Below are 57,773 nucleotides of genomic sequence, written 5' to 3' on the forward strand. Positions count from 1 at the left end.
GGAGACAGAGAACAAAACCAAACATACTAACAAAATAAAATAAATAGAATAGATATGTACAAGTAAAATAAATAAATAAATAAATAGAGTAATAGATAATAGTAGTAGTAATAGTAGATAATAATAGATAATAATAGTAATAATAATAATAGAGACAGAGAACAAAACCAAACATATAGGGAATGTATCTGTTGATTGTTATAGTGTACTCTCCCAAGCACACAGTGCAGTGCTCTGCACACAGTTAGCCCTCAGTGAACGTTATTGAATGAATGAATGAACGAATCCCCATTTTACAGATGAGGGAACGGAGGCACAGAGAAGTGAAGTGACTTGCCCAAGGTCACACAGCAGACAAGCGGTGGAAACGGGATTAGAACCCAGGTCCTTCCAACTCCCAGGCCGGGCTCTATCCATTAGGCACTACTGCTTCCCATGCTTGCTGTGTGGCCTTGGGCAAGTAATAATAATAATAATAATAATGGCATTTTTTAAGCGCTTACTATGTGCAAAGCACTGTTCTAAGCACTGGGGAGGTTACAAGGTGATCAGGTTGTCCCACGGGGAGCTCACAGTCTTAATCCCCATTTTCCAGATGAGGTCACTGAGGCACAGGGAAGTGAAGTGACTTGCCTAAAGTCACACAGCTGACAGTTGGCGGAGCCAGGATTTGATCCCCTGACCTCTGACTCCAAAGCCCGGGCTCTTTCCACTGAGCCACGCTGCTTCCCAATAATAATAATAATAATGTTGGTATTTGTTAAGCGCTTACTATGTGCAAAGCACTGTTCTAAGCGCTGGGGAGGTTACAAGGTGATCAGGTTGTCCCACAGCGGGCTCACAGTCTTAATGTCCATTTTACAGATGAGGGAACTGAGGCCCAGAGAAGTGAAGTGACTTGCCCAAAGTCACACAGCTATTTGGAAGAGCCGGGATTCGAACCCGTGAGCTCTGACTCCAAAGCCACTGAGCCACGCTGCTTCACTTCCCTGAGTCTCAGTTCCCGCAACTGTGAAATGGGGATTCAATACCTGTTCTCCTTCCTATTTAACCCGTGAGCCCCATGCGGGACAGGGACTGTGTCCAACCTAATTAATTAGTACCAAGCCCAGCGCTTAGAACAGTGGTTGACACATACTAAGGGCTTAACAAATGCCATAAAAAACCCAAAACAAAACATGAAGTATCTTCCCATCACCAGCCTGGGCTCTGGAGGTGCAACAGTAACAACTGTTTGGTTGTATAATGGTGGACTTCCTTCCTTCGAAGAGGAATTTGACGCACAAAAGGTTATTTGTCGATGTGTGTGAAGGGGCAGTGTGGGATTTCGAGGTTGTCCAACCAGTTCCCGGCTGCAGCCAAACAGCCCTGTTTGGTCTTGCAACTCAGTGCACGGAGATGTAGAAAATCGGGTCAGGTTCGAGTTGGTGTTTTAATAACCTTTGATAGTCATCAGAAGCAGTGTAGGGTTTTCGTTGGCTTGTTTGAAGGTATTTGCTAAGCACTTACTATATGCCAGGCACTGTACTAAGCACTGGGGTAAATACAAGCTAATCAGTTTGGACACAGTCCCCACACGGGGACTTCTCCCTCTGCCGAATGAGGCAGAGAGAAGTGAAGCAACATGGCTTAGTGGATAGAGCACAGGCCTGGGATGCAGAAGGACCTGAGTTCCAATTCCAGCTCTGCCACTTGTTCGCTGTATGACCTTGGGCAAGTCACTTCATTGTGCCTCATTACCTCATTTTATAATAATAATGGCATTTATTAAGTGCTTACTATGTGCAAAGCACTGTTCTAAGCACTGGGGAGGTTACAAGGTGATCGGGTTGTCCCACGGGGGGCTCACAGTCTCAATCCCCATTTTACAGATGAGTTAACAGGCACAGAGAAGTTGGGTGACTTGCCCAAAGTCACACAGCTGACAATTGGCGGAGCCGGGGTTTGAACCCATGACCTCTGACTCCAAAGCCCGGGCTCTTCTCCACTGAGCCACGTGGCTTCTCTCTTTAGACTGTGAGCCCACTGTTGAGTAGGGACTGTCTCTATATGTTGCCAACTTGTACTTCCCAAGCGCTTAGTACAGTGCTCTGCACACAGGAAGCGCTCAATAAATACAATTGATTGATTGATTGATTGTAAAATGAGGACTAAGACTGTGAGCCCCATGTGGGACAAGGACTGTGTCCAATCTGATTAACTTGTATCTTCCCCAGCCCTTAGAACAGTAATAATAATAATAATAATAATAATGGCATTTATTAAACACTATGTGCAAAGCACTGTTCTATGCGCTGGGGAGGTTACAAGGTGATCAGGTTGTCCCACAGGGGGCTCACAGTCTTCATCCCCATTTTACAGATGAGATAACTGAGGTACAGAGAAGTTAAGTGACTTGCCCAAAGTCACGCAGCTGACAATTGGAGAAGCAGGATTTGAACCCATGACCTCTGACTCCAAAGCCTGTGCTCTTTCCACTGAGCCACGATGAGTACTTGGTACATAGTAAGCACTTAACAAGTGCCGTTTTTGTTATTATTATTATTATTAATAATAACAAAAAGGAACCCTCTCTAGTGTGGAACTCATTTTTATATTCAATATATTTATATTTATATTATATTATATATATATATATTTATATTCACACATGTATACAATTTATATTATTATAAACTATAAATTATAATTTTACATATTACATATTTTATCTTTTATATATAATTTTATATATTATAAATTATCATAATTTTATTATTTATATTTATATATTATATTTTACATTTATGTTTATTCAATATTATATTTTATATATCAATGAATACAATTGATGATGATGATATATTCATTCGTTCAATCATATTTGTTGAGCGCTTACTGTGTGCAGAGCACTGTACTAAGCACTTGGGAAGTACAAGTTGGCAACATATTCATTCATTCATTCAATTGTATTTACTGAGCGCTTACTGTGTGCAGAGCACTGGACTAAGCACTTGGGAAGTACAAATTTGCAACATATAGAGACGGTCCCTACCCAACAACGGGCTCCCATGTATTCGAATCCAAGCTTTGTATTACGGAATTATTCGCCTTTCTGCTGAAACAGTAATCAGCAGAATAGTAACGGTGAAATCTGTGCAAGTGTGTCTAAAAAAGGAGAATGGGAAGGCAAGATGCTCTGCACACAGTAAACGCTCAATAAATACGATTGATTGATTGATTGATTGATCTACGGCAGTTAAAAATGTAGAGCTGGGCAAATGCCTTTCATCTCATCTTCTAACGTCCACTGCAGTGGGATGGGAAGTCGCAAGAGAAGAAATAAAAATCGGGACATCTGCTCTCCAGGAGTTTATAATCTAATGTGGATAATAGGGAAAGCCCAGGAAAATAAGTACCAAGCCAAGGATTGGAAAAGAATTTACCTTGTGCCCAAAGGGCTGAAAAGCAGCATGGCCTAGTGGATAGAGCATGGGTTTAGGCGTCAGAATGATCCGGGTTCTAATCAATAAATCAATCAATCAATTAATCAATCAATCAATCAATCGTATTTATTGAGCGCTTACTGTGTGCAGAGCACTGTACTAAGCGCTTGGGAAATACAAGTTGGCAACATATAGAGACGGTCCCTACCCAACAGTGGGCTCACAGTCTAACCCCAGCTTCACCACATGTCTGCTGTGTCACCTTGGGCAAGTCACTTCACTTCTCTGGGCCTCAGTTCCCTCATCTGTAAAATGGAGATGAAGACTGTGAACCCCACGTGGGACCACCTCATTACCTTGAATCTACCCCAGCGCTTAGAATAGGACTCGGTACTGTTCATTCATTCATTCAATCGTATTTATTGAGCGCTTACTGTGTGCAGAGCACTGGACTGAGCGCTTGGGAAGTACAAGTTGGCAACATATAGAGACGGTTCCTACCCAACAGCGGGCTCACAGTACTGTTCTAGACTGTGAGCCCATTGTTGGGTAGGGATTGTCTCTATTTGTTGCCGAATTGTACTTTCCAAGTGCTTAGTACAGTGCTCTGAACACAGTAAGAGTTCAATACATATGATTGAATTGGCACACAGTAAGGGCTTAACAAATACCATAATTATTACAATTATTATTCTCCCTCCCCTGGGGTCAATCATTCAATTCGCTTGGGTGAGTACAGTACAACAATAAACAAATTCCCTGCCCACAACCAGCTTACAGTCTAGAGGAGGGGAGACAGACTTCAATAAAAATAAATCGCTTCCCCCTCCCCTGGGGTCAGTCATTCAATTGTTTATTCAGTCAGATTTATTGAGCACTTATTGTGTGCAGAGCACTGTTTTAAGTGCTTGGGCGAGTACAATACAACAATAAACAGATACAAATTCCCTGCCCACAACCAGCTTACAGTCTAGAGGAGGGGAGACAGACATCAATATAAATAAATCGCTTCCCCTTCCCCTGGGGTCAATCATCCAATTGTTTATTCAGTAAGATTTATTGAGCACTTATTGTGTGCAGAACACTCTTCTAAGCCCTTGGGTGAGTACAATACAACAATAAACAGACAAATTCCCTGCCCACAACCAGCTTACAGTCTAGAGGAGGGGAGACAGACAGCAATAAAAAATAAATCGCTTCCCCCTCCCCTGGGGTCAATCATTCAGTTGTTTATTCAGTCAGATTTATTAAGCACTTATTGTGGGTAGAACACTGTTTTAAGCGCTTGGGTAAGTACAATACAACAATAAACAGATATAAATTCCCTGCCCACAACCAGCTTACAGTCTAGAGGAGGGGAGACAGACATCAATATAAATAAATTGCTTCTCCCTCCCCTGGGGTCAATCATTCAATTGTTTATTCAGTCAGATTTATTGAGCACTTATTTTGTGCAGAACACTGTTCTAAGCGCTTGGGTGAGTACAATACAACAATAAACAGACAAATTCCCTGCCCACAACCAGCTTACAGTCTAGAGGAGGGGAGACAGACAGCAATAAAAATAAATCACTTCCCCCTCCCCTGGGGTCAATCATTTAATTGTTTATTCAGTCAGATTTATTGAGCACTTAGTGTGTGCAGAACACTGTTCTAAGCGCTTGGGTGAGTACAATACAACAATAAACATAAATTCCCTGCCCACAACCAGCTTACAGTCTAGAGGAGGGGAGACAGACATCAATATAAATAAATCGCTTCCCCCTCCCCTGGGGTCAATCATTCAATTGTTTATTCAGTCAGATTTATTGAGCACTTATTGTGTGCAGAACACTGTTCTAAGCGCTTGGGCGAGTACAATACAACAATAAACAGACAAATTCCCTGGCCACAACCAGCTTACAGTCCAGAGGAGGGGAGACAGACATCAATATAAATAAATCGCTCCTCCCTCCAGTGGGATCGTTCATGGATAAAAACACAAATCTGGGAGTCAGAAGGACCTGTGTTCTAATCCCGCCACCTGTCTGCCGTGTGACCTTGGGCAAGTCACGTCACTTTTCTGGGTCTCAGTTCCCTCACCTGTAAAATGGGGATTAAGACTGTGAGCCCCATGCGGGACAGGGATAGTGTCCGACCTGAGGATTTTGTATCTACCCCAGTGTTTATAACAGTCCGTGCCACATAGTAAACGCTTAGCTAATGCCATCAAATCCCAGCTCTGCCAATTGTCAGCTGTGTGACTTTGGGCAAGTCACTTCACTTCTCTGTGCCTCAGTTACCTCATCTGTAAAATGGGGATTGACTGTGAGCCCCCTGTGGGACAACCTGATCACCTTGTATTCCCCCAGCGCTTAGAACAGTGCTTTGCACATAGTAAGCGCTTAATAAATGCCATCATTATTATTATCATCATCATTATGGTATTGTATTGGGGTATGGTATGGTATGATGAGAAGCAGTGCGGCCAAATGGATAGAGCACGGGCCTGGGGTGTCAGCAGGTCATGGGTTCTAATCTCACCTCTGCCACCTGTCTGGTGTGTGACCTTGGGCAAGTCGCTTCACTTCTCTGTGCCTCAGTTCCCTCATCTGTCAAATGGGGATTAAGACTATGAGCCCTGTGTGCGACAGGGACTGTATCCAACACACTTGTCTTGTACCTACTCCAGTGTTTATTTCTATTTATTTTACTTGTACATATCTATTCTATTTATTTTATTTTGTTAGTATGTTTGGTTTTGTTCTCTGTCACCCTCTTTTAGACTGTGAGCCCACTGTTGGGTAGGGACTGTCTCTAGATGTTGCCAACTTGGACTTCCCAAGCACTTAGTACAGTGCTCTGCGTACAGTAAGCGCTCAATAAATACGATTGATTGATTGATTGATTAAGCGCTTAACAAATGCAATCATTTTTATTATCATCATTTATTATTATCAATCAATCAATCAATCAATCGTATTATTAGCCCGGGGACACTCCGCCCTCTCCTGAAGCCAGTCTTCGTGGCTCGGGAGGTGGGCCGGTAATGCGGGTTTGTGTGTCACGATGAAGACGCACTTCAACATCCCTGTGTCCCAGCAGCTGGTGGACAGAATCGGGGGGCCCTATGTGGTGAGTCGGGGTCGGGGGGCGGGGGACGGGGGGGAAATCCTCCGCTAACGCTGCGTTTCTGCCTGTGTGACAGCTCTACTCTGTGCACCTGGAAGGCTTCCTCTTCTGCAAAGTGCGCTACAGCCAGCTGCAACGCTGGAACCAGCAGGTGAGAGATAATGATAATAATAATAATAATAATAATGATAATAATAATAATAATAATAATGGTGTTTGTTAAGTGCTTACTATTTGCTAAGCGCTGGGCACTGTACTAAGCCCTGGGAGATGCACACCTGGGCGAGGATGGAGGGGATGGAGGAGGATGAGAGGGATGGAGGGTGGGGGGGAAACTGACTGCAGCATCTAAGGCATAAACTGCATCTAAGCAGTAAACTGACTGAAGCATCTAAGGCATTAACTGCAGTTTAAATAATGAACTGCCCCCTGCCAGAACATCCTCCCCACCCTCATCCCCCTGCAACCTGGGCTAGGCCTCCCCCAAGCCAGATAATGATAATAATAATAATAATAACAGTGCTCTGCACATAGTAAGCGCTTAATAAATACGATTGATTGATTGATTGATTAATAATCCCTCCCAGGGCTCCCTGTCACTGCAATAATCCAGTGCTTTGGGGTAAACTGCCCTTCACCACTGTTAATTTCACTCTATAATAATGATAGCATTTATTAAGAGCTTACTATGTGCAAAGCACTGTTCTAAGCACTGGGAAGGCTACAAGGTGATCAGGTTGTCCCATGGGGGGCTCCCAGTCTTAATCCCCATTTTACAGATGAGGTAACTGAGGCACGGAGAAGTTAAGCGACTTGCTCAGAGTCACACAGCGGACAACTGGCGGAGCTGGGATTTGAACCCGTGACCTCTGACTCCAAAGCCCGTGCCCTTTCCACTGAGCCACGCTTGCATCATAGTTGTTGTATTGTACTTCTCAAACGCTTAGTACAGTGCTCTGCATACAGTAAGCGCTTAATAAATGAGTGAATGAATGAATGAATGGTATTTTTTAAGCACAGTGGGGTGGATACAAGCAAATTGGGTTGGACACAGTCTCTGTCCCACATGGGGCTCACAGTCTTAATCCCCATTTTACAGATGAGGTAACTGGGGCACAGAGAAGTGAAGTGACTTACCCAAGGCCACACAGCAGACAAACAGCGTGGCACAGTGGAAAGAGCATGGGCTTTGGAGTCAGAGGTCGCAGGTTCAAATCCCAGCTCTGCCAATTGTCAGCTGTGTGACTTTGGGCAAGTTACTTAACTTCTCTGTGCCTCAGTTACCTCATCTGTAAAATGGGGATTAAGACTGTGAGCCCCCTGTGGGACAACCTGATCACCTTGTAACCTCCCCAGTGCTTAGAACAGTGCTTTGCACATAGTAAGCACCTAATAAATGCCATCATTATTATTAAGTGGCGGAGCTGGGATTATTATTATTCTTGTATAGTATAATATAAAATATAATAATAATAATACTTGTTTAGTGCTTACTCTGTGCCAAACACTGTTCTAAGCGCTGGGGTAAATATAAGTTAATCAGGATGGACACAGTCCCTGTTCCACATGACACATACTCTTAATCCCCATTTTACAGATGAGGTAACTGAGGCACAGAGAAGTGAAGTGGCTTGCCCAAGGTCACCCAGCAAACAAGTGGCAGAACTTGTTAGGATTAGAACCCATGACCTTCTGACTCCTAAACCCATGCACTATCCACTACGCCATGCTGCCCCTCCAGCCCCCATCTTTGGACAGACCCCCATATCTGTTATATTACATGCTCCCAAGCACTTAGTACAGTGCTCTGCGCACAAGTAAGCACTCAAATACCACTGACTGACAGATTACACTCTCCTGGGAGCTAATAATCCAGCGCTTAGAACAGTGCTTTGCACATAGCAAGCGCTTAATAAATGCCATCATTATTAATAATGGAATGGGACCAGATCTGGGCCTATGCACTTTACACATTAACCAAAATTATGGGTTCCTTCTCCCTGAGGAAGAAAATTACACCGAAGGTCTCTGGCTGCGCACTAGCTACCAGACTAAACTTCTGTAGGCCTTCACTTTTTTTCACAGAAATGATTTGTATCATCCTCATCATCATCATCAATCGTATTTATTGAGCGCTTACTATGTGCCGAGCACTGTACTAAGCGCTTGGGAAGTACAAATTGGCAACATATAGAGACAGTCCCTACCCAACAGTGGGCTCACAGTCTAAAAGGGGGAGACAGAGAACAAAACCAAACATACTAACAAAATAAAATAAATAGAATAGGTATGTACAAGTAGAATAAATAAATAAATAAATAGAGTAATAAATATGTACAAACATATATTGTATTTTATTGTACTGTATTTTAACTGGGCAACCTTTGCGTGCCCCAAACTGTCCCGATAGAGAAGTTGGAGTCTTTGACTGCAGGCATAAGGCGGGTGTTTGTCATCTGGGTTCTTAACTTCATCTCTCCCTAAAGTTCTTTGAGTTTATTAGCACTAAAAGGAGTGTACTTCTTGTCTGGAAATGTCTGAGGAGTGTTCAGAGCCTTTATTTTTTAGGAGGGAAGATTTTTGGGAGCACATTCCATTTCCTTCAGCTGTCTGCCACTTCACTGGCCGTCCAGTTTGACTACTGGTCAGGTGACCCAGTTTTTGCTAGAATATTTCTGAAATAGGGAGAGGTGAAGACCCCTCATATCTCCCTAGACGTAAACATCATTGAAAACTCTCCTCATGAGACTCATACTCTTAATCCCCATTTTACAGATGAGGTAAGTGAGAAGTGAGAGGAGGTGGGGAGGTTAAAAGAAGCTAACAAAAGGCTTTATTTCAGTATTTCTCTTGGGAGATGCTTTATGAATAAGATGATGATGGGGTGGGGGGTGGTAATTGGGTCCCCCGGGCCTTCTAGGCCAGAGGCTGGACATGGGATAGGGATCGTTGCCGAGACAGGCACGGTTTGAGAAGGTTAATATTAGAGGAGCCAAGTGTGCCGGCTGGGTTGTAGTAGGAGAGTAGTGAGGTGAAGTAGGAGAAGCAGCGTGGCTCAGTGGAAAGAGCCCAGGCTTGGGAGTCAGAGGTCATGGGTTCTAATCCCTGCTCAGCCGCTTTTCAGCTGTGTGACTTTGGCCAAGTCCCTTCGCTTCTCTGGGCCTCAGTTCCCTCATCTGTAAAATGAGGATTAAGACTGTGAGCCCCACAACCTGTTCACTTTGTAACCTCCCCAGCGCTTGGAACAGTGCTTTGCACATAGTAAGCGCTTAATAAATGCCATTATTATTATTACTACTATTAGGAGTGGTCAAGGCGGTGGAGTGATTTAAAGCCAATGGTGAGGCATTTTTGTTTGATGCGGAGGTGGATGGGTTGGGTAGGGACTGTCTCTATATGTTGCCAACTTGTACTTCCCAAGCGCTTAGTACAGCGCTCTGCGCACAGTAAGCGCTCAATTAATACGATTGATGATGAAGTTTTTGGAAGAGCAGGGTGACATGTCCTGAATGTTTTCGTAGAAAAATAATCCGGGCAGTGGAGTGAAGTATGGACTGGAGTGGGGAGAGACAGGTGACTGGAAGGTCGGCAAAGACGCTGGTGCAGTAATCCAGGAGGGATAGGATGACTGATTGTATTGCTATTATTGCTGTTTTATTATGATTATTATTATTATTATTGTTATTATTATTATTATTATTATTCTAGTACCTTCAGGGCAGGCGACACTGCTTTTCAAAATTCCACATGACGCTCTCAATCGTGGGAGAGCTGACTTACCCCAACAAATTATAAAGAATTAAATCTTAAAAGGGGAGGGGCGTGGAGGACACTTTTCAATTTTATCTGCTTTAAGGTTTTTAAAGACAGGAAAAGCACTGGCTGATTGATTCTCCCTAGGTCAATGAATGGGTGTACCGGCCAAATTCCTTTTCTGCTCTTTGAGGACTTTTAAATATTTTCCAGCTCTGAAAAGCTGAAGAACCTGTGGAGTTAATGATTGACTTCTGAGTTTGATTTCCCACAGCACCTAGACATTTATAAGGTCTTTGTGGACTCACTGCTTTAGGCTAATGCTTAATTAAGGGAAAACATCTTTTGAGAAGCAAGCTCAGTGGTAAGATTGGCTGGAAAAGATTTGAGTCTCTAACAGATTTCAGAGTCTTATGTAATTGTTTATTTACCATCTAGACTCTTTGCTGTGGATGAGTGATTCTGCAGAAATGGTCTGTTTGATAACAAAAAGCATAATTCTGATATACCTCAGGAGAGGCTGCTCGTGATTAGAACCAATTAGGGAACATCTGTGACTTCAGACAAATGCTAGGAAAAACAATTATCTCTCAAAAATCAAGAAAAATTAGATGCAAAGGAGACAGGTTTTGGTTCTGTTTTGTTTATCTGCCTAGTTATTAGGGTCCCTTAATGGACACAGATGGTAGTACAAAATATGCGACTATTTTGGTTGGAATTTTAGTACAGCCTGGGTTCTTCCGAGGTAATTAGCTGGAGAACTCTCCTATTTGGTGTAATTTCCCCAAGTCTTGTTCTCCTTTAAGAAATGATCCAGACATTTTCAAACTTAAATATACTGTGGTCTGAAATAACTAGAAAATTGAGACCAAAATGATTTGAGAGGCAAGGGAGGAGTCTGAATTATCCAGAAAATTTCTGAAGATGGAACTAGCCTTCGAATTGCTCTAAAATTTCCTTGTCATGTACTTGAATTCAACAGAATCAAAATCCTCAATGTGAAATTAGGTTAGATATTTTCTTAAATTATGAGATCTAAAACAAAGGAGGAATAGCCTGATTAATAGATTTCCCCCAAAGAAACTTTAGGTCACCTGATAGTCTTATTAGCCCACAAAGGTTCACAAACTCTTCCTGCACTGATGTAGGAAGACTTGAAGCCAGAGTGAAAAAATTCACAGGTGTTTCTTGAAGGACGATAACACAGTCTGCTTTGTTAAGGAAAGGAAGTTTTATTGCATGCAGTCCAGTAGGATGGGAATAAACTAGGTTGGGTTTGAAGAGACAAGGCTGGATTTGGGAGCTACTGCGGTCTCATGTTTTCCCCCTGATGAGTCAATAGCTAAATGCAACTGACAGCAACTTCCATTTAACAGATGCCAAAGTGTTTCCTGGCTAGGAGATAGATAAGGGAATGTTCCCAGGGTGTTTTGGTGGTGGGATTAGTTGTATGTGACTCTGCTGATGTCTGCGTGGCTCAACACTACCATCCGTACGTAGAAATCTATTGTATTCCTTGTTCCATGCTTTGTTTCTTCTTAAAAAATATCGCTCCCAAATCTGCTCAACTTTTGGAAGGCCCTTGTGACTTTGCACACAGTAAGCGCTCAATAAATACGATTGAATGAATGAATGATGAGGTACCTGTTGACGAAAAGCCGTAGTTCATTCAGTCGTATTTATTGAGCGCTTACTGTGTGCAGAGCACTATACTAAGTGCTTGGGAAGTTCAAGTTGGCAACATATAGAGACGGTCCCTACCCAACAACGGGTTCACAGTCTAGAAGGGGGAGACAGACGACAAAGCAAAACATGTAGACAGGTGTGAAGTTCACGGAAGATATACTGTTCTAGGACTAAAGATCATTTTTCCTCTGCAGTCAAAATGCTTCTTTATCCAGAGTCCAACTCCTTTTCAGTCTCCGCCTCCTTTGATTTGTTGTTGTTGTTTGTTATCCCCCTCTAGACTGCAAGCTCACTGTGGGCTGGGAATGTGTCAGTTCATTGTTGTATTGTACTCTCCCAAGCACTTAGGACAGTGCTTTGCGCACAGTAAGTGCTCAATAAATACGATTGAATGAATAAATTATTAAATGAAACCAAGACAGAATTTGCCTAATAATAACAATAATAATAATGCTAGTATTTATGCTAGTATTCTCCCCCTGTAGACTGTGAGCCCACTGTTGGGTAGGGACTGTCTCTATATGTTGCCAATTTGTACTTCCCAAGCGCTTAGTACAGTGCTCTGCACATAGTAAGCACTCAATAAATGTGATTGATTGATTGATAGTATTTGTTAAGTGCCTTCTATGTGCCAAGCACTGTTCTAAGCACTGGGGTAGATACAAGATAATCAGGTTGTCCCACTTGGGGCTCACAGTCTTAATCCCCATTTGACAGATGAGGTAACTGAGGCAAAGAGAAGTTAAGTGACTTGCCCAAAGTCACACAGCTGGTAAGTGGCGGAGCAGGGATTAGAACCCGTGACCTCTAACTCCCAAGCGCATGCTCTTTCCACTAAGCCACGCTGCTTCTCAAAATGTAGGAGCATCCCCTTAAGAAAAATTGGTGGATTAAAACTCTTTATTTAGCCAACTGTACTTATTTTCATTAGGAACTTTTTTTTTCTCCTTGGTAAAATTGCCCCCATACCAGAACAGGTAATGACGAATTAAAAGCCACATCAAAATGACAATGACATTAGTCTGAATTCACCAAATCACTCTTGCTAATTCAGGACAGAATAGATGCCCTGTATGTATGCTGTGCCTTCTTTTAAATGATCAGACCCATAGCCGGGAGAGGAAATGTGACTTTGCCCATATGAGTTTCAGCCTTGGGATGACTCATCCTAAGGAAGGTTTAAATGACTGGTCCCCTCCATCCTTAAAATAAAACAAAAGTCCACTGCTCCATTTTGTCTTTATTCATCCCCCTCCACTCAGCTCTACAGCGCATAATTCCTTCTAGACTGTGAGTCCATTGCTGGGTAGAGATTGTTTCTATCTTTTGCCGAATTGTACTTTCCAAGAGCTTAGTACAGTGCTCTGCGCACATTAAACACTCAATAAATACGATTGAATGAATGAATTATAAGCATACCAAGCTTATAAGCATTATAAGCATACCAAGCATACCAAGGAGAGTACAGTATAACAATAATCAGATACATTCCTTGTCCACAATGAGCTGACGGCCTAGCGAGCTTATGTACATACCCATAAATTAATTCCTTTCTCCCCCTCTTGGCTGTAAGCTGCTTGTGGGCAAGGAGCGTGTCTACCAACTCTTTTATATTGTACTCTTCCAAGCACTTAATACAGTGTTCTGCACACAGTAAACTCAATAAATATGATTACTTGATTTTGTGCTGGAGTACTAAGTCTACTCTGTTGTCAGTGGGCTAAACAGTGCAGTGCATATATTCCTTTAGTTGAGTGTTTTTGGAAATACCCCTTTAGAAATCACTTTAAAGAGCTCATCTTTGGACTCTTGTCTTGTCTTATGCTGTCGAGTCGTCTCTGTCCATGGCAACGCCATGGACACATCTCTCCCAGAACACCCCACCTCCACCTGCAATCGTTCTGGTAATGTACCAGAGAGTTTTTTTGGTAAAAACACAGAAGTGGTTAACCATTGCCTCCTTCCACGCGCTAACCTTTAAAAAAATCCTAAATTTTGTTTTTATGATATTATAGCTGAGACGGGTCTTCGGGAATTCCCTGCCTCCATTCCCTCCAAAATATTACCTTGCGATGACCACATCCATGGCTGATGAGAGGAGGGAGCAACTTGAGCAGTATTTACAGAGCGGTATGTGCCCTGCTACTCACTTTTTAATCGATCAGATTCACGTCTTTTTCTGTAGCATTTTTTGATTGATACAGAGAGGCATAGAATTAGCAACAATCAAGGATGAAAGATCAGTCAATCATAGTTGAGCACTTACTGTATGCAGAGCACCGTACAAAATGCTTGGGAGGGTTCAATACAACAGAGTTTGTAGACACGTTCCCTGCCCACAGTAGGTTTACGTTCTATAGGGAGAGACAGACATTAATATAAATAAATACATTGCAGGTAGATATGTAATCAATCAATCAATCATATTTATTGAGCGCTTACTGTGTGCAGAGCACTGTACTAAGCGCTTGGGAAGTACAAGTTGGCAACATACGTAAGTGCTGTGGGGCTGAGGAGGGGGTTAATAAATCCAAACAATAGATCCAAAAAATATGAGGAATTCACTCATGGACATGTTAAACTTGAGCTGACTATAAGAATTCTCTAGGGAGGCATTGGAAAAAATTATCTGTGACACAAACTGCAGCTTCTTTCACTAAATCTCTGGAAGCGTATAGAAAGAAATGCTTCGATTGTCATTGTTTAGATGCAGCAGCAGTGAAAGATAATAATCAATAGCGAGAGTTTGGTTTTACTGCAGGAAAAGAAAATTCCTTCGCCAAATTGAGTAGAAGGAATCAAGTCACTTCAAGTTTCACAGGGTGGTCAATTGAAAATTCACGCTCTGAGTACCTGAATCAAGTCTGGCTGGTTCTACGGTTCGACAGCACCTTCCGCAAACATTTATTGAACACCGCTAGGCCCCATCCTGGACTATCTGGGAAGCGGGGGGTCGAGAATTGACGCATGAAATTAACCCTGGCCTGTGGAGGGTTCATCATCTAATAGGGGAAACAGGCCTATGCATTTCTAGGCAGCCTAAATATACAAATCCCTATATTTACTTATGGTATTAGAGGAGCAGTATGGCCTAGTGGAGGGAGGATGAGCCTCGAAGTCAGAAGGACCTGAGCTCTAATCCCAGCTCTGCCATTTATCTGCTGGGTGACTTGGGTAAGTCACTTCACTTCTCTGTGCCTCAGGTATCTCATTTGTAAAATGGGGTTTTAGACTGTGAGCGCCATGACCATTGTGGGCAGGGACTGTCTCTATTTGTTGCTGAATTGCACTTCCCAAGTGCTTAGTAGTAATAATAATAATAATGATAATAACAATAATGGCATTTATTAAGCACTTACTATGTGCAAAGCACTGTTCTAAGCGCTGGGGAGGTTACAAGGTGATCAGGTTGTCCCACATGGGGCTCACAGTCTTCATCCCCATTTTACAGATGAGGTAACTGAGGCCCAGAGAAGTTAAGTGACTTGCCCAAAGTCACACAGTTGACAAGTGGCAGAGCCGAGATTTGAACCCACGACCTCTGACTCCAAAGCACGTGCTCTTTCCACTGAGCCACACTGCTACCCCAGAGTGCTCTGTGCACAGTAAGTGCTCAATAAATACTATTGAATGAATGATGTGGACTATGTCCAAATGACTCTCTTATGTCTACCTCAAAGCTTAATACAGCGCCAGCCAAATTCCATTTTAATAAAGTATTTGTAAAAGAAGATACTAACAAGGACACAGACAGGTGGGGAGGAACGAGAAGACCCAGATATTTGAGGTTCGCTGTACCTGTACTCTCCCAAGTGCTCTGCCACTTGTCAGCTGTGTGGCTTTGGGCAAGTCACTTCACTTCTCTGTGCCTCAGTTCCCTCATCTGTAAAATGCGGATGAAGACTGTGAGCCCCCCGTGGGACAACCTGATCTCCTTGTAACCTCCCCAGCGCTTAGAACAGTGCTTTGCACATAGTAAGCTCTTAATAAATGCCATTATTATTATTATTATTATTATTATTAAAGTGCTTTGCACACAGTAAGCGCTCAATAAATACGACTGAATGAATTGAACGAATGAACCTGGAAGTGGTTTCCTGGAGGAGAGGAGTTTTGACGAGATGTAGGGAGAAGCGATTTAAAATCCCCAGTCCATGCAAGCGCCCAGAAGGGGATGCCCGCCCTCCAGGTGTTCTAAAAAGAACCGGAACCAGTGGTTGGGGAAAGAGTGGTTGGTTATGAGGAGAACAAGGCACCCAAGGGAGAGTTCCCTGAGACCTTCCTTCTGTGGGCCTCCCCCGCCCAGCACTTTGGATCCTGAGTTCTAATTCCCGCTCTGCCACTTGTCTGCTGTGTGACTTTGGGCAAGTCACTTCACTTCTCTGGGCCTCAGTTCCCTCATCTGTAAAATGGGGATTAAGACTGGGAGCCCTATCATCACTATGGTAATTATTGAGAGCTTACTATGTGCCAGGCACTACTAAGTGCTGAGGTAGTTACAAGCAAATTGGGTTGTCCCAGGTGGGGCTCAAAGTCTCCATCCCCATTTTGCAGATGAGGTAACTGAGGCCCAGAGAATAATAATAATAATAATAATAATAATAATAATAATAATAATAATAATAATAATAATAATGGCATTTATTAAGCACTTACTATGTGCAAAGCACTGTTCTAAGCACTGGGGAGGTTACAAGGTGATCAGGTTGTCCCACGGGGGGCTCACAGTCTTCATCCCCATTTTACAGATGAGGTAACTGAGGCACAGAGAAGTTAAGTGACTTGCCCAAAGTCACACAGCTGACAATTGGTTAGAGCTGGGATACGAACCCATGACCTCTGACCCCAAAGCCCGTGCTCTTTCCACTGAGCCATGCTGCTTCCCCAATGTCCTAATGTAGGACATTAACCCTTGACCTCACTGTTCAAAAGATTTCTGTAGGGAAACATTTTTATAAAAGACAGCACTCAACCTCCATAGAAGTCAAGTGACTTGCCCAAGTTCACACAGCAGACAAGTGGCGGAGCGGGGATTAGAACCTATGACCTTAGACCTTAGAGAAGCAGCGTGGCTCAGTGGAAAGAGCCCGGGCTTTGGAGTCAGAGGTCACGGGTTCAAATCCCGCCTCCAACAATTGTCAGCTGGGTGACTTTGGACAAGTCACTTAACTTCTCTGGGCCTCAGTTCCCTCATCTGTAAAATGGGGATTAAGACTGTGAGCCCCACATGGGACAACCTGATCACCTTGTATCCCCCAGCACTTAGAACAGTGCTTTGCACATAATAAACACTTAACAAATGCCATTATTATTATTATTATTATTATTATTATTATTATTATTATTATGACCTTCTGACTCCTATGCCCAAACTCTATCCACTATGCCACTCTGCTTCGCTGTGAGACAGGGACTGTGTCCAACCAGATTATACTGTATCTACTCCAGCGCTTAGAACAGTGCCTGGCACATAGTAAGCACTTAACAAATAATACAGTTATTACTATTATTATTAGGAGTGAAGAGATGCATTTTGGTGAATGGAAGGAGGTTGGTTGGCACAGCTTTATACAGTTGTGAAGAGAGATGGGGGGCATGAAAATGAAGAGAGGCCTGGGGTGTAGACTGGGTGGAATATGCTTTTCTGCTCTTTTCAATGCTAAAGATGCTCAATGTTTCCAAATTATATTTTCTAGTGCCTACGGATCCAAATGTCCTAAGAAGTGATGTCTTCATCGGTTTTTTAAAAACGTTGCAGCAGGTAAGCTTAATCTTCAAATGAGGCAAGGAATGCTGTCAGAAGAAACCAAATCATTTTTTAAAAAATTCAGTGGCTGCTTCTGTACTTCTTTTCAGCATTTATCACCCCTGGATTTTGTTTGATAGCTAAAGAGTGTGAGACTGGAAGAGAAATGAGAAAGGAAACAGTGAGTGCTCAATAAATGTGATTAAATGAATGAATGAATATCCAATCCATCTAGTGATCCATCAAGTGATTCTCCTTTGGAGTCACTCTAGGTAGAAGTTTGAAAGAAGTAGTAGCAGCAGTAGTATTTATTAAGTGCTTACTGTGTGCAAAAGTTCTCTTCTAGGCACTAGGAAAGACTACAGGGGTGAAAATTAGACATGGTCCCTGACCTTCATGGGGCTCATGTTCTGAGTATGAAGGGGACTGATGAAAGATGCATAAGGAAAGGTAAAACAATAAAAAAGGATGAGAGGGATAAATACAAAAATAAAATTAAAATGGCAGTAGGGTACTGTGGTTAGAGAGCAGGATTTTGGTCTTCCCAGGGCTCACAATTCACAGCTGAAACCTCAGTAACTGCTCCAGTTAGAGACTGGGGGAGAATGGGCGAACTTGGCTGTTCGGTGGGGGCACTTATCAGATGATATGTCCTAAGGAGAAGCGTGGCCTAAGGGAAAGCGCTTGGGCTCAGGGAGTCAGAGGACCTGGGTTCTCACCTCGGCTCTGCCAGTTGCCTGCTGGGTGACCTTGGGCAAGTCACTTAACTTCTCTGTGCCTCAGTCTCCTCATCTATAACATGAGGATTCAGTGCCTGTTCTCCCCCCTACTTAGACTTTGAGTCTCATGGGGGACAGGGACTGTGTCCAACCTAATTAACTTGTATCTACTCCAGAAGTTATTTGTTCATTCATTCATTCAATTTTTTTTGAGTACTTACTGGGTGCAGAGCACTGTACTAAACGCATGGAACAGTGCTTGGGGAAGCAGCATGGCTCAATGGAAAGAGCCCACGCTTTGGACTCAGAGGTCATGGTTTAAATCCTGGCTCCGCCGTTTGTTTGCTGTGTGACCTTGGGCAAGTCACTTCACTTCTCTGGGCCTCAGTTACCTCATCCGTAAAATGGGGATTAAGATTGTGAGCCCCTCATGGGACAACCTGATCACCTTGTATCCCCTCCAGCGCTTAGAACAGTGCATAGTAAATGCTTAATAAATGCCATCATTAATAGACAGACACATTCCCTGCCCAAAATGAGCTTGCAGTCTAGAGCGGGGGAGACGGACATCAATACAAATAAATGACAGATATGTACGTAAGTGCTGTGGGGCTGGGAGGGGGGAAGAAAAAAAGAAGCAGGTAGGGGTGAGAGAAGGGAGCGGGAGAGGAGGAAAGTGGGGAGCTTAGTCCGGGAAGGCCTCTTGGAGGAGATATGCCTTCAATAAGGCTTTGAAGCGGGGGTGAGTTTCTGTCCGTCAGATATGAGGAAGGAAGGCATTCCAGACCAGAGGCAGGATACAGGTTAAGGGTTGTCGGCAAAACAAGTGAGATGGAGGCACAGTGAGAAGTTTAGCATCAGAGGAGCAAAGTGTATGGGCTGGGTTGTAGTACGAGAGTATCCAGGTGAGGTAGGAGGGGGCAAGGTGGTGGACTGCTTTAAAGCCCATGGTGAGGAGTGTTTGTTTGATGCAGAGGTGGATGGGCAACCACTGGAGTTTCTTGAGGAGTGGGGAGACATGTGCTGAACGCTTTTGTCAAAAAATGATCTGGATAATGAAGTATGGACTTGGAGTGGGGAGAGACAGGAGGCTGGGAGGTCAGCAAGAAGGCTGATGCACTAATCCAGGTGGGATAAGATGAGTGATTGTATTAATGTGGAGGCAGTTTGGATGGAGAGGGAAAGGCTGATTTTAGCGGTGTTGTCAAGGTGGGACCGACGGGATCACTAGATGGATTGAATGTTCATTCATTCTTTCAACCACACTTATTAAACGCTTGCTGTGTGCAGAGCACTGTACTAATGCTTGGAGAAGTACAATACAACACTAAACAGACACTTTCCTTGCCCACAATGAATATGTGGGTTGAGTTAGAGAGAGGGATCAAGGGTAACACCAAGGCTATGGTCTTGTGAGACAGGAAGGATGGTGGTGCTGTCTACAGTGATGGGAAAGTTATGGGGAGGACAGGGTCTGGGGGAGAAGATAAGGAGTCATATGGCAGGTTGGGCATCGTTGACCAGCCACGGAAGACAGCACTGGGCAGTCCATCAGCTCTGATCCTGCCCTCCTGGGAAAAGTCCTTGGTTTTCCCAGCAACTGCAACTCCCCCAAATGCTCCTGGGATTGGGATTCTGCTCAGACACTGAGCCCAAGGGTCAAAGCAGACAAGATGCCCCAGCGGGGCAGCCACCATTATTTCCGGACAGCCAAATGTTTTTATATCTCATTTTCCCAGACCTTCCTTGAATTTACAAGCGATTAGCAATTCTGATGGTGAGGGTGACCATGAAATCTGGAAGAGAAGTTCTAAAACTGTAAGCCCCATGTGGGACATAGACTGAGTCCAACCTGATTATCTTGTATCTATCCCTGTGCTTTGTATGGGAAGCAGCGTGGCTCAGTGGAAAGAGGATGGGGTTGGGAGTCAGAGGTCATGGGTTCTCATCCCGGCTCCACCACTTGTCGGCTGTGTGACTTTGGGCAAGTCACTTAACTTCTCTGGGCCTCAGTTCCCTCATCTGTAAAATGGGGATTAAGATTGTGAGCCCCATGTGGGACAACCTGATCACCTTGTATCCCCCCAGCACTTAGTACAGTGCTTTGCACATAGTAAGTGCTTAACAAATACCATTATTATTATTATTATTATTATGGGGCCTGGCACATAATACAGACTTGGCAAATAAAAAAAGAAGGTCAGTCAGGTGGCATTCCTGGCTTCTGGGATCCCTGTCACTGCCTTTGACTAGCCTGATTCAGAGGGCCGGGCCGGCCATGAAGGGTCAGCTCTGAGGAGATTTTTGGCTTCTTTGTCTGGACTGTCTACATTCCTGGGATGGATTTTTATTTCTCACACTCTGATCGATGATTCTTGACCTAAAGGGAGCGGCTTAGTGATCTCGAAACCCTCACCTTCCCGTTGGCATCCAGTCTGCTCCGGGTTCCAGCGCCCAAAGCCGAGGGAGGACACTGGGCCTGAGCTCTGCCTTGGGCTGCCTCAAAAAAGTCGGTCAAAGTCAAAGGCGATTTGTGGGTCGGTGAAGCAAGGAACCTCAGCCAGCGTATTCCTCACCATTAGCTAGGGACGTACAGTCCATCCGTAGGTCTGAATGCACCCAATTTCCCTCTAGTACTGCCAACAATAATTGTGGTATTTGTTAAGCTCTTAATACGTGCCAGGCACTGTTCTAAGCGCTGGGGTAGGTACGGGGTAATCAGGTTGGGCACAGTCCCTGACCCACTTGGGCTCAAAGTCTTAATCCTATTTTACAGATGAGGGAACTAAGGCCAAGAGAATAATAATAATAATGATAATAATAATAATAATGATAATAATAATGGTATTTGTTAAGCACTTACTATGTGCAAAGCACTGTTCTAAGCACTGGGGGGGTATACAAGGTGATCAGGTTGTCCCATGTGGGGCTCACAATCTTAATCCCCATTTTACAGATGAGGTAACTAAGGCCCAGAGAAGTGAAGTGACTTGCCCAAAGTCATACAGCCGATAAGTGGGATTAGAACCCATGGCCTCTGACTCCCAAGCCTGGGCTCTTTCCACTGAGTCACGCTGCTTCTCCGCTGCTTGTTAAACCCTTACTATGTGCTAGACACTATACTAAGCGCTGGGGTGGACCCAAGTAAATCGGATTGAAACCAATCCCTGTCCCACATGGGGCTCACAGTCTTAATCCCCATTTTATAGATGAGGAAACTGAGGCCCAGCGAAGTGACTTGCCCAAGCTCACAAAGCAGACAAGTGGCGGAGCTGGGATGAGATGAGGAAACTCAAACAAATAGAAGTTAAATGACTTGCCTAAGGTCACACAGCAGGTAAGTAGCAGAGCCAGGTTTAGAACCCAGATCCTCGGACTCTCAGGACCGTGTTCCTTCCACTAGGCCATGCTGCATTTTCCCAAGGGTTTAGTATAGTGCTCCTCCAACATGTGCTCAATAATTGCTAAATAATAATAAACTGAAGGAGCGTGTCGAAGAAGAGGGGTGTTAATAATGAACACAAAGGATTCTGTGAAGTTGACTTTAATTTATTCTTGGAAGGATACCTTTAAGATCATCACGAAGAAAGGGCCTTTGGATGTGTTTTTGCCCAATGGAAGGAGAATTCGAATTGAGATTCTGACATCAGATACTGCTGAAAGAGTCCTGGAGGTAATCCGGATTTAAACGCCATCTCTGATACTCCTAATGTTGAAGTTAGCTTCTTAGGGTTGTAGACCAGTTGAGTTCAGGTCAGTAACAGTCATCATTTATTCATATAGCTGTAATCAAATTATATACCGGTCATTTATTTATATTAATGTCTGTCTCACCCTCTAGGCTGTAAACTTGTTGTAGGCGGGGAATTTGTCTACCAACTCTGCTGTATTATACTCTCCCAACCGCTTAGTACTGTTCTCTGAACATAATGTTTAATAAATAGCTGTGATTGATTGATTATTACACTGGCACCCTACTGGCTTCCTTCCTAGTTGCCTGAGAGTTCCAGGGAAAAGAAATCAGGAATTTGGGACGTTCCAATAAAAACCTACTGTAGAGATAGCCTCTAAAGAAACACTTTTCAAGGAAAAGTGTTCTTTTCAAGGAAAAGAATTAGGAGATCGCTGAGAAGCAGCATGACCTAGTGGAAAAAGCACAGACCCGGGAGTCAGAAGGTCACGGGTTCTAATCCCAGCTCTGCCACTTGTCTGCTGTGTGACCTTGGACAAGTCACTTCACTTCTCCATGCCTCAGTTCCCTCACCCGTAAAATGGGGATTAAGACTGCGAGCCCCATGTGGGACAAGGACTGTGCCTGACCCGATTATCTTGTATCTACCCCAGCGCTTAGAATAGTGTCTGGTGCATAGTAAGTGTTTAACAAATGCCTCAATTATTATTATTATTAGGACAGTGTTGGGTAAAGACTGTCTCTGTTGCCGAATTGCACTTTCCAAGCACTTAGTACAGTGCTCTGCATACAGTAAGTGCTCAATAAATATGATTGAATGAAAGGTGTGTGGTGAGGCAAATTTTTTTTTTAACGGTATTTGTTAAGCACTTACTATGTATCAAGCACTGTTCTAAGCACTGGGGTAGGTAATAATAATAATGGTATTTATTAAGTGTTTACTATGTGCAAAGCACTGTTCTAAGCACTGGGGAAGTTACAAGGTGATCAGGTTGTCCCACGGGGGGCTCACAGTCTTAATCCCCATTTTACAGATGAGGTAACTGAGGCCCAGAGAAGTTAAGTGACTTGCCCAAAGTCACACAGCTGACAATTGGCAGAGCCGGGATTTGAACCCATGACCTCTGACTCCTAAGCCCGGGCTCTTTCCACTGAGCCACGCTGCTTCTCTAAGATGCAAGTTAATCAGGGTAGATGCAGTCCCTATCCCAGAGAGGGCTCACAGTCTAAGTAGGAGGAATGAGCAATCTGAAGACACAGAGCAATTAAGTGACTCTCCCAAGGTCACACATCAGGCAAGGGATGGATGCGGGATTAGAACCCAGGTCCTCTGATTCCCAGGCCTGTGCTCTTTCCACTAGGCCACACTGCTTCTTAGGCATGGCTCAGTGGAAAGAGCCCGGGCTTGGGAGCCAGAGGTCATGGGTTCTAATCCCGGCTCTGCCACTTGTCAGCTGTGTGACCTTGGGCAAGTCACTCAACTTCTCTGTGCCTCAGTTACCTCATCTGTAAAATGGGGATTAAGACTGTGAGCCCCACATGGGACAACTTGATCACCTTGTATCCCCCCCAGCGCTTAGAACAGTACTTCGCACATAGTAAGCGCTTAACAAATGCCATCATTATTATTATTTAGATTGTACTCTATTTTACTTGTACATATTTACTGTTCTATTAATTTTGCTGATGATGTGCATCTAGCTTTAATTCTATTATTTCTGACGATTTTGACACCTGTCTACATGTTTTGTTTTGTTGTCTGTCTCCCCCTTCTAGACTGTGAGCTCGTTGTTGGGTAGGGACCGTCTCTATGTATTGCCGACTTTTACTTCCCAAATGCTTAGTACAGTGCTCTGCACACAGTAAGCACTTAATAAATATGATTGAATCAATGAATGAATGAAAGAAGACAATAATAATAATGATGATGGCGTTTATTAAGCGCTTACTATGTGCAAAGCACTGTTCTAAGCACTGAGGGGATACAAGGTGATCAGGTTGTCCCACGGGGGGTTCACAGTCAATCCCCATTTTACAGACGAGGGAACTGAGGCCCAGTGAAGTGACTTGCCCAAAGTCACACAGCTGATAGATGGCAGAGTCGGGATTTGAACCCATGACCACTGACTCCAAAGCCCGGGCTCTTTTCCACTGAGTCACGCTGCTTCTCGATGGTAAACCACTTCCATATCTTTTACCAAGAATACTCTTGGTAAAACAACTACAGATGATAATGGAACATTCTGGAGACGATGTGTCCATGGAGTTGCCATGGATTGGAAATGACTCAGAGGCATTTGATAAGCATGCCGAGGGCAGGACCCAGGCCTTCTACTTTTATTGGACTATTCCAAATTCATTCATTCATTCAGTCGTCTTTATTTAGCGCTTACTGTGTACAGAGCACTGTACTAAGCGCTTGGGAAGAACAAGTTGGCAACATATAGAGATGGTCCCTACCCAACAACGAGCTCACAGTCTAGAAGGGGGAGACAGACAACATAACAAAACATGTAGACAGGTGTCAAAATCGTCAGAAAAAATAGAATTAAAGCTAGATGCACATCATTAGCAAAATTAATAGAATAGTAAAAATGTACAAGTAAAATAGAGTACAATCTCAATAATAATAATAATAACGATGGCATTTGTTAAGCGCTTACTATGTGTGAAGCACTGTTCTAAGTGCTGGGGGGGATACACGGTGATCACGTTGTCCCAGCGGGCTCACAGTCTAGAAGAGGCCTAATACAGTGCTCTTTGCACAATGGGTGCATAATAATTTATACCAAATAAATTGAATACCTTTGATAAACACTTGGTGCAAAGCAATGCCCTAATTAATAATAATAATAATAATGGCACTCATCTAGTGCTTACTATGTGCCAAGCACTATTCTAAGCACTGGGGTAGATACATGTTAGGTTGGACCCAGCCCCTGTCCCACATGGGGCTCACAGTCAATCAATCAGTCAATCAATCAATCTTATTTATTGAGCGCTTACTTTGTGCAGAGCACTGTACTAAGCGCTTGGGAAGTACAAGTTGGCAACATATAGAGACTGTCCCTACCCAACAGTGGGCTCACAGTCATTATCCCCATTTTACAGCTGAGGTAACTGAGTCCCAGAGAAGTGAAGTGACTTACCCAAGATCACACAGCAGAAAGGTGGAAGACCTGGGATTAGAACCCGGGTCCTTCTGACTCCCAGGACTGTGTTCTATCCACTAGGCAACACCACTTCTTTAAAGTTACTTTAAATGTTCATGGTAAATAAATACAAGTGGTCTCCTTGTTTTGATTTGTTGTCTGGCTCCCCCTTCTAGACTGTGAGCCCGTTCATTCATTCATTCATTCAATCATATTTATTGAGCGCTTACTGTGTGCAGAGCACTGTACTAAGCGCTTGGGAAGTCCAAGGTGGCAACCTATAGAGATGGTCCCTACCCAACAGCGGGCTCACAGTCTAGAAGGGGGAGACAGACAACAAAACCAAACATATTAACAAAATAAAATAAATAGAATAAATATGTACAAGTAAAATAGAATGATAAATATGTACAAACATATATACATATATGTATGTATATATGTTTGTACATATTTATCACTCTATTTATATATATATATATATGTGCTGTGCAGAGGGGAAGGAGGTAAGACGGGATGGGGAGGGGAAGGAGGGGGAGAGGGAGGAGTCACTTGTGCAACTCACTTAACTTCTCTGTGCCTCAGTTACCTCATCTGTCAAATGGGCATTAAGACTGGGAGCCCCACATGGGACAACCTGATTGCCTTATATCTCCCCCAGCGCCTCACAGAGTAAGCGCTTAACAAATACCATCATTATTATTATTATTATTATGGCATTTGTTATGATGGCATTTGTTAAGTGCTTACTATGTGCAAAGCACTGTTCTAAGCGCTGGGGAGGATACAAGGTGATCAGGGTGTCCCACATGAGGCTCAGTCTTAATCCCCATTTTACAGATGAGCCCGTTGTTGGGCTGGGACCATCTCTATAAATTGCCGACTTGTACTTCCCAAGCGCTTAGTACAGTGCTCTGCACACAGTAAGTGCTCAATAAATACTAATGAATGAATGAATGAAGTGGCGTTTCACGTTTGCTTTTCCTTTTGAAGATTGTGGCATACAAGATTGGACTCTCTCGAGAACTCCTGGGATATTTCAACCTGTTTCTGATTCAGGGAGGCGGTCACGGAGACCTCACAGGTGAGAGACTGGAAAAGGGAAGGAGCTGAGGGAAAGCGGTTTGCAGAGTGGAAGTGTGATAGAGTGACTTGCGTTTGGATTCATCATCATCATCATCAATCGTATTTATTGAGCGCTTACTATGTGCAGAGCACTGTACTAAGCGCTTGGGAAGTACAAATTCGCAACATATAGAGACAGTCCCTACCCAACAGTGGGCTCACAGTCTAAAAGGGGGAGACAGAGAACAAAACCAAGCATACTAACAAAATAAAATAAATAGAATAGATATGTACAAGTAAACTAAATAAATAAATAAGTAAATAGAGTAAAATATGTACAAACATATATACAGGTGCTGTGGGAAAGGGAAGGAGGTAAGATGGAGGGATGGAGAGGGGGACGAGGGGGATTCACACACCCTCAGCCCCGTGGCATTTAAGTACATATCCATCATTTATTTATTTATATTAATGTCGGTCTCCTCCTCCAGACTGTAATCTGAGGAAGGAACCAGTCTACTAACTCTGTTGTACTCTCCCAAACACTTAATACAGTGCTCTGCACACAGCAAGTGGTCGATTAATATGTTTGATTGATCGGGACTGTGCTAAGCACTGGAAGCTATCTGGCTCCACCACTTGTCTGTGACCTTGGGCAAGCTACTTAACTTCTCAGTGCCTCAGTTACCTCTTGGGAATTAAAATGGGAATTAAATCCTCCTCTCCCCAATTTAAACTGAGCCCCATGCGGGACAGGGATTGTGTCCAATCTGATGAACTTGGTTATCTTTTAGACTGTGAGCCCACTGTTGGGTAGGGACTGTCTCTATATGTTGCCAATTTGTACTTCCCAAGCGCTTAGTACAGTGCTCTGCACATAGTAAGCATTCAATAAATACAATTGATTGATTGATTGATTGATTATCTACCCCAGTGTTTAGAACAGTGCTCGCCACAAAGTAAGCGCTTCAAAAATACCATTAAAAATACAAACAACAAAAACATCTCTTTACAAAGATATTGTCCAGACACAAGATAGCTACCCACTAGAGTGTGAGCCCGCTGTTGGGTAGGGACCGTCTCTATATGTTGCCAACTTGTACTTCCCAAGCGCTTAGTACAGTGCTCTGCACACAGTAAGCGCTCAATAAACACGTTGAATGAATGAATGAATAAAAGGAAGCAGCATGGCATAGTGGATAGAGCACAGGGCTCGGAGTCAGAAGGTTATGGGTTCTAATCCCAGCTCTGCCACATGTCTGCAGTATGACCTTGGGCAAGTCACTTCACTTCTCTGGGCCTCAGTTACCTCTTCTGTAAAATGGGGATTGAGACTGAGAGCCCCATGTGGGACAGGGACCGTGTAACCTGATTTGCTTGTGTCCACCCCAGCATTTAGTACAGTGCCTGGCCCCTAGTAAGTGCTCAAGAATTATCATTATTATTATTATTATTATTATTAAAAGAGGGTCCAGGCATAGGGAAACTACTGCATCTCCAGAAGTCACGAGTTGAGGGTCCCTTCTAGACTGTGAGCCCGCTGTTGGGTAGGGACTGTCTCTATGTGTTGCCAACTTGTACTTCCCAAGCGCTTAGTACAGTGCTCTGCACACAGTAAGCGCTCAATAAATACGATTGATTGATTTCACAGCTATGCGAACTTGGTCTTTAAGCAACAATAAGGGGAGAGTTAGAGGTTGGAGCGGGGGCTTGGGGATTAGTTATGCTGGTTGGGAGTATCCATTTGTTCATTCATTCAATCATATTTATTGAGTGCTTTCTGTGTGCAAAGCACTCTACTAAGCACTTGGGAGAGTACAATATAACAATAAATAGATACATTCCCTGCCCCAAATGAAGCAGGATTCAATCAATCGATGGTATTTATTGAGCGCTTACCGTGAGCAGAGTCCTGTATTAAGCCCTTGGGTGAGTACAATGTAACAGAGTCAGTAAACATGTTTCCTGCTCACAAGGAGCTTACAGTCTAGAGAGGGAGAATATTAATGTCTGTCTCCCTGCCTCTAGCCTGGAAGCTCATCGTGGGCAGGGAACGTGTCTGTTTACTGTTGTATTGTACTCTCCCAAGGGCTTAATACAGGACTCTGCTCAAGGTAAGCGCTCATTAATACCATCGATTGATTGATTGAGTTCTACTTCATTTGGGGCAGGGAATGTGTCTGTTTATTGTTATATAATAAACAGACACCATAACATAAAATATACAGACACTATAACAATAAACATTATTGTTATATAATAAACATAGTAAGCGCTCGATAAATAGGACTGACTGAATGAATGGATAAATAAATAAATGAGGGACATGTACAGAAGTGCTGCGGGGCGGAAGATGGGGTGAATAAAGGGAGCAAATCCAAGGGCAAGGATGAAAGTCTGACCTTTCCATTATTAGTGCTACCCTACTTGCTGTTGGTTCTTCTCCCCTCCCCAGCTGCCTATTTGTACTGGTTTTATTCTCGGGTAGACACAGCTTGGCCTAGTGGAGACAGCTCCGGCCTGAAGGTCAGAAGGATCTGGGTTCTAATCCCGGTTCCACCACTGCTCTGTGATCATGGTCAAGTCACTTCTCTGTACCTCGGTCACCTCATCTGTAAAATAGGGATTAAGACTGAACCCCACATGGGACGGGCACTGTGTCTAATCCAATTTTGCTTGAATCCATCCCGTCTCTTAGCGCATGGTAAGCACTTAACAAATGCCACAAATATGATTATTAGGTCCTCCAGTCAGGGCCAGCCCCTGAGGTGGGAGGGGCCCTGAGTCGCTATAGGTCCTTCCCTGCCACTTTGAAAATGGCTTTAATCTTATAATTATAATAATAATGGAACTTGTTAAGTGCATGCTATGGGCCAAGCACTGTTCTAAGCTCTGGGATAGATACAATTTAATCAGTTTGGACACAGTCCTTGTCCCACATAGGACTCACAGGCTTTAATCTTATAATTATAATAATAATGGAACTTGTTAAGTGCATACTATGGGCCAAGCACTGTTCTAAGCTCTGGAATAGATACAATTTAATCAGTTTGGACACAGTCTTTGTCCCACATAGGACTCACAGGCTTTAATCTTATAATTATAATAATAATGGAACTTGTTAAGTGCATACTATGGGCCAAGCACTGTTCTAAGCTCTGGGATAGATACAATTTAATCAGTTTAGACACAGTCCTTGTCCCACATAGGACTCACAGGCTTTAATCTTATAATTATAATAATAATGGAGCTTGTTAAGTGCATACTATGGGCCAAGCACTGTTCTAAGCTCTGGAATAGATACAATTTAATCAGTTTGGACACAGTCCTTGTCCCACATAGGACTCACAGGCTTTAATCTTATAATTATAATAATAATGGAGCTTGTTAAGTGCATACTATGGGCCAAGCACTGTTCTAAGCTCTGGAATAGATACAATTTAATCAGTTTGGACAAAGTCCTTGTCCCACATAGGACTCACAGGCTAAATAGGAGGGAGTAGGATTTAATCCCCATTTTACAGATGAGGTAACTGAGGCACAGAGAAGTTAAGTGACTTCCCCAAAGTCACATAGAGGGCAAGTGGTACAGTGTCAGGATTAGAACCCGGGTCCTCCAACTCCCAGGTCCATGCTGTAGAAGCAGCATGGCTCAGGGGAAATAGCATGGGCTTTGGAGTCAGAGGTCATGGGTTCAAATCCTGCCTCCACCACTTGTCAGCTGTTTGACTTTGGGCAAGTCACTTAACTTCTCTGTGCCTCAGTTACCTCATCTGTAAAATGGGGATTAAGACTGTGAGCCCCCGATCACCTTGTAACTTCCCCAGCGCTTAGAACAGTGCTTTCCACATTGTAAGTGCTTAATAAATGCCATTATTATTATTATTATTGTTATTATTATTAGCCACTAGGCTATACTGCTAAAGTTAGTGCCTCCTATACCTAGAGTGTGCCTGGGTCAGGGCATGTTTATGAAACTCCAAATTATTTTGTGTGAGATCAGTAATTTGGCAGTGGGGAGGGCACCAAATGAAGAGCATTTTGAGCTTCTTGGAACCTATTGTCTGAAAAGGTGGTGATGCTTTTATTTTTTATCATTCCATTGGCTTACTATCCCGGGATAAGTATCTCGAGTATTTGTCGGCTATTTGTTGAGAATGGCACTGCACTTTCTCCATTAAAGAAAATTCAGAAATCCAGAATGAATGAATGAATCAATCAGTCAATGGTATTTGATGAGCAGCACTAGCTGGGTGCAGAGAACACACTGTACTAAGTGTTTGGGAGAGTTGGTGGACATGTTCCTTGCTCATAATGAGCTTCAAGTCTAGAGGAGACAGACATTAATATTAGTACAGTGCTTGGCACACAGTAAGCACTCAATCAATACAATTGAATGAATGAATAAATAATTTGTAGACATTTTTACCAAGAAAACTCTCTGGCCAGGGGAGTGGAAATAGGTGTACCTCACCTCCATGCTGACCAAAAGAAGTAAGGAAGAAGAGGGGAGGGCAGAGATTGAATAACTTGAATGGCCTAGGGGCACAGGTAATAAATACCTTTATTTATTGCACCCCTTTTAGACTGTGAGCCCACTGTTGGGTAGGGACTGTCTCTATATGTTGCCTACTTGTACTTCCCGAGCGCTTAGTACAGTGCCCTGCACACAGTAAGTGCTCAATAAATACGATTGATGATGATGAAATACCTGCGGCTTCCGACCTTCTGGGTAGCGGATGGAGACTTGCAGCAGCCGACTACGGGTGACCTCTGCCCAGAGCATGGGATGTCCATTCTGTCTGCATCAACAGAGAAGCTGTGGGATGGTTATATGTCCCAGTGAAAGGTAGTGGGGCTGTAAACTAAGGTGTTTCCCCACGGGTGTGGACCACATGAATGGATTCTTTCCAAGTGGGAAGCGTTCGTGGGTGGGAGCTTACTTCTTGGCCACAGGCAAACAAGGCATAAGTGAATTCCTCCTGAGTGGGAAGCGTTCATGAGTGAGACCTAGGTGTTTCACCACACATGGGTAACGCATAAATATATTCCTCTCGGTAGGGAAGCTCTAACATCATTAAATAATCATATTTCTCCCGAAAGGGGCCTCTCAAAAGGGAAGTTAAATTTGCCGCATTCAAAATAATCAAATAATTCACCTCATGGAATAAATTTTGTATAAAACTCAGCCTTTCTCTCCCCTAGTTCTCTCTCTCACCGCACTGATTCCTAAACAAACCCATCCCCGGGAGATGGGTGACAGATGTGTACATAAGTGCTATGGGGCTGAGCATGGACTGAATACTAAAAGCCCAAAGAGCCCAGATCCAAGTGCATGGATGATGCAGAAGGGAGAGGGAGTTGGGGAAATGAGGGCTTAATCAGGAAGGCCTCTTAGAGGATATATTATCTTAAAAAGCTTTGAAGGTGGGGAGAGTGGTCGTCTGACTTGCATAATAATAATAATGATAATGCTGGTATTTGTTAAGGGTTTACTATGTGTAAGGCATTCATTCCTTCATTCATTCAGTCATATTTATCGAGTGCTTACTATGTGCAGAGCACTGTACTAAGCACTTGGGAAGTACAAGTTGGCAACGTATAGAGATGGCCCCTACCCAACAACGGGCTCACAGTCTAGAAGGGGGAGACAGACAACAAAACAAAACATGGGGACAGGTGTCAAGTCATCAGAATAAATAGAAGTAAAGCTAGATGCACATCATTAACAAAATAAATAGAATGGTAAATATGTACAAGTAAAATAAATAGAGTAATAAATCTGTACAAACATATATACAGGTGCTGTGGGGAGGGGAAGGAAGTAGGGCGGGGGGATGGGGAGGAGGAGAGGAAAAAGGGGGCTCAGTCTGGGAAGGCCTCCTGGAGGAGGTGAGCTCTCATTCATTCATTCATTCAATCATATTTATTGAGCGCTTACTGTGTGCAGAGCACTGTACTAAGCGCTTGGGAAGTACAAGTTGGCAACATATAGAGACGGTCCCTACCCAACAGTGGGCTCACAGTCTCTCAGTAGGGCTTTGAAGGGAGGAAGAGAGCTAGCTTGGTGGATGTGCAGAGGGAGGGCATTCCAGGCCAAGGGGAGTATCAAATGCTGGGGTAGGCATAAGATCATCAGTTGGACACAGTCCTCATCCCACATGGGGCTCAGAGTCTTAATCCCCATTTTTCAGAAAAGGAAACTGAGCCAAGGAGAAGTTAAGTGACTTGCCCAAGGTCACACAGTAGACAAGTGGCAGAGCTAGGATTAGAATTAATGTCCTCTGACTCTGAGGCCCATCCTCTTGCCATTAGGCCATGCTGTTTCTCTGCTACTTTTGGAGAGGGAGGGAGTTTCAGGCCAGAGGGAAGACATGGACAAGAAGTCGGCGGCGAGGCAGATGAGATCAGGGCCCAGTAAGCAAGCCGGGGCTAGAGGATATCAGTGAGGTAAGAAGAGAGGGGGCGAGCTGATTGAGTGTTTTAAAGTGAATGTTGAGGAGTTTCTGTTGGATGCGGAGGTGGTTGGGCAGCCAACGGAGGTTCTTGAGGAGTGGGGAGACATGGACTGAACTTTTTGTTGAAAAATGATCCATGCAGTTCCTTTGGAAATCCTACCCCAGCACCTCATGGGCCCTGGGGACTGTCTCTGGGCCCTGGAGACCCTTGCTGGGCCCAGGAGACCCTCACTGGGCCCTAGCGACCCTTGCTAGGCTCTGGAGACCCCCTCTCAGCCCTGGAATGCCCTCCCTCTGCCCATCCGCCAAGCTAGCTCTCTTCCTCCCTTCAAGGCTCTGCTGAGAGCTCACCTCCTCCAAGAGGCCTTCCCAGACTGAGCCCCTTCCTTCCTCTCCCCCTCGCCCCCCTCTCCATCCCCCCCATCTTACCTCCTTCCCTTCCCCACAGCACCTGTATATATGTATATATGTTTGTCCATATTTATTACTCTATTTATTTATTTATTTATTTTACTTGCACATATCTATTCTATTTATTTTACTTTGCTAGTATGTTTGGTTTTGTTCTCTGTCTCCCCCTTTTAGACTGTGAGCCCACTGTTGGGTAGGGACTGTCTCTATATGTTGCCAATTTGTACTTCCCAAGCGCTTAGTACAGTGCTCTGCACATAGTAAGCGCTCAATAAATACGATTGATTGATTGATTGATTGGAGATTCTCACTGGGCCCTGGGGACCCTCAGTGGGCCTTGGAGACCATTGGGAGTGTCCTCCATTTGGGGCGGGAGAAGAGAAAGGGCTGCAAATCTCCAGTGCTCCGTGCTGGGGAGACTGAGGCAAATAGGGCGGTGGCTGTAGTCTGGCCCATTCCCTCGGACGCATCAAAGTTTGACCCGTGTGGGAAGGGAGCGAGTCTACCAACTCTGCTATACTGTAATACTGTACTCTCCCAAGTGCTTAGTACAGTGCTCAATAAATACGATTGATTGATTGATTGCGGGACTCTGGCGGTGGGGGAGAGGATGGGAAGGCTTGCCGGGGGCATGACTAAACCTTCTTTTTTTGTTTCCTTATATTAAGAGAGATAATAATGCATTTCGCAACTAATCCAAACTTCCCCCCCTTTCCAGTAATTAAGAAAATGGCAGAATTTGAGCTCCCGTTTGCTAGTCTGCAAAGCGTTGAAGTCGAAAACTGCAAGGTTGGACTTAGAAAGTGGTGAGTATGGATGTTTGAAAACGGGGCAGGCTTTGGAGCCAATCCTTCCTGGGCTCTGCCCATGATTCCATTTTGGGAGCCCCGAGATGATCTGGGAGACGTTCCCATGAGAACAGCAAAGGCCAGCAAAAGATTGAATAATGAGGAACGAGGAAAAGTCTTGGTACTGATTACCTTGCTTCGGGAAAAAGGCAGATTCATTCATTTATTTATTCAATCATATTTATTGAGCGCTGTCAGTGTGCAAAACACTATACTAAGTGCTTATGATTTGTAATGGCCTTCTTTTACGCAGCTTTCCCTTATCAGCAAAAGGGGTTTTTATTATTATAATAATTATTAGTAGTAGTAAAAATGGTAATAATGGTATTTAAGTATTTACTATATGTCAAGCACTGTTCTAAGCACTGGGGTAGATATAAGGTTATCAGGTTGGATGCAGTCCCTGCCCCGCGTGGGGCTCACAGTCTTAATCCCCATTTTACAGATGAGGTAACTGAGGCACAGCGAAGTGACTTGCCCTAGGTCACACAGCAGACAAGTGGAGGAGGTGGGATTAGACTGTGAGCCCGTTTTGGGTGGGGACCGTCTCTATATGTTGCCAACTTGTCCTTCCCAAGCTCTTAGTACAGTGCTCTGCACACAGTAAGTGCTCAATAAATACGATTGAATGAATGAAATTAGAATCGGCTTGGCTTTGTGGAAAGAGCCTGGGTTTGGGCATCACAGGTCATGGGTTCTAATCCCACTCCACCACTTATTAGCTGTGTGACTTTGGGCGAGTCACTTAATTTCCCTTTGCCTCAGTTACCTCATCTGTAAAATGGGGATTAAGACTGTGAGCCCCCCGTGGGACAACCTGTTTACTTTGTCTCTATCCCAGAGCTTGACACATAGTTAACGCTTAAAAAATACCATCGTTATTATTATTGTTATTAGAACCCAGGTCCAAGCGTGTGTTCTAGCCATTAGGCCATGTTGTTTCTAATAATAGTAATAATCCCTACAATTCCTACCCAACAACGGGCTCACACCTCCTTCCATGCAGGAAACTTGAGTCTCCCTCTCGTAGCCGAGACTTGTAGAGTTCTGGAAACCCTCCAGGTGCCATCCTGAGAGGAGACTCTCTTCGCTAACTGAACCAAAAACCAAAACTGAAGCTAAGTACACTTGACAAGCTGGTTCCAAGATGGCAAGGCTTGGACGAATTTGCCAAACAGGAGGATTGCTGTCCAGAAAGTTGGATTGGCTTCATTTTACTGGGGGTCGGTGGGGGGTGAGGAGGGGTGACAAGGAGAGTCCCTGAGGAGTGGTGATATGTTTGTGCCCTTAAAGTGGATGAGTGGATAAATAATAATACTTTTTTTTATGGCATTCATTAAGTGCTCACTATATGCCAAGCACTTTTCAAAACATTAGTTTAGGTAAGAGGTCATCAGGTTGGACACCCACCCTGTCCTGCGTGGTGCACAGTCTAGAAAGGAGGGATGAGAATTTAATTTCCATTTTGTGGGGGAGGAAACTGAGGCACAGAGAAATTAACTGATCTGCCCAAAGTCACACAACAGACAAGGGACAGAGCCAGGTTTAGAACCCAGGTCCTCTGACTCCGAGGCCTGGGCTCTTTCCACTAGGCCATGTTACCTCTCTAGTAATTATTAATGATAATACTAATGATAAAAATGATAATTGTGATATTTGTCAAGAACTTACTCTGAACCAAGCACTGCATTAAGTATAGGGGGAGATACAAGATGGGCAGGCCAGACATGGTCCCTGTCCCACATGGGGCTTGGTTTAAGAGGGTGGCAGAACATATATTTTATCTTCATTATACATATGAGAAAACTGAGGCTCAGAGAAGTGAAGTATCTTGTCAAAGGACATGCAGCAGGCAGGTAGCAGAGTTGGGATTAGAACCCAGGTCTCCCAACTCCCAATTCCCTGCTCTTTCCACTATGCCACAGCGCTTCTCTAACTGAAATGTTGGTATTGAAAAGTCTGAAAATAGATAGTCATCCCTTACCTCCAGGTGGTTTGTGTTAGAGCCAATTACTGTTGTTAGACAATTACTCTCCCCGCCTTCAAAGCCTTTATTGAGCACATTTCCTCCAAGAGTCCTTCCCAGACTAAGGACCCCCGTTCCTCTTCTCCCACTTCCTTCTGCATCACCCTTTATTCTCCCCCGCCTCCCAGCCCCGTGGTACTTATGTACATATCTGTAATTTATCTATTCATATTGATGTCTTTCTCCTCACCTCTAGACTGTAAGCTCCTTGTAGGCAGAGAATATGTCTGTTTATTGTTATGTTGTATTCCCCCAAGCAGTTAGTATAGTGCTCTGCATAGAATAAGCGCTCGATAAATGCAATTGAATGAATGAAAAGATATAAGGCTCCCTGGAGCGAGCCCGAATATGTTCTAAAAAATATATAAAAAATGACTGTATTGTGACAAACCACCCTCTCACGTGGAGAGCTTCCCGTAGTCGAGACCACGGGAGGGAGAATCAAGCAGGGCATATCCATTCCATTCCTAGCTTGGCCAGTGGCTAGCGAGTGGAAGGCAATCTGATACTCTTCAAAATTCACCCGTGCTGGCCAGCAGTGTCGCGGGAGAAGGTCGAGGGTGGAGATTCAAGTTGATTGAGTGGAAGGAGGCAGAATACATCTGAATTTTGACCAAGAAAACCTTTTGGATCCACTACCAGAACGATTGCAGATGGAGGTGGGGCGTTCTGGGAGAGATGTGTCCATGGCGTTTCAATGGGTCGGAAACGACTCCACAGAATAAGACAAGACCAAACCACACACAGAGTTATAGTAATCTCTCAGCAATTTAGCCCCTATCAGTTTCTGGCCATTATAACCACCCCCTTTTTTTCAGATCTTTAAAATAGCTTCAGTTGACACTCAACTCGGAGATCTGTCTGTGAATAATTTTTAGGTGAAATCCCTTGAGAATATTTCAGGAAGATCACAAGAGAGGTCTTTGTCTTCTGCCTTTCTGCACTCCCCTTTCCTTTCTTCTGCATCTGGCCCTCTAGACAGTAAATTCATTGTGGGTGGGGAATACATCAACCAGCTCTGTTGGATTGTACTCCCCAAGCACTCAGTACAGTGCTCTGCACACGGGAAGCACTTCAGCACTTAACAAAGGGCATTGTTATTATTATTAATAAATAAAACTGATCAGTCTCCATTCCAAGTTGATTTGTGCCTCCTATGCTATAGATGCTCTGAGATGTAAACGTTCTCCCACAGTGGTGAAAAGAAATGTAATTTATGGCTTTTGAATTATGCAGGTATATGGATCCTTCTCTTGATGAAAGGCTTATGGATTGCAATGTTGCTGTAGATCTGCTCTATATGCAGGTAAAACCAAACTCTGCTTTAAATAATAATAATCATTATAGTACTTGTTAAGCACTTGTTGATTAGAACCCACGTCCTTCTGACTCCAAGGCCTGTGCTCTATGACTTGCTTGATAATAATGGGAAATGACACGGTGAACTGTTCTAAACATTCAGTACAGGAAATGGTAAGGATAACTGAAAATTAACTCATCCTTACTGAATTTATAGGCAGTTCTCAATTATCTCTATTAATTGGTGTCATATGGGTAATTAAAATTCACAGCGAATCCAGAAAAGTTTCATTTTAGTCATATTTTTTTATCTCCTCCTACATTAAATCTTTCAAGCAGAGTTGATATCCAGTAGCAGATAGATTAGAGTTTTATCTCTTTCCCTTTTCCTGATCATGAGACACTAATGATTGATGAAATAGCCAACAGGAAGAGGATAGAGGAGAAGCAAAATGTGTGGGAAATTCATATGTCGGCACCCGCATCCTGAATAGTTAGGAGTGGTATCCTTTCTTTAGCTGTATTTTCTGTGGATAATCACACACACACACACACACACACACACACACACACACACACACACACACACACACACACACACACACCCCACACACACAAACCCCCCCCCCCCCCCCTTCAAGGCAGGATTTGTGTAAATGACCAGAAAAAGTAATTATGCATGTGGAAGACAACATAAAACTTCATCTTCCTTTTAAATGAATGGTGAGAGGTGAATGGGTCATTAAATGTTATAGAGTGGTGGTTGGATGGTGGTGTTTAGTTAAACCTGTATTTTAGAGGCTTATAATAGTGATGGGGGTTAGAGGTAGTGTCTTTTTTTTTTTTTAATGGTATTTGTTAAGAGCTTACTATGTTCCGGGTACTAAGCGCTAGGGGAGATACAAGCTAGTCAGGTTGGACACAGTCCATGTCCCACATGGGGTTCACAGTCTTAATCCCCATTTTACAGATGAGGGAACTGAGGCACAGAGAAGTGAAGTGACTTGCCTAAGGTTACACAGCAGATGAGTGGCGGAGCAGGATTAGAACTCAGACGTTGTTGACTCCCAGGACTAACTAAGCTACACTGCTACTACTCCCCCGACCTTCACACTTATCAACTAAGCTACACTGCTACTACTCCCCCGACCTTCAAAGCCTTATTGAAGGCACGCCTCCTCTAAAAGACCTTCCCTGATTAAACCCTCTTTTCCTCTTCTCCCATTATCTCCTGCATCACCCTTGCACTTGGATTTGCTCACTTTATTCACTCCTCCCTCAGCCCCACAGCACTTGTGTACATATCCATAATTTATTTATATTAATGTCCGTCTTCCCTGATAGACTGTAAGCTCCTTGTGGGCAGAGAAAGTGTCTCCCAACTCTATATTGTACTCTCCCAAGTGCATAGTTCAGTGCTCTGCCCATGGTAAGCACTCAATGAATATAACTGATTGCTTCAGCTATAGTTTCTCCTGCCCAGATGTTTTCATGATGATTTAATGTTGATCTTTTTTTTTTTTTACCATTTTTACTGACTTTGAAGACACTGCAGGAAATAGCAGAAAACTGGACCAAGCCAACCCAAAGCCAGAGACAGGAATTAGAGAGGCTGAAGAAGGCAAATGACAAAACAAAGGTGAGCTCGGGATTAATAAAAAGAGAAACTGGCCTTCCGTGTTAGAAGTAGATTTGAGTATAGTGAATGAATCCCAGCATCTCCATTTTAAATTCTATTTGCACAGGTCTCAGCTCCACGTCTGGGACAGGTGCATCCCCTGTCTGAGACATTTTCATTGATTTGACCAAGTCCCAGATCTGTCCCTTACCCTGTCTCTCAGTTTGCCTTTTTACCTTGAAAAACCTCAGTGTTTCGGGTCTTTTTTAAAGGTGCAATTAGTCACTTTGCTTTTTGTGCCCAAACTGCTACAGGACTGATCCAAGCACGTATCACATCCCACCTACTCACTGACCTCCTTGACTACTATCTCTTCCTTCTCCGGTCCTTACTTCCCTCTGCTTCCAAAAAAATGCTCAGTCCACATCTCCCCACTCCTCAAGAACCTCCAGTGTTTTCCCACCCAGCTCTGCATCCAACAGAACTCCTTACTCTCAGATTTAAGACACTTAATCAGCTCTCCCCTTCCTAATCTAACCTCGCTGATCTCCTTGTACACTTCAACCCGCACACTTCACTCAATTTATTCACTGTACCTCAATCTCAACTTTCTCGCCACTGACCTCTTAACCACATCCTCTGTTTGGCCTGGAACTCCCTACCTATTCATGTACTCTTCTAGACTGTGAGCCCACTCTTCTAGACTGTGAGCCCACTGTTGGGTAGGGACTGTCTCTATATGTTGCCAACTTGTACTTTCCAAGAGCTTAGTACAGTGCTCTGCACACAGTAAGTGCTCAATAAATATGATTGAATGAATGAATGTACTACTATTACTACTACTACTACTACTAATAATAATTATAATTATGATATATGTTAAGCACTTACTATGTGCAAAGCACTGTACTTCCCAAGTGCTTAGTACAGTGCTCTGCACACAGTAAGTGCTCAATAAATACGATTGAATGAATGAATGAATGTTCTAAGTGCTGGGGTTGATACAAGGTAATCAGGTTGTCCCACGTGGGGTTTACAGTTTTAATCCCCATTTTACAGATGAGGTAACTGAGGCACAGAGAAGTTAAGTGACTTCCCCAAAGTCACACAACTGATAAGTGGCGGAGCTGGGATTAGAATCCATGACCTCTGACTCCCAAGCCTGGGCTCTTTCCATTAAGCCACGCTGCTTCCCAGCTGTTGCTTCATATCCAACAATCAATCAATTAACAGTACTTATTGAGCACTTACTGTGTCCAGATCACTACTTACTAAGCGCTTGTGAGAGTACAGTACAACAGAGTTGGTAGCCACATTCCCTGCCCACAATGAGCTCACAGAGATGTGGGAGACAGACATTAATATAAATAAATAATGGATATGTACACAAGTTTTGTGGCCTCTAAGATGGGGTGAACATCAAGTGCCTAAGCGATGCAGAAGTTAGAGGGAGGAATGGAAAAGAGGGCTAAATTGGGGAAGGCCTCTTGGAGAAGATTTGATTTTCATCAGGCTTTCAAGTCGGAGAGAGTGGTGGTCTGTCATATATGGCGGGGGATGGAGTTCTAGATTTAGAGGGAGAGATAGACAAGATGGAGACACAGTGAGTAGGAGGGGGCAAGGTGATTGAGGACTTTATAGCCAACGGTTTAGCAATTTTGTGAAGGTAGATCCAACTGGATTTGGCAACTGACTGATTATACGGCTTGAATGAAAGAGATGAGTCGAGGATAATGCCAAGGTCATGGGAGACCGGGAGAGTAGTGGTGTGGTCTTCAATAGTGAGACAGACAGGGTTCAGATTGACAGATGAGTAGTTTTGTTTAGGACACTCTCAGTTTGAGGTGTTGGCAGGACATCCAAGTTGAGATGTCCTGAAGGCAGGAGGAAATGTGAGGCTTAAGAGGAGATTTGTCGAGGCTGGAGAGGCGGATCGGAGGATTATTTGCGTAGGGATGACATTTGAAGCTGAGGTAGTGAATGAGTTCTCCAAGGGAGTGGGAGTAGATGAAGAATAGAAGGAGAACCAGGACTGAACATTGAGGGACTCCCAAAGCTAGGGGGTGAAGCAGCGTGGCTCAGTGGAAAGAGCATGTGCTTTGGAGTCAGAGGTCATGAGTTCAAATCCCACCTCCGCCACAGCTGTGTGACTTTGGGCAAGTCACTTTACTTCTCTGTGCCTCAGTTCCTTCATCTGTAAAATGGGGATTAAGACTGTGAGCCCCCCGTGGGACAACCTGATCACCTTGTAACCTCCCCGGTGCTTAGAACAGTGCTATGCACATAGTAAGCACTTAATAAATGCTATCAGAAAAAAGGCAGAGGAGAAACCTGTGAAAGAGAGTGAGAATGAGCAGGCAGAGAGACAGAGGAACCAGGGGAGGATAGTTTCAGTGAAGTCAAGTTTGGATAGTGTTTCAAGGAGGAGGGTGTAATCCATAGTGTTGAAGGCAGCTAAGTGGTCGAAGAGAATGAAGATGGAGTAGAGGCTATCAGATTTATCAAGGAGGACATTGGTGACCTTAGAGAGGGCAGTTTCCATGGAGTGAAGGGGGCGGAAGCCAGATTAGCAGGGGTCAAGGAGAGAACTGGAAGAGAGGAAGTCGAAGGCAGCAGGAAATAAACAATTCTCTCAAGGAGATGGGAGAGAAATGGTAGGAGGGAGATGGGGGGATAACTGGAGAGAGCCAGAGGGCTAAGGGAAGGTTTTTGGGTTTGTTTTTTTATAGAATAGGAGAGATATAAACATGTTTGCAAGCAGTGAGGAAGAAGCCTTTGAAAAGTGAATGGTAGGAGATGGCGGTCGGGGAAGGAAGAAGGGACAGGGCAAGTGTTTTGATAAGGTGTGAAGGGATAGGGTCAGACAGCAAGTGGAGGGTGTATATTTTGAAGAGGAAGCAAGAGATCTCTTGAGATACTCCTGGGAAAGATGGTAGAGTCATGGAGGGAGCAGGAGGAGGGAAGGACTGGAGAAGGATCAGAGGAAATTATAGGAATGTCATATATGCTTTTCATTTTATCAATAAAGTACATGGCGAGGTCATTAAAGGAAAAGTGATTGTGGGCTTATTGAGGGTGTGGGGACAGAGGAATAAAGGACTTGATGGGGAATTTAAATGTCTCAAACAGCTGAAACAGGCAATAGGTATGGAAGTCAATGAGGATGAAGAAGTATTGTTGTCAGGTGGAGGAGAAATAATAATAATAATAATAATAATAATGATGGCATTTGTTCATTAATTCATTCATTCAGTTGTATTTATTGAATGCTTACTGTGTGCAGAACACTGTACTAAGCACTTGGGAAGTACAAGCTGGCAACATATAGAGATGGTTCCTACCCAAAAACGGGCTCACAGTCTAGAAGGGGGAGACAGACAACAAAACAAAACAAAGCATGTGGTCCGGTGTCAAGTCATCAGAATAAATAGAAGTAAAGCTAGAAGCACATCATTGACGAAATAAATAGTAAATACGTACAAGTAAAATAAATAGAGTAATAAATCTGTACAAACATATATACAGGTGCTGTGAGGAGGGGAGGAGGTAGGGCAGGGGGATGGGGAGAGGGAGAGGAAAAAGAGGGCTCAGTGTGGGAAGGCCTCCTGGAGGAGGTGAGCTCTCAGTAGGGCTTTGAAGGGAGGAAGAGAGCTAGCTTGGCGGATGTGCGGAGGGAGGGCATTCCAGGCCAGGGGGAGAATGTGGGCCAGGGGTCGATGGAGGGACAGGAGAGAACGAGGCACAGTGAGGAGGTTAGTGGCAGAGGAGTGGAGGGTGCGGGCTGGGCTGGAGGAGAGAAGGGAGGTGATGTAGGAGGGGGCGATGTGATGAACAGCCTTGAAGCCGAGGGTGAGGAGTTTTTGCATGATGCGTAAGTTGACTGGTAGCCACTGGAGATTTTTGAGGAGGGGAGTAACATGCCCAGAGCGTTTCTGCACAAAGATGATCCGGGTAGCAGGTATAATAATAATGCTGGTATTTGTTAAACACTATGTGCCAAGCACTGTTCTAAGCCCTGGGTTAGATACAAGGTTATCAGATTGTCCCACGTGGGGCTCAAAGTCTTAATCCCCATCTTACAGACGAGGGAACCAAGGCCCAGAGAAGTGAAGTGACTTGCCCAAAGGCACACAGCTGACAAGTGGCGGAGCCTGGATTAGAATCCCTGACCTCTGACTTCCAGGACCATGCTCTTTCCCACTAAGCCACACTGCTTCTTTGCTGTGGGGCTGTGAGAGGGGTGAATAAAGGGTGCAAACCCAACTGCGAGAGTGATGCAGAAGGGCGTGAGAGAAGAGGAAACGAGGACTTCGGCTTTGATTTTATTTCTGTCGGCTTCTTTTGATGCAGTTTTTGGAGCTGGCTCAAGAAGTGTGGCATCACGGGTATCTACAGCTTGATCCTTGTACCTGTGACTTCCCAGAGTTTGGCTGCAGGGTGGCCATCTCCTTGGGCAATGACGAGATCAGCTGCTGCATCCAACTGCCTAGCAATCAGACCAAAGAGGTCAACTTCAAGATGAGCAGGGTGAAATGCTGGCAGGTCACTTTCCTTGTAAGTATCTTGGGCCACCAAGTAGCTAGCCAATGGTGATTATAATTCCCCAAACCATTCTCCCAACATCCAGTTCCTAATATGGGTTAAGATGGGGTAGAGCTCTTGGAGCTGGTTCGTCTTTGAGAAGTGGGTTAGTTGAATAGGATTGCTCTCTGAGCTGGTTCAGATTTATTCTTATTATCATTATAATAATAATGATGGCATTTGTTAAGCACTTACTATGTGCAAAGCACTGTTCTAAGCGCTGGGGAGGTTACAAGATGATCAGGTTGTCCCACAGTGGGCTCACAGTCTTCATTCCCATTTTACGGATGAGGTAACTGAGGCCCAGAGAAGTGAAGTGACTTGCCCAAAGTCACACAGCTGACAATTGGCAGAGCTGGGATTCGAACCCATGACCTCTGACTCCAAAGCCCGGGCTTTTTCCACTGAGCCATGCTGCTTCTCTTATGGCACTTGCTGAGCGTTTACTGTGTGCCAAGCACCTTTCTAAAGTTCCTTCTCGATTGTGAGCCCGTTGCTGGGTAGGGACCATCTCTATCTGTTGCCAACTTATACTTCCCAAGTGCTTAGTACAGTGCTCTGCACACAGTAAGCACTCAATAAATACAATTGAATGAATTCTAAGCGCTGGGATAGATTAGTTCATTCATTCATTTGATCGTGTTTATTGAGTGATTACTGTGTTCAGAGCACTGAACTAAACATTTGGGAGAGTACAATGCAACAATAAACAGACACATTCCCTGCCCACAACAAGCTTACAGTCTGGGGGTGCGGGAGACAGACATTAATATAAATAAATATGTTACAGATATATACATAAGTGCAGTGGAGCTGGGAGTGGGGGAAGAACAAAACAGCAAGCTGGACGAGGCAGAGGGAGTGGGAGAAGAGGGAGGGTGGGCTTAGTCAGGGAAGACCTCTTGGAGGAGGTGTGTCTTCAATAAGGCTTTGACATAAAATTAAGTAATTGTCTGTCAGATTTGAGGTGGGAGGGAGTTCCAGGCCAGAGGAAGGATGTGGGCGAGGAGTTAGCAGTGAGATAGGTGAGATCCAGGCACAGTGAAAAGGTTAGCATCAGAGGAGTGAAGTGTGTGGCCTGGGTTGTAGAAGGAGAGAAGCAAGGCAAGGTAGGAGGGGGACGAGGAGGAGGAGTACTTTAAAGCCAATGGTGAGGAGTTTTTGTTTGACGCGGAGGTGGATGGGCAACCACTGGACCTTTCTGAGTAGTGGGTAGACATGTCCTGAACGTTTCTGTAAAAAAATGATTTGGGCAGCAGAGTGAAGGATAGACTAGAGTGGAGGCTGGGAGGTCAGCAAGGAGGCCGATGCAGTAATCCAGGTGGGATAGGATGAGTGCTTGTATTAACGGGGTAGCAGTTTGGATGGAGAGGAAAGGGTAGATTTTAGCGAAACTGTGAAGGTGGGACCTACAGGATTAAGTGATGGATTGAATATGTGGGTCAAATGAGAGAGAGGAGTCAAGGATAACACCAAGGTTACATACGTGTGAGACAGGAAAGATTATGGTGCCATCTACAGTGATGGGAAAGTCATGTGGAGGACAGGGTTTGGGTGGGAAGATAAGGAGCTGTCTTTCAGACATGTTAAGCTTGAGGTGACGGGAGGACATCCAGGTAGTGATGTCTTGAAGGTAGGAGCCTGCAGAGAGGGAGAGAGATCGGGGCTGGAGATGGAGATGTTGGTATCATCCATATAGAGGTGGTAGTGGAAGCCGTGGGAGCGAATGAGTTCTCCAAGGGACTAGGTATAGATGGAAAATAGAAGGGGACTGAGATCTTAACCATGAGGGACCCCCACAGTAAGGGGATGGGAGGGGGAGGAGGAACCCTCAAAGGAGACTGAGAATGACTGGCCAGAGAGATAAGAGGAGTTCCAGGAGAGTACAGTGTCAGTGAAGCCAAGGTTGATTAATGTATTGAGGAGAAGGGAATGGTCCACAGTGTCAAAGGCAGTTGAGAGGTCGAGAAGGATTAGGCTGGAGTAAAGGCCGTTGCATTTGGCAAGAAGGAGATCACTGATGATCTTCGAGAGGGTGATTTCTGTTGAGTGAAGGAGATGGAAGCCAGATTGAAGAGAGTCAGGAAGAGAACTGGAGTTGAGACAGGAGGTGTAGACAACTCCCTCAAGGAATTTGGAGAGGAATGGTAGGAGGGAGATAGGGCAATAACTGGAGGGAGCCAGGAGGTCAAGGGAAGGGTTTTTTTTTAGAATAGGGAAGACATGAACACGTTTAAAAGCATTGAGGAAGAAGCAGTTGGAGAGCAAATAGTTGAAGGTGACTGTTAAGGAGGGAAGAAGGGAGAGGGCAAGTGTTTTGATAAAGTGTGAAGGAATGGGATCGAATTGGGAGAAGAAGTGTGGCTTAGTGGAAAGAGCCCGGGCTTTGGAATCAGAGGTCATGGGTTCGAATCCCGGCTCTGCCAATTGTCAGCTGTGTGACATTGGGCAAGTCACTTAACTTCTCAGTGCCTAAGTTCCCTCATCTGTAAATTGGGGATTAAGACTGTGAGCCCCCTGTGGGACAACCTGATCACCTTGTAACCTCCCCAGCACTTAAAACAGTGCTTTGCACATAGTAAGTGCTTAATAAATGCCATTATTATTATTATTATTATTATTATTATGTGCAGGTGAAGGGGGTGGGTTTTGAGAGGAGGCAGGAGATCCTCTCTAGAGATACTGCTAGGAAAGTTGGGAGAGTTGAAGACGCGGCGGGAGGAGGGAGGGATTGAGGAGAGGTGGGGAGATTTTAGGAAGTGCATGCCCAGTTGTGTCATACAAGTTAATCAGGTTGGACAGAGTCCCTTTTCCACATGAGACTCACAGCCTAAGTCGGAGGGTCTAGGATTGAATCCCCATTTTACAGACGAGCTAACAGCGGCACAGAAAAGTTAAATGACATGCCCGAGCTCGTACGGCAGGCATTTGGCAGAGCTGGCATTAGAACCCAGGTCTTCTCTGCTCCATGCTCTGTCCACAAGGCCTATGCAGGGGATCCTTAGCTAAGATTTGGTTTCTCTGTGGGCTCGTGTTACTCTTCTTTCCTTCAAAGCCTAATTGAAGGCACATCTCCAAGAAGCCTTCCCTGACTAAGCCCCCCTTTCCTAATTGTCTGTCGGATTTGAGGTGGGAGGGCATTCCAGGCCAGACACAGGATGTGAGCGAGGGGTCAGCGGTGAGATAGGCAAGATCGAAGCATGGTGAGATGGTTAGCATTAGATATTCGCACTAGCCATAGCCAGAGTGGGAGGCAGGATGGGAGGTAGAAATTCCTCCTCTAAAGCTATAGAACTATCATTACCTCTGCAGCAATCCTAATATCCATCAGGAGTATTGCCACTGCTAAATTCGGACACCCCTCTGGAAACCCTAAATTCCTTCTTTTTCCTCCTAGGGAGCTGATGGGGAGGTGAATGGCCCGGTCCAAACCCTTGACCAAAACCTGGAACTCAGATTTCAGTACAGCGAAGAGAACACTTGGCAGTGGTTTTCTATTTACACAAAGCAGGTAGGTTTTCGAGGAGAAAGGCAGTCCTGGGGGGGTCGGGGAGGGATGTCTTTTCACTCATTTTCTCTGTTCAAATCAGTGTGCTGTTCAAACCTGACCAGCTTAGACCTTCCTTCTGGGTTACTGTCTCTCTTATAGTTTTAGAACAGTGCTTTGCACATAGTAAGCTCTTAGTAAATAATAATAATAGTAATGATGGCATTTGTTAAGCACTTACTATGTGCAAAGCACTGTTCTAAGCACTTGGGGGGGATACAAGGTGATCAGGTTGTCCCACGTGGGGCTCACAGTCTTCACCCCCATTTTACAGATGAGGTAACTGAGGCTCAGAGAAGTTAAGTGACTTGCCCAAGGTCACTCAGCAGACATGTGGCGGCTTGGGATTCGAACCCACGACCTCTGACTCCAAAGCCCCTGCTCTTTCCCCTGAGCCACGCTGCTTCTCTACCATCATTATTATTATTAACTGTGAGGAGGACCGACCACCAGTAAGGTTTGTTTGCACTTAAACTGTGAACACTGCGAGGGACAGGGACTGTGTCTGGCCTGATTAACTTGTATCCACCTCACTGCTTAGGATGGTGCTTAATACATAGTACTTAACAAATACCATAATAAACCTGAGCCAGAGTCTCTTTTTTGGGTTGCATTCTATCCCCTCTTTTTACACTCATAGTACGACCCCCATCTAGAGGAATATGGTGGCCTTCTCTTCCTCCATGAGAGAAGAGCGAAACTTTCTCTTGAAGCCCTTGGTCGTTGGCTTGGACAAGGCTTGACTGAGTGTCGAAATCCATAGGGAACAGGGTTCAGTGGCGTCTGGGGGCTCGTTCACAGAGATGGGGGAAAAGAGAACGTTCCAGTGAAACCAGCAGCCTGGAATTCTAAGGGCCGCAGTTAAATTTTATTGTGGTCTTTCAATCCAGTGGCTCATAAAGTCAAGTAAACATGGAGAGTCTCGGTAACCGACCCTGTAAAAAAAGGCTGTGGAGGAAGGCTCCATGATTCTTTTGACATGCCTGAGGATTGGAGTTCCAAGAAAAGCAGAAACAGGTGCCTGTAGTGTGAATCTCAGCGGTGGCTCGGGCTGATTCCCTACTACAAACTGGTCCACCCATTTCATGCTTCTAAGGCCAACATACGCACTGTATCTCAGTCTCGTCTATTTCATTCATTCAGTCGTATTTATTGAGAACTTACTGTGTGAAGGGCACTGTACTAAGTGCTTGGGAGGGTACAAAATAACAATAGACAAAATAACAAAATAACAAAACAACACTGTGTGCCCACAGTGAGTTCACACACCCCTCGCCCACGTCCTCCCTCTGGCTTGGAACTCCCTCCCTTTTCATGTATGACAGACCATTACTACCTGCACCTTTAAAGCCTTATTAAAATCCCAACTCTTCCCCACTTAAGACCTGTTTGCCCCTACTCCCTCTCCCTTCTGTGTCACCCATGCATTTAGCTCTGTACCCTTTTAATAATAATAATAATGATGACGATGATATTTGTTAAGTGCTTACTATGTACCAAGCACTGTTCTAAGCGCTGGGAGGATACAAGGTGATCAGGTTGCCCCATGGGGGGCTCACAGTCTTAATCCCTATTTTACAGATGAGGGAACTGAGGCACAGAGGAGTTAAGTGACTTGCCCAAAGTCACACAGCTGACAATTGCCAGAGCCTGGATTTGAACCCATGACCTCTGACTCCAAAGCCCGGGCTTTTTCCACTGAGCCACGCTGCTTCTCAGCGCTTGATATTCATTCCACCCCCAGTCCCACAGAACTTATCTACAGAGCCATAATTTATTCTAATGTCTGTCTCCCCCTCTAGACTGTGTGCTCCTCGTGGGCAGGGGATGTGTCAGCTGTGTGACTTTGGGCAAGTCACTAAACTTCTCTGTGCCTCAGTTCCCTCATCTGTAAAATGGGGATGAAGACTATGAGCCCCACGTGGGACAACCTCATCACCTTGTATCCCCCCAGCACTTAGAACAGTGCTTTGCACATAGTAAGCGCTTAATAAATGCCATCATTATTATTATTATTATTATTGTTATTATTATTATTATGTGTCTACCAACTCTATTGTATTGTACTCTCCCAACCACTTAGTTGAGAAGCAGTGTGGCCTAGTGGAGAAGAACACAGGCCTAGTAATCAGAGGACTTGGGTCCTAATTCCACCTCTGCCAGTTGCTTGCTGTGTGACCTTGGGCAAATCACCTAACCACTCTGTGCCTCAGTTTCCTCAACTGTAAAATGGGGGTTCATTCATTCATTCAATTATATTTATTGAGTGCTTTCTGTTTGCAGAGCACTGCACTCAGCACCTGGGAGAGTACAGAGAAGCAGCGTGGCTCAGTGGCAAGAGCATGGGCTTTGGAGTCAGAGGTCATGGGTACAAATCCAGGCTCCACCAATTGTCAGCTGTGTGACTTGGGGCAAATCACTTAACTTCTCTGTGCCTCAGTTACCTCATCTGTAAAATGGGGATTAAGACTGTGAGCCCCCCATGGGACAATCTGATCACCTTGTAACCTCCCCAGCACTTAGAACAGTGCTTCGCACATAGTAAGCGCTTAGTAAATGCCATTATTATTATTATTATTATTACAATATAATATAGACACATTCTTTGCCTGTTTTTTATGGTATTTGTTAAGCGCTTACTATGTGCCTGGTACTATGCTAAACGTTAGGGTAGATACAAGCCAGATGCAGTCAATGTCCCACATGGGGCTCACATTCTTAATCCCCGTTTTACAGATGAGGTAACTGAGGCACAGAGAAATCAAATGACTTACCCAAGGACACACAGCAGACGAGTAGGGAAGTCAGGATTAGAAACCAGGTCCTTCTGACTCCAAGGTTTACGCACTATCCATTAGGCCATACTGCTTCTATTCTGAACCAACTCCTCTTGCATTAGGGTGAAATTGGAACCTCACTCTTGCCTATAACAATAATAATAATAAGATAATCATAGTATATGTTAAGCACTTACTCTTTGCCAAACACTGTACTAAGCATGGGGGTAGAGTCAAGATCATCAGGTCCCATATGGGGCTCACAGTCCAAGTAGGAGGGCAAGCTGGGATTGAATTCCCACTTCGCAGATGGGGGAACTGAGGCACAGAAAAGTTAAGTGCCTCTGGTTGGAGCCATTCATTCATTCATTCAATCAATTGTATTTATTGAGCGTTTACTGTGTGCAGAGCACTGTACTAAGCACTTAGGAAAGCACTTAGTACTTGGGTTTAGAGAAGCAGCGTGGCTCGGTGGAAAGAGCACGGGCTTGAGAGTCAGAGGTCATGGGTTCTAATCCCAGCTCTGCCACATGTCTGCTGTGTGACCTTGGACAAGTCACTTAACTTCTCTGAGCCTCAGTTCCCTCATCTGTAAAACGAGGATGAAGACTGTGAGCCCCACGTGGGACAACCTGATCACCTTGTATTCCCCCCATCATCATCATCAATCGTATTTATTGAGCACTTACTATATGCAGAGCACTGTACTAAGCGCTTGGGAAGTACAAATTGGCAACATATAGAGACAGTCCCTACCCAACAGTGGGCTCACTGTCTAAAAGGGCTTAGAACAGTGCTTGGCACATAGTAAGCGCTTAACAAATGTCATCATTATTATTATTATGATACGACAATAGACAGTGACCTTCCCTACCCACAATGAGCTCGCAGTCTAGAGGGGGGAGACAGACATCAATACAAATAAATAGAATTACAAATATGAACGTAAGTGCTGTGGGGCTGGGAGGCGGGGAAGAGAAAAGAGAGCAAGTCAGGGTGATGCAGAAGGGAGTGGGAGAGGAGGAAAAGTGGGGCTTAGACTGGGAAGGCTTCTTGGAAGAGGTGTGCCTTCATTAAAGCTTTGCAGGTGGGGAGAATAACTGTCTGTCGGATTTGAGGCGGGAGGGTTCTCCAGGCCAGAGGCAGGACGTGGGCTAGGGGTTGGCGGCGAGACCGGCGAGATGGAGGCCCAGTGAGGAGGTTAGTGGCAGAGGAGCGGAGGGTGCGGACTGGGCTGGAGAAGGAGAGAAGGGAGGTGAGGTAGGAGGGGGCGAGCTGACGGACAGCCTCGAAGCCGAGGGTGAGGAGTTTTTGCCTGATCCATAGGTTGATTGGTAGCCACTGGAGATTTTTGAGGAGGGGAGTGATATGTCCTGAACATTTCTGTAGAAAAATGATCCGGGCAGCAGAGTTAAGTATCCAAGTGTTTAGAACAGTGCTCTGCACACAGTAAGTGCTCAATAAATACCACTGAATTGAATGAATGACTAGAGTGGGGAGAGACAGGAGGCTGGAAGATCAGCAAGGAGGCTAATAATAATAATAATAATGGCATTTATTAAGCGCTTACTACATGCAAAGCACTGTTCTAAGCTCTGGGGAGGTTACAAAGTGATCAAGTTGTCTAAGACTGTGAGCCCCACGTGGGACAACCTGATCAGCTTGTATCCTCCACAGCGCTCAGAACAGTGCTTTGCACATAGTAAGCGCTTAATAAATGCCATTAAAAAAAAAAAGTTGTCCTGGAGGGGCTCACAGTCTTAATCCCCATTTTACAGATGAGGTAACTGAGGCCCAGAGAAGTGAAGTGACTTGCCCAAACTCACACAGCTGACAATTGGCGGAGCCGGGCTTTGAACCCGTGACCTCTGACTCCAAAGCCCGGGCTCTTTCCACTGAGCCACACTGCTAATGCAGTAATGCAGGCGGGAAAGGATGAGTGATTGGATTAATGTGGCAGCAATTTGGATGGAGAGAAAAGGGTAGATTTTAGCGACGTTGTGAAAGTCCTTGTCTCTTTTAGACTGTGAGCCCACTGTTGGGTAGGGACTGTCTCTATGTGATGCCAATTTGTACTTCCCAAGCGCTTAGTACAGTGCTCTGCACATAGTAAGCGCTCAATAAATACGATTGATTGATTGATTGATTGGGGCCTGGACGTTTTTCAAATAGCTCTGCATACTGACTCTTCCTCGTGGCTCAGTGGAAAAGAGCACAGACTTTGGAGTCAGAGGTCATGGGCTGTAACCTTGTAACCTCACCAGCGCTTAGAACAGTGCTTTGCACACAGTAAGTGCTTAATAAATGCCATTATTATTATTATTATTCCTACAGTGTAGTACAAGGTTGTACTACAGAAGCCTCTTTGAGTCCATTTAAACTGAATTCTCTGGATCATCCCAATTTCCATATACAGTCAGTCCTCTTTTTTCACTCTGCAGTCTGTACAGAACACGGTGGCAGGGGCAGGGAACTTCCTTCCAACAATGGGCATCTGGATACAGCACGATCCAGTATCAGAATCAATCAATCAGCGGTATTTATTGAGTGCTTACTGTGTACAGAGCCTGTAGTAAACACTAGGGAAAGTACCATGAAATACAGTTCGACTTGATCTCTACCCCCAAGGAGTTTACAGTCTGGAAAGAGTCACAGTTCAAGGCATTGGACATTGCAAGTACCATTCATTCATTCATTTATTCATTCATTCAATTGTATTTATTGAGCACTTACTGTGTGCAGAGCACTACTAAGCACTTGGAAAGTACAATTCGGCAACAGATAGAGACAACCCATACCCAACAACGGGCTCACAGTCTAGAAGGGGGGCAACAGACAACAAAACAAAACAAGTAGACAGGCCCCTGTTTTCCTTAGCAAAAATGCAAACCATCCCCTGTGCCAGAGGAGAACGGACTGTGTTCCCAAACCAACTGGGTAAGCGAGGTTATATTCAGTTATGAACGTGCATCGATCCTTGGGCTAAAGGGAACCAATAGCTTTTTGTTTATGGTATTTGTTCAGCACTATGAGTCAAACACCATCCTAAGCACTGGGGTAGATAGAAGTTTATCAGGTTGGACGCAGTCCCTGTCCCACTTGGGGCTCAAAGTCGAAGTAGGAGGGAGTATAGGAGAACAGAGACCCAGAGAAGGGCCTGACTTGCCCAAGTGACTTGCCCCGGGTCTTACCGACTGGTAGAGCTGGGATTTGAACCCATGAATTTTGACTCCAAAGCCCGCGCTCTTTCCACCAGGCCATCCTGTTTATTCAAGTAACCTCTTCCTGCTTGCAGAGTTCAATAACTTGGGGGTAAAGCATGGCTCAATGGAAAGAGCCTGGGCTTTGGAGTCAGAGTTCATGGGTTCAAATCCCAGCTCTGCCAATTGTCAGCTGTATGACGTTGGGCAAGTCACTTCACTTCTCTGGCCCTCAGTTACCTCATCTGTAAAATGGGGATTAAAACTGTGAGCCCCCCGTGGGACAACCTGATCACCTTGTAACCTCCCCAGCGCTTAGAACAGTACTTGGCACATAGAAAGTGCTTAATAAATGCCATCATCATCATTATTATTATTAAAGAGTAAAAATCCCTGGGGCCTATGGGGATTTGGGTCATTCTGGAAGGAAGTGGATTTTAGTGGAAGGAAGTGGAACCAGATAGAATCTGTATAAAGCTGGAATGAAGTCCCTGAAATTGTCCTTTTGTACCACTACTTGCTCATTTAAATTTTTTTTAAATAGTATTTACTATGTACCAGCACTGTACTAAGCACTGGGGTAAATACAAGATAATCAGGTTGGGCACAGTCTCCATCCCCCATTGGGCCTATTTTGATCTGGTTGAACAAACTGAGCATTATTATCAATCAATCATATTTATTGAGCGCTTACTGGGTTCAGAGCATTGTACTAAGCACTTGGTAGAGTACAATATAACAGAGTTGGGTCCCTGCCCGCAAAGAGTTTAGAGTCTAGAAGGGGAGACAGATATTAATATAAATAAATTAATTAAGGATGTGTGCTTAAGTGCTTTGGGACTGAGGAAGGAGTGAAAAAAGGGAGCAAATCCAAGTGCAAGAAGGGAGTGAGAGAAGGGGAAATGAGGTCTGGGGTTGGGTTCTGGGCCTGGTGAAACTGACATTTTTGTCAGAGACTTGGACCTAAAATGATAGCGTTCAGTATATTCACATGTGGACTATATACTCTTAGTTGGGAAGAGTGGGAGATGTGTTACAGATCCTGGGAGGGATGGGGTTTGGATGTGAGAAAAAATGGATAGGAGCCTCAGGGTGATGTCTCAGACTATCTTCACTGCTACAGAAACTTTATTTCATATTTATAGCTGAGAAAATTTCAGTTTCCTTTACCACCATTTCCCAAACGTGCCATCCCCAGCCACTCTCATACACTTGGGTATTTGTGTTGTTAATTTATTTATCTTTTTTTTAAATGGTATTTTTTAAGCACTTAGTATGTTCCAGGCACTGTACTAAGCACTGGGGTAGATGCAAGCTAATCAGGTTGGACCCAGTCCCTGTCCCACATAGGGCTCACGGTCTTGATCCCCATTTTCCAGATGAGGTAACTGAGGCCTAGAGAAGTGAAGTGACTTACCCAAGGCCCCACAGCAGACAAGTGGTGTAGTTTGTTTTTTTTATGGCATTTAAGTGCTTACTATGTGCAAAGCATTGTTCTAAGCGCTGGGGGGATACAAGGTCATTCATTCATTCATTCAATTGCATTTATTGAGTGCTTACTGTGTGCAGAGCGCTGTACTAAGTGCTTGGGAAGTAAAAGTTGGCAACATATAGAGACGGTCCCTACCCAACAACGGGCTCACGGTCTAGAAGACGGGCTCACATTCTAGAAGATCTAGCTAGGTGATCAGGTTGTCCCACGTGGGGCTCACAGTCGTAACCCCCATTTTACAGATGAGGTAACTGAGTCTCCGAGAAGTTAAGTGACTTGCCCAAGGTCACACAGCAGACATGTGGTGGAGCAGGGATTCGAACCCACGACCTCTGACTCCAAAGCCCATGCTCTTTCCACTGACCCACATTACTTCTCACATTGTTTATCTGCTTGCATTTTTTATTTTTATTTCTACCTTCTCACTTGACTTTTATACATTCATCAACTTATGTCTGTTTGTCTTCATCAGACTGTAGGCCCCTTTAGGATGGGGATCGGGTCTTTTATTTTTTTCTCTGTGTTCTGCAAGTTCCTAGAACAGAGACCTGCATGTCATTAATTCATTCATTTCTTCGATTGTATTTATTGAGTATTTACTGTGTGCAAAGCACTGTACTAAGTACTTGGGAGAGTAGCAGCTTGTCTCAGTGGAAAGAACACGGGCTTTGGAGTCAGAAGTCATGGGTTCAAATCCCAGCTCCGCCAATTGTCGGCTGTGTGACTTTGGGCAAGTCACTTCTCTGTGCCTCAGTTACCTCATCTGTAAAATGGAGATTAAGACTGTGAGCCCCACATGGGACAACCTGATCACCTTGTGTCCCCTCAGTGCTTAGAACAGTGCTTTGCACATAATAAGCGCTTAATAAATACCATTATTATTATTATTATTACAGTATAACAACAAACAGACACATTCCCTGCCCACGTGGAAGCTTCAATATATATTGTTGATGGTGATAAAATGCAGAATAAAATTTGTTTTGTTTTTTGAGGAAGACAGTAGAGAATAAGGGCAATAAATTTAATTAAAAGGGAAAAACCCCATTATTCTGTATGTGGGCTATTTTTAGGCTTTTCTGCTGAGTAGCTGTTTGAAAAAGATGATATCAGAGAAGCTGATGAAGTTAGCAGAAGAAGATCCAGAAATGGTGAGTCCTTTGTATGTTTTAAAAAATTTCTTTGTAAAATATGTCCTGGCCCTACCCTCTTTTCAGCACCTCACCACCTGAAGAGAATTCCTACTAATTCCCAGCACTTATGACCTTACTTATATCCATCCTGAGCACTCTTCCTGGAAGAGATGTAATTTTCGAAGGGCTTTAAAGGTGGGGGAAATCAGTGGTCCGTCAGTTGTAAGGTGGGGAGGGTATTGCAGGGAGGAAGAAGTTGTTATAGTGTACTCTCACAAGCGTTCAGTACAGTGCTCGACACACCGTAAGTGCTCAATAAACGTGATTAAATGAATGAAAGAATGGGAAGAAGAGAGCAGCGGCATGAGTCAAAAGCAAGGAACGGAGAGTAGATTAACTTGAGTGGGAGCTGAGGAGTAGTAGGAGAAGAGGTTGGGGAAGTTCAGCCCGGGCTTTGGAGTCAGAGGTCATGAGATCAAATCCCGCTCTGCCAATTGCCAGCTGTGTGATCTTGGGCAAGTCACTTAGCTTCACTGTGCCTCAGTTACCTCATCTGTAAAATGGGGATGAAGACTGTGAGCCCCACGTGGGACAACCTGATTACCTTGTATCCTCCCCAGTGCTTTGAACAGTGCTTTGCACATAGTAAGCACTTAACAAATGCCATCATTTCATATATTTCATATGTACCATTCAGATTATACAGATTATAATTATATATATAATTATATACAGATTATACAGATATCTGAATTGTACTTTCCAAGTGCTTAGTACAGTACTCTGCACACAGTAAATGCTCAATAAATACGATTGAATGAATGAATGAATTATAATATCCTTGTGAGCAGGGAATGTGCCTGTTGGTGGTATTGTACTGTCCCATGTGCTTAGTACAGGGCTCTGCACACAATTAGCATTCAATAAATACAATTGACTGAATGAATGTTAATTCAGTTATTTCATCGGATTACTCTATCAGTTAATATTTTCAGGTCTGTCGTCCCTCATTAGAGCGGAAGCTTCTAGACTGTGAGCCCGTTGTTGGGAAGGGACCGTCTCTATATGTTGCCAACTTGTACTTCCCAAGAGCTTAGTACAGTGCTCTGCACACAGTAAGCGCTCAATAAATACGATTGAATGAATGAATGAATGAAACTCCTCATAGGCAGGGAATGTGTCGCTGGTTTGTTTGGTATTTCCCAGGCATTTAGTACAGTGCATTGCATCGGTGGGTAATCAGTAAATACTACTATTAATTGTCACTTTAGTTGAGATCAGCCTGTCTAGGCAATGGGTCCTGAAGCCAGGTATGCCAACCAATTCAGAAGGGGGACACAATTTCCAAAAGCTTGGACACTTTCATATAAAATCTCCCATCTTCATCTCTGTTCCTCCTCTCACCCCCTCAGTGGCTCATTCTGGGAATGGTATCCCAAGATGGTACAGGGAAAGGTAAGCTTCCTATCTCTTAGTTCCAAGCCTTGCTTCTGCCTTACCAGTGAGAGCTTTCGTGTGATCACTTTTTGGATCACAGGTACCCTGCATTCTATCTTCTGCTCCCTGCTCAAAAGAGCACAGGCCTGGAAATCAGAGAACCTGGGTCCCAATCCCAACTCCACCGGTTGCCTGCTGTGTAACCTTGGACAAATCTTGTGACTCAGTTCCCTCATCTACAAAATGGAGGTCCAGTACCTGCCCTCCCTCCTGCTTAGACTGTGAGCTCCGTGTGGAACCTGCTGATCTTGTATCTATCCCAGGGCTTAGTAAGGTGCACAGCACATAGTAAGCGCTTAACAAATACCACTATTATTATTATTAAGACTGTTATCATTATCACTATGGCTACATGTCCTGAAGGGACAAGATGGAGAATTGAAAGGTTGAAAACTCCTCTCTCAGAAACAGTTCTTGAGTTTGCCCACAAATTCAGAAACTTCAGGAACCCTCAAAACATACAGAATGGGCTTCCATGCTCAGAGCTGGCTGAAGAGGCATCAGTCTATTAATCAGTCAATTATTGAGCACTTACTGT

The 57,773-nt window shown here is 44.2% G+C and overlaps 1 protein-coding gene across 1 annotated transcript; it reads left to right on the forward strand.

The window, feature by feature from the left end:
* The first annotated feature begins 6,473 nt into the window (after positions 1–6,473).
* On the forward strand, positions 6,474–55,837 carry SNX31 (sorting nexin 31). The gene is made up of 12 exons (XM_038745636.1): positions 6,474–6,539; positions 6,613–6,687; positions 13,991–14,105; positions 17,672–17,736; positions 22,003–22,113; positions 26,277–26,367; positions 33,936–34,023; positions 37,328–37,397; positions 38,937–39,029; positions 43,359–43,562; positions 46,987–47,100; positions 55,679–55,837. The coding sequence occupies exons 1-12, from the start codon at positions 6,474–6,476 to the stop codon at positions 55,835–55,837; spliced, it is 1,251 nt and encodes a 416-aa protein (XP_038601564.1).
* The last annotated feature ends 1,936 nt before the right edge of the window (positions 55,838–57,773 follow it).

Source organism: Tachyglossus aculeatus, chromosome 4, assembly GCF_015852505.1.
Source record: "Tachyglossus aculeatus isolate mTacAcu1 chromosome 4, mTacAcu1.pri, whole genome shotgun sequence".
NCBI lineage: Eukaryota > Metazoa > Chordata > Mammalia > Monotremata > Tachyglossidae > Tachyglossus > Tachyglossus aculeatus.

What these genes read in the sequence shown, in the direction of transcription:
- SNX31 (XM_038745636.1), top strand. Translation starts at nt 6,474, where the DNA reads ATGAAGACGCACTTCAACATCCCTGTGTCCCAGCAGCTGGTGGACAGA. An exon ending in TGCAACGCTGGAACCAGCAG is followed by an intron (nt 6,688 to 13,990) that starts GTGAGAGATAAT and finishes ATGATATTATAG; the next exon opens with CTGAGACGGGTCTTCGGGAA. An exon ending in TGAGCAGTATTTACAGAGCG is followed by an intron (nt 14,106 to 17,671) that starts GTATGTGCCCTG and finishes TATATTTTCTAG; the next exon opens with TGCCTACGGATCCAAATGTC.